This window comes from Adiantum capillus-veneris, chromosome 26 (assembly GCF_014529385.1).
Source record: "Adiantum capillus-veneris isolate H3 chromosome 26, ASM1452938v2, whole genome shotgun sequence".
NCBI classification, from domain to species: Eukaryota; Viridiplantae; Streptophyta; class Polypodiopsida; order Polypodiales; family Pteridaceae; genus Adiantum; species Adiantum capillus-veneris.
This window is the reverse complement of record NC_140956.1, coordinates 90,026,021-90,098,109: the sequence shown is the minus strand read 5'-3', so window position 1 is coordinate 90,098,109 and position 72,089 is coordinate 90,026,021. Positions and strand designations below refer to the sequence as shown.

General features: G+C 42.9%; 1 protein-coding gene across 4 annotated transcripts; it reads left to right on the top strand.

The window, feature by feature from the left end:
- Positions 1-43,151: 43,151 nt before the first annotated feature.
- On the top strand, positions 43,152-71,810 carry LOC147423804 (pentatricopeptide repeat-containing protein At2g33680-like). Of its 4 annotated transcripts, none has more exons than XM_086502239.1 (2): positions 43,152-44,091; positions 69,961-71,810. In XM_086502239.1, the coding sequence occupies exon 2, from the start codon at positions 70,718-70,720 to the stop codon at positions 71,714-71,716; it is 999 nt and encodes a 332-aa protein (XP_086358365.1). In that variant the 5' UTR covers positions 43,152-44,091; positions 69,961-70,717; the 3' UTR covers positions 71,717-71,810. The 4 variants fall into 4 exon arrangements, with proteins under 4 accessions (XP_086358365.1, XP_086358364.1, XP_086358363.1 ...); XM_086502238.1 differs by having other exon boundaries at positions 69,957-71,810; XM_086502237.1 differs by having other exon boundaries at positions 43,152-44,096.
- The last annotated feature ends 279 nt before the right edge of the window (positions 71,811-72,089 follow it).

Below are 72,089 nucleotides of genomic sequence, written 5' to 3'. Positions count from 1 at the left end.
AAAAGCGCACATTTGTAAGGCCCCAATTATGAGGAGAAGCCATCGTGCGAGAAGGAAAATCACTCACCGGAAACCAAAATTTTCACGGACAAGAATCAGGGGCAACTTTAGAGGCTCCACCCCCGAGACTTTTTTTTTTTGGCCAGAATATTCCTTTTCGCCGGAATATTATGGCCAGACAGCGGCCGGAAAGTGGTCGGAAAACAACCGGTCGGTTGGCCGGTGGCCGGTAGTCAATGGCCGATGGCCAGTGGTCGGAAGTCAATGGCCGGTGGCCACTGGTCGAAAGTCAATGGCCGATGGAGAAACTGATATTTTTCTAGAAGGGTATGCTGATGCAGATATGGCAGGTGACAAAGATACTCGAAGGAGCACTACTGGCTATGTGTTCACGGTTGGAGGCACAGTAGTAAGCTGGGCTTCATCAAAGCTGCAGAAAGTGGTTTCACTTTCTACCACGGAAGCAGAGTATGTAGCAATGACGGAGGCAAGCAAAGAAATTCTGTGGCTTCACAGATTCTTAGAAGAGCTTGGATTCAAACAAGACAATTGTGTCTTGTACAGTGATAGCCAAAGCGCTATCCATCTTGCGAAGAACTCAACCTTTCATTCAAGGACAAAGCACATTGAGGTGAGATATCACTTCATACGCACTCTTTTGGAAGAGGGACAGCTAAAGCTAGTAAAGGTGCATACAAGTGAAAATCCTGCAGACATGTTTACAAAGGTGGTCAACAAGGAGAAGTTGAGCTTTTGCTTATCTTCAATCGGCATTCAAGGATAAGAAGCCAGAATGGAAAGCAGTCACAAGTTTGGTTTGGAGATCAGTCTCCAAGTGGGAGATTGTTAAGTATGGAGCCTGATTTACCCTTGTAATTTTCTGTGGTAAAAGCACACATTTGTAAGGCCCCCATTATGAGGAGAAGCCATCGTGCGTGAAGGAAAATCACTCACCGGAAACCAAAATTTTCACGGACAAGAATCAGGGGCAACTTTAGAGGCTCCGCCCCCGAGACTTTTTTGTTTGCCGGAATATTATGGCCGGATGGCGGCCGGAAAGTGGTCGAAAAACAACCGGTCGGTTGGCCGGTGGTCGGAAGTCAATGGCCGGTGGCCGGTAGTCAATGGCCGATGGCGGGTGGTCGGAAATCAATGGCCGGTGGCCGGTGGTCGAAAGTCAATGGCCGGTGGCCGGTGGCCGAATTCAATGGCCGGTGGTCGAATTCAAAAGCGGACTTGTCTTCTCAAGGGCGGCCACACATGGGCGGATTGGAGGGTCCGATTTGGACTTATTCGCACAAGGGCGGCTACACATGGCTGCCTCTCATAAGAGAGGGCAACCCTTTTGGCCTATAAAAGGAGGCCATTTCTACACACATTTCATAGTGTGAAGTTGATGCAACAAGGTGAGTGTGAGGTGGTGAGAGTGAAGCAAGGCGGGAGCTCTATCAAGGTTTTAATCCCTTTGTAAACTACTTCTTCTTTTGAAGTGCTAAAGCCATTGAGTGGCTACTTTCCCGTGGACGTAGCCCACATTGGGTGAACCACGTATATCGTGTGTACTCTCTCTCTCTCTCTACTCTATAATCTCTTGTGTGTGAAATCTATCTCTCTCCATTAAGTAATCTACTCAAAAATCTATTTAGCTACGTCTTATTTCCTAACAACAACTTCTTATCTCTTTTGTGTTGACTTTGTGGTCTTAGCTCCACTATGTTGTGATGACAAATCATCATCTAAATCTTTGTAGTCGCCTTCCTCGTAGAAAACAGAATTGTCTACTAGGTATAGAGCCTCCTTGGTCAACTCATTTATAGTTGTGCTCCTCTTCATATGAAGATCCTTTTGAAGGTCCGCATTCCTTAGTCCTTGGATAAATATAAACATGAGACGGGACTACGTTGGTAACACTTTCAAAGGGGAGAATTTGATGTAGCATTTAGCCTTAAGACTACTTTCCTAACAGATTCTTCCTCTTTCTCCTTGAATTTATGGATTTGTGAAACCAAATTATGAGCTATCCCTCTTTGAGAGAATTCCTCGATAAACTCGTCAAATACCTCCTCCATTGACTCAAAATCTCTACATTCAACAAAATCAAACCAGGTGGCGGCATCCTCCTCTAGAGCTAACCCAAATCCTGCAAACTCTGTGGGAAAGTCTAGGACTTCCCCGGCTCTAATGACATGCACAGATGCTGCCACATGATCCCTTAGATCACTATTTCTAGAATATTTCTTGTTAACCCATTTTTGGACTTGAGAAGGTCCGATCCTCTGGTGATCCATCATTCTAAACATAGGATCCCCCATTCCTCTTCTATTATCCCTTTCTAGCCTAGGATATGGTACATGTTCCTCCCCTAGGGGTGCTCCCATCCATAATTCCTAATGAACCTAGCAAGTGGTCATTCCTCTGCTCGGATCCTTTCTTCTCATTCTTGTTCTTGATGTGGTGCTTCAGTTCTGGTCAGATTGGCATTCTTGTTCTACTCTCATCCTGGTATTACTGATGGAGTGGTGGATTTGGTGGTTCTTCTAGCCTTGACATGGCCTGATATCCACCTTCATTTTGTTTCCAAGTCTGGTGTATGTTTGTGAGTTTTGAGGGTTGGGTAATGGATGTTTATTTGATTGCATTGTGGTGTCCTAATTATCTAAGAAGGGATTTTTAGACTTGCTGGGGGTTTCAATGGGCTTTTGCTTCTCTTTTGAATCCTGCAACATCAGTTCTGGCATTATCACTCTCCCTACATCCTTTGGGTGAATTGTCTCGTATTCTCAGTCGTACTTATCGACAAAAATAATATGGGTCCCAGTTATCGAATAATACAAAAAGTATAGGACTTTGTCTAGGCTTAATTCATTCACATGATGGGTTTCCATGCACCGTTAGTAGAGGTGACTCTTCCTTGTCCATGCTTGCAAATCCCAATGTTTTCCTGAATTTTATCCATTCTCTCTACTCTCTTGTCATGAATGTAGAAGGCTCTAGAAAGAGTGAGCTTAGGAGGTAATTCTTGGGCCTCCATAACCATCTTCCCTTTTGCTATGTTATCTCCATACCTATTGTAATTTTTTGGGTCTTTGGCAATGAGATAGTGGTTCCCTCCTCATCGTGGAACCTATCACCATTGTTGGATACCATGATTACTGCCAATCCTCTCACTAGTTGTTTCTCAATATAGATGCATTGACGTCCTCAAACATCAGCATACATTAGGGCTCCATGGACATTTGTTCCCTTTAGGAAGTTCCCTTTTATTTTGGTATTTTAAAGGGGTTTTGGGAGGTGCTACTCCTACAGTCCCTTGTTCTTGGAAACCTCCAAGTTGTTAACTAGTCATCCACTGATATGATCCTTCGAAAGAGGTATCAATATCACTACCCTCTTCTGCAAATGGTGCTAATGGATCTATCCTTGCTTGGTGTACAATCTCTTTTTCCGACACTAAGCTAACATGATCTCCTACCACTCTTCGATCTCTTTGAAGACACCTACCAGATCTCAAATTCATCAAATCTTTTACACTCACAACTATCGACCCAAACCTCTTACCTTATAAGTCTACTTGCAGTTTCTCTTTGCTTTGATCATCTTTCCAACCACTTTCTCAACTTGTAAAGTACTTTGCACTCCAAAATGATCATCAACTTGCAAAATCCTTGGTTCTGGCTATTTGTACGTAACTTTGACTCTGCAGTTCTTTATTACACTAGCGATCCTCACTTAAGTGCTCTACATTGCTAGTTGGCATAACTAGAGGGTTAATCTCAACCAAAAAACTATATATAAGGACTTAATTCCCTCTATGCATTGGTCTGAAAGGACAGAGGGGATCTTAGGCTCACAAGGAAGACTTATGGACCACCAAATTCACAGTCTGAGTCCTAAACTGGGCCTTTAAACATCATACACGTATGATATCTAAATGCTCATAATTAGCTCAAAATTGAATCTTGTACTCTCCTTCATATGCTTTGTCCAAATTTAGGCTTACTTTGAAGTTCTAACACTTGTACGTAGGTCAATCTCTCCTATGTAGGCCTTGGTTGCTGCTAGCTACTCTGAGAGGCTAACTAATTCAAAAATGATCCAAATTGGATGAAACTTGGTCCTTAAGCTTTCTTGTGGTGATAAACACCCTGATCTACTTTGATGTCAACTTTGGTCCTTAAAAATGCCTTGTAGACATCATACGTGTATGATGTCTATCTCGTCCAAATGAAGTGAAACTCACTCTAGAAGTCTTCCACTACACAAGCAACTCAAAGCAATTTTCAAAGCTCAATTTCAACACTTTTTGTGCTAGGTATGATCAATTCAAGCATTCACTTTACCTATTCCATCTCTTGGACTTTACAAGCCCAAAAATGCTTCAAGCTCAATGAAATTTTGCCTATTTGCTTCTTTATTGCTCTAAAGCACAAAGGTGCACACAGATGTATCCTTTGTCTCAAAGACATCATACGCATATAATGTCTCTAAGCTAATAATTGAGTTTTGTTTCTACTCAAGGTTCTCCTTGATGTGTATAACATGCACATATGCTCATCACAACAAATTTTGGAAGTCAAACTTGCACAAATTCACCACTTTTTGACAAGGAATCTTATCAATGGAGTAAAATACTCTCAACAGTCAATCTATATGTCCAAATGAAATGAAACTTGGTGTATGTGCTCTACTCAACTTGCAAAAGATGGGTGTAAAGTCAAAAGTTCACTTTGGCTATCAGAGTCACTTCTCAAACATCATACGCGTATAATATTTGATGATGGATTTTTAGTCAAAATTTATCCACAGGCATCCCCAAGTCTCCAACACTAATTTCAAAGCATTTTTACCAATTTTCATGCAAAGCTATGCTTGAAATCACAATTTTCCATTTTTCCATTTTTGACTCTCCATCAAGTTTGTTCTTTGGGTACCACGTGTTGGTCAAAACTTTGGTTTCAGGGCGTAGTTAGGGTAAAACACCCATTTTGAACACTATGGTGTAGTTTGTTTTGCCAAATTTGATCTTCAGCTAAGCCTTAGGACATCATACACATATGATGTCCAGAGTTGCAAAATTGTAGTTTTCTCATCTGGATCTCTTGCATATGTGTTTTTTTATGCCCAACATCGTTTAACCATGCACAATTATCCACTGAAACTTGTTTATTGCATGTTATCCCTAAAAATAAACTTTTCGAAGATCATAAATGTAAACAAACGTACATGCAAAAAAATTTTGTGATGAATAGCTCTACATCAAAATCAGACCACTTATTAAAAAATACTCCTACCAATCATATGGGGTGTTGTACTTATAAAAACGCTTCACTGCCTCACATGGACTAGCTATCATTTTTATCACCTCACAAATTGCTTACACACCATCTACATTAAAGCACAAAAACACAACTAATACTACCTATGGTGGAAAATCCAGGCAAGTCACATGCTCCCCATCACCTCTCTTAGGTATCAAGAGTCCAACTCCCAGATCCTACCTAAAATCAAATACAAGCTCTGGCAAACTAGAGGGAATTTCGCCTCGTAGGACTAGTCTAAAGGTCACGTACCTAGGGCTTTCATCCCCAAGAATGGTGCCAGTGTTGGCGGATATGCCACGAGCAGAGGCTAGAACAGTGAGAACAAGACCAACAAACTAAATGGTAGCCAAGGACGAAACTCAACCAATAGGCACATGGAAACAAGTGGATGGTTGTCAATCACCTACTCGACCTTGTAAGACAACTACTACTCGAGGAAATCAAACCTGAAAATCCTATGTGTTCATGAATGCAACTCAACCTACAACACTCACACTCCCCAAATCAAGACCAAATGTGCTCGAATCATCATGAAACTCATAGGGCACACTCTACTTACCAAGAGGTCACTACCCTATGGATTCTAACCCCATATCCTGCCTGTAATCACTCCGTGTAGAAAACGTGTAGTATGAAGACAAACAATGTATTATAGGTCACCATTTTTTGTCACATATGGTCCTAACAAGCAGCTCTACTCACTATGAAACCATCGGTTTAAAGAACTTGTGAACATACACCCAGTTTGCAAGATAACTTACAGAAGCTCGTGGGAGATCGCCTCATGATGGAATCAAAACTTCTCAAGCTTGGCATTGGTGCATAACCCTTGCCATTGCTAACTCATTAGTGGTGTCCGATTTGCAATGGTTGCTCAGTAGCACACATAGCAAAGAGATAGACTCTCTCTCTCTCTCTCTCTCTCTCTCTCTCTCTCTCTCTCTCTCTCTCTCTCTCTCTCTCTCTCTCTCTCTCTCTCTCTCTCTCTCTCTCTCAATTACACAGACATGGCACAGTGAATGCAATAGTTTGATTAGTTCAAAAAAAAATTCAGGTTTATAAAATTTGGCTTGTATACAAACCTCCTTAGAGGCTCATTCCCACAAAAAATGATATGTTCAAACCCTTAAAAAATATCCCTGCTTCTCATCAAAATTAAATAATACAAAAGTGGTGTAGCTTTTCCATGTTCAGTTGTCAACAGTGATGTAGATGATGTATCATTTATTTTGTTAGTGTACTTGATGATGATGAATAGAAATATTGTTTCTGTATTCTTGGCCTCTTGAATGAACCTTACCTATCGACAACGAAGTGTTCATTCTCTTGTTTTGTTCATTACATTGTCTAAGGGTAATAAGACAACTAAAAAAGGATTGTACATCATGAAGCAAGTAAAGTGGCCCGAGACGGGAAAAAGCAATATTGCTCCCTTGTTTCAATATTTTCTTGAAATTTGGAGACCAATGATTGCAGGTCATGGACATGAAAGGAAAGGCAATTAAAAGGAAGTGGATGAATCTCTCCGTACATTGAATGCATGCATGGCAAGGGAAATCATGCACGCAAGGGTGGCTAGGTGTTGCTTCCAAAAGGAGAGAGGGCGTAGAAATGAGGGTAGATGGAGCGAGGCCATCAAGATGCAAAGCCCTTAAAAGGAATGTTAGGTGATTATACATGTATGTAAGGTAAGGCACCAAATGAGGAGGGGTGAGAGATCTACGCCTGCAAGATTTAAGCCTTTTAGAGATTGCTAGAGCATGAGAGTATTGTAAATGATCTTTTTCTAGAGCATGAGAGTATTGTAAATGATCTTTTAAGCAGGTATACTATTCATATTGTCATTTCCAACATCAAAGTACACTCTAGTGACCCTTACGTATCTTTCTAACGTGAACACGATCATATGAAATGCATGTCTTGAACATGATTGCAAAGCCAATGAGCTTTGATAATATGAATCATGAAGGCATAAGGAAAAAAATCGATGAGGAGATTTGGAGGTGAAAAATCTTAGGTGATATTGCACCATTAGCTCAATTTTTATGCATTTGTATGGCCCCGTGTTTGTGTTGGAATTAGGGTTGTAGAGAAACACACACAGCTTGGGGAACACAAAGGAAGCTCAAGGCACACAATAGAGAGTGTGTTACTATTTAGTGTGCAATGGAAAGATAGATAGCCCTAGAGTGATGGGCATATATACAATGCACAGGGGGGAAAACCCTCCTAAAGAGGGAAAAAATGCCCCGACGGTGCTAGTGTGTTCACACACATCACTACCACATGTATATGGTAACAAATCCCCCAGAAGTAATGCGGTGAACGAGAGATGGCACATGAGTAAAGGAAAGTTCCATGCCTTGAAGACATGATCAGTCCACAAAGGGGAGTAAGCCCAAAGCTTTGCAGAAAGCTTCGAGCTTCTCACGAGACAATGCCTTTGTGAAAAGATCTACAAGGTTGTCCTGTGTTGGCACATAAGCCAAGCTGATCTCTCCTGCTGAGAGTCTCTATCTAACATAGTGGTAATGCACCTCAATGTGCTTTGTGCGAGCATGAAAAACTGGGTTCCTCGGTGCAACTGCCAATGCGCTTTGATTGTCAGTGTTGGTAGTGTCCTGTCCAACACCCAAATTAGCCATAAGGTGTTTGAGCCATACACACTCAACCGTAGCTGTGAAGACTGCCCTGTACTCTGCCTCACAACTCGAAGTGGCCACAGGAGGTTGCTTCTTTCTCAACCATGATATACATGAACTACCAAGCATGAAACAACAACCACTTGTGGACACTCGCCTATCAAAACAACTAGCCCAATCTGAGTCTGAAAAAGCATGTAAGTTTGGCTTGCAGAGAAACGCACACAGCTTGGAGAAGATGAAGGAAGCTTAAGGCACACAATAGAGTGTGTTACTTAGTCTGCAATGGAAAGATAGATAGCCCTAGAGTGATGGGCGTATATATACAATGCACGGGGGAGAAAACCTCCTAAAGAGGGAAAAAATGCCCCGGTGGTCCTAGTGTGTTCACACATATCACTACCAAATGTATATGGTAACAAATCCCTCCTGGAGTGATGTGGTGAACGAGAGATGGCACATGAGTAAAGGGAAGTGCCATGCCCTGAGAACATGATCAGTCCACAAAGGGGAGTAAGCCCAAAGATTTGTGGAAAACTTTGAGCTTCTGACGAGACAATGCCTTTGTGAAAAGATCTGCAAGGTTGTCTTGTGTTGGCACATTAGCCAAGTTGATCTCTCTTGCTGAGAGTCTCTCCCTAACATAGTGGTAATGCACCTCAATGTGCTTTGTGTGAGCATGAAAAACTGGGTTCCTCACAACTGCCAATGCGCTCTGATTGTTGGTGTAGATAGTGTTGGTAGTGTCCTGTCCAACACCCAAATTAGCCATAAGGCGTCTGAGCCATACACACTCAATCATAGTTGTGAAGACTGCCCTGTACTCATCTTCACAACTCAAAGTGGCCATAGTAGTTTGTTGCTTTCTTAAAAATGATATACATGAACTGCTAAGCATGAAAAACCATTTGTGGACACTCACGTGTCAAAACAACCAGCCCAATCTGAGTCTGAAAAAGCATGTAAGTCTGGCTTGCAGAGAAACGCACACAGCTTGGAGAAGATGAAGGAAGCTCAAGGCACACAATAGAGAGTGTGGTACTTAGTGTGCAATGGAAAGATAGATAGCCCTAGAGTGATGGGCGTATATACAATGCACAGGGGGAAAAACCTCCTAAAGAGGGAAAAAATGCCCCGTTGGTCCTAGTGTGTTCACACACATCACTACCACAAGTATATGGTAACAAATCCCCCCTGGAGTGATGCGGTGAATGAGAGATGGCACATGAGTAAAGGGAAGTTCCATGCCCTGAGGACATGATCAGTACACAAAGGGAAGTAAGCCCAAAGCTTTGTAGAAAGCTTCGAGCTTCTCACGAGACAATGCCTTTGTGAAAATATCTGTAAGGTTGTCCTCTGTTGGCACATAAGCCAAGTTGATCTCTCCTGTTGAGAGCCTCTTCCTGACATAGTGGTAATGCACTTCAATGTGCTTTGTGCGAGCATGAAAAACTGGGTTCCTCGCAACTGCCAATGCGCTCTAACTGTCAGTGTAGATTAGTGTTGGCAATGTCCTATCCAACACCCAAATCATCCATAAGGCGTTTGAGCCATACACACTCAATCGAAGCTATGAAGATTGCCCTGTACTCAGCCTCACAACTCGAAGTGGCCTTAGTAGGTTGCTTCTTGCTCAACCATGATATACATGAACTGCCAAGCATGAAACAAAAACCACTTCTAGACACTCACCTGTCAAAACAACCAGCCCAATCTGAGTCCGAAAAATTATGTAAGTCTGGTGGCAATGATCCCCCCTTGGGATAAAACAAGCCAAGATGTAAAGTTCCACTAAGGTAGTGGAAAATCCTCTTGACAGCCTACCAATGCTTAGACCCTAGGCTACGCATAAATCTGCTAACCTGTGAGACTGCAAACTCAATATCTGGCCTTGTGTTGTAGACATAAATGAGGCATCCAATAGCAGTTTGGTAAAGAGTGACATCTGTAGGATCACCAACATCATGAAGACTCAATTTTAAACTTGTTTCCATGGGAGTGGCAATAGGTTTACAATCCTCAAGTCCAAACTTACATAGCAATGTCTTTATGTAACTTTTCTGACACAAGGCAATACCACCATCACACTGCTTAAATTGTATGCCCAAGTAATGATGCAACAACCCCAAATCTTTCATCTTGAAATTAGCTTTCAAATCAGCCTTAAATTAATCAATATGTCTCTCATTTGGTCCAGTGATCAGCAAATCATCTACGTAAAGAACCACAATGAGAAGTACATCACCCTCACGCTTTACATACAATTTCCTTTCTGTTGGACTGTTACAAAAGCCTCGTTTGACCAAATAAGTGTCAGCTTTCTCATATCAAGCATGAGGAGATTGCTTCAACCCATACAAAGCCTTCCTACATCTGCACACTTTTATCCTCTTGTCCTTTCTTGAAAAAACCACATGGCTACGTTACATAAACTTCGTCAAATATGTCACCATTCAAGAAAGAAATAACAATGTCTGATTGATGTACATACCAACCAAAATGACCTGCCAATGCACATAGAAAACGCACAATAGTCATACGACAAGTGGGAGCAAAAGTCTCTTTATAATCTATGCCTTTTTGTTGTGCATAACCCATTGCAACAAGTCGAGCCTTATGGCGATCGATCTCACCATCCGGCTTGCATTTCAACTTGTAAACCCACTTTGTTCCAATGGCCTTTTTGCTAGGAGGCAAATCACATAAAGTCCATGTGTCATTTTCTATAAGTGTATCATATTTTGATTGCATGGAAGCCATCCAATTTTTTGAATTCTGTGCTTCATCAAAAGACAGGGGTTCCTCAACATCACGTAAGCTAGACACAGCCAAAGCATAACAATCTGATGCATAAGATGCATGGCTAGAGCTTGGACGAGTACGACTAGACAAAGCTGCATCCAATTTACTGTCACGCAATGTATGTACCAGCCATTTTGGCATACCTCTAGCCTGCTCATTTTCAGCCCTTTCCTCATCAAGTACATCATGTACATCTGCATCAGTAATAGGCTGATCTGTAACATTTTTGGAAACCCCCATAGGCTGTACATTTGCTTCATTGGAATTTACATTCAAACTTCCACCACTAAAAAGAGGCAACAACGTGTCATAAATGTCCTGTGAGCTTACATTATTGTCTCTAGTACATGATAGAAAGGGCTGAACAGAATCTTCTACACACACTACATCCCGTGAAACCAAAATACGCTTTGTTTGTGGATGATACAACCTGTAACCTTTTCTTTCATCACTATAACCAACAAAAATACATTTGACAGCCTTATCATCCAATTTTTTGTGTTGTGTTTGTGGCACCAAAGCATATGCCAAACAGCCAAAAACACACATGTGCTCAATAGAAGGCTTTCTATCATGGCATGCTTCATATGGAGTAATATACTGCAAAGCTTTTGTAGGATACCTGTTAAGTACATAAGTGGAACACATGATGGCCTCAAGCCAAAATGAATGCCGCAAAGCTTGACTTTTGACCATACATCATGCCATTTCCGTAAGTGACATGTTTTTCCTCTCAGCAAGACCATTTTTCTAAGGTGTATAAGGCACTGTATATTGGTGTTTTATCCCACGACTAGCCAGAAATGCATTAAATTCATGAGACATATACTCCCCCCCTCGATCGGAACGGAGGGTGCCCATAGTACATTTCGATACATTTTTAGCCATAGCCAAAAATTGTTTGAAGCACATAAAAACTTTGGACTTTGCTTTAAGCGAAAATACCCATGCATGCCTAGAGTAATCATCAATGAAATTCACCAAGTAAAGGTAATTGCCCAAGGACGGAGTTTGCATGGGCCCACAAACATCACTATGCACAAGCTGCAACCTGCATGTGGCCCTAGCTGAGCCATCCTTTGGAAAATTTGAACACTGCATCTTACTCAAAATACAGCCTTCACAAACATGTTTGGCAGGTGCTTCAAGTGGCGGCAAAGAAGCAAGCATATAAGATTTCTGCAGCAAACTGGAAAAATTCAGATGCCCAAAACGTGCATGCCACAGTTTTTCATCTGAAACAGCCCTTGAATCTACTGCTGCATTTGCAAAAAAAATTCCACACTTGTCATACAAAGTGAGCTTATACAGCCCAGGCACAAAAGGCCAGATGCAACAATTTCATCCTCACCAAAACTGAGATCATGAACTGTCCATCTCTCCTTCACAAATTTGACTACAAGTCCAAGTCTAGCAAGTGCAGATACAAACAAAAAATTCTTCTTGATCCCAGGTACATAAAGTGCATCAACAAGTGTGAAAGAACTGCCATTTGCAGCAATAAGCACAATCTTTCCAACCCCTTGAACCGGATAAGAGGCATTGTTGGCACAAGTGAATGAATTCCCATGAGACTCAAGAGAGGTGAACAATTCACGATGTGAGGTAATGTGCTTTGTAGCACCACTATCAAAATACCACACATGTGAATCTGTAGCAACTGACATGCATGCATCATGGACATCAGGATTGTAAGTGCACTCTGCACTAAAAGCCCATTCTGCATCAACATCAGAGAACTAGAAGGAACAAGAAGGTTCTAGAAGATTCTAACCTCCTCAAGAAGAACGTATAAAGTTCTAACCTCCTCAAGTAACCTCCTCAACCACTAGTATAAATAGGGGTCTTGGGCCACAAGCCCCTCACTCTTGCCAACACAAGTTGTGAGACTCATGCGAGGTACATCCTCTCCTAGATCTTATCTTGTTATCAGTCTTCTCAACACCATTTGTGAGGCTCCTATGAGGAAATCCCTCTTCTAGTTCTTGTCTTACGTTCAAGTCTTGTCCTTGGAATCAAGCCTTGTCTTGTACTCAAGTCATGTAATCCAAATATTGTATCTAGCTCTCTTAATAAAGTAATAAGTCGTGTAATCAAGATTAAGCTTATCATCAAGTCCCAAGTTCTTGTACATTGTGAGTGCCTTCTCTTTCTCTCTTCTAGCTCTATACTCACTCATAACAGTTTAATGTCATGGATGCTTGAGAGTCAGTCACTTATGACATCACTTGCATCATTGTTGATGTCATCACCTACATCATTGCTGATGTCATCACTTGTGTCATCGCCTGCATCATCACTAGAAGACTCTAGAAGAATCTAGAAGGATCTAGAGGATTCTAAAAGTATCAAGGATATCATAGAAGCTTGGAGAAGATTTCGAAAGAATCTAGAAGTTTCTGGAAATCTCTAGAAAGTTGAAGAAGGATCTAGAAGGTTCTAGAAGAACTAGAAGGAACAAGAAGATTCTAGAAGATTCTAACCTCCTCAAGAAGAACCTAGAAATTTATAACCTTCTCAAGTGCTAGTATAAATAGGGGTCTTGGGCCACAAGCCCCTCAGTCTTGCCAACACAAGTTGTGAGACTCATGCGAGGTACGTCCTCTCCTAGATCTTGTCTTGTTATCAGTCTCTTCACACCATTTGTGAGGCTCCTATGAGGAAATCTCTCTTCTAGTTCTTGTCTTATGTTCCACTCTTGTCCTTGCAATCAATCCTTATCTTGTACTCAAGTCCTGTAATCCACGTCTTGTATGTAGCTCTCTGAATAAAGTATTAAGTCTTGCAATCAATATTAAGCTTATCATCAATTCCCAATTTCTTATTCTTAGACAAGGGGAACTAGAACCTTGGACTCCACCTCCCAACCACCCACTATATAGCATGGCTCCTAGCCCTTTGCCCTAGTCCCTTTCCACACTGCCTAGCCCGCCGGCCTTGCCCTTGTCTAGTCCAGCCTTGCCGTTGTCCTGACATTACTCCCCCCTTAAAGAAGAGTTTTTGTCCTCGAAAACAAAAGTGGGGAACTTATCTTAAGAACACTAATGTTTTCCCAAGTGGCACCTTACTCAGGTCAATCTTTCCACTTGATTAAGGCTTGTTGACGTACATGATGACGTGTACGTAAATCATGATAGTCGAGAATGCATTCAGGTTCATGCGGTAAGGTAGGAGGTTCAACGAAATCAATCAAAATCTGATGTTCAATGACATTATCATCCCCATGTAACCGCTTACGTAAACGCTTACATGAAACACCGGATGAATACGAGAATGTGTAGGTAGAAATAATTTGTAGACTTCACCTACTCGCTTGAGAATTTTGAAAGGCCCACAATATCGTGGAGATAATTTAGGTGTTGGCCCAGTTTCAGACTTTTTGAATGTTCTGGCACACGTAAAAATACTTCCTCCCCTTCCTAAAAGGTAACTTGCCGACGTTTCTCATCAGCGTACTTCTTATACCGATCCTGCGCTTGTCGGACATTCTGACGAGCGAGTTTCAACATATCCATGTGGTCTTGGAGAAAATCCTTTACTTGTTGGAGATTTTTGGTTGCCAACCCCACTGTAACAGGTAATCTAGGTTGAAACCCATACATGATCATGAAAGGACTAAATCCAATTGTGACATGCTTAGCACTATTGTAGGAAAACTCGAGAATAGGTAAAGATTCTTTCCAATCTAACTGTTTCTTGCTAACATATGCTCTTAGTATATCCTCTAGCACTTGGTTAACTCGTTCAGTCTGACCATCTGTTTCTGGATGATCGGCTGTACTGAGGTTTAGTTGTGTACCCAATCGTTTGAACAGAGCCTCCAAAAATGACTGTTAAACTTGGGATCACGATCACTAACAATGTTACTTGGAAAACTATACAACTTGTATAGATTGTCCACAAATAACTTGGCTAGTTCTGCAGTCTTAATCGTTGATTCGGTTGGAATAAACTTACATAGTTTAGTCAACTGGTCTATGACCACCCATATACAGTCATGACCTCGTACAGTGGTTGGAAAACCCACAATAAAGTCCATAGATATAGTTTCTCGTTTTCCATTGGGAATCTCCAAAGGATGTAAGAGTCCTCCTACTTTCAAAAGCTCTGCTTTGTTAACTTGACATTTTTGGCAATGTAAGACATAAGCTTGAACAAAGCCATGTACACCTGGCCAGTAAAACTATCGTCGTACGAGAGCGTAAGTTTTTCTAATACCCGAGTGCCCTGCAGTTGGACTATCATGACAATCATAAAGAATTTGACGCCGAATGTCTGTGTCCATCGGTACACAAACTCTCCCCTTATGGAGTAGGTACCCATTGTCAATGGTGAAATGCTTCCATTGATGTAGTTCATCACTCGATATAAGAGAACTATGTGTGGAGGTTAACGTTACACTACCCTCATTGGAGTGAGAAGGATCCCTCATTTGTACATGGCTCCAATATTCTTCATCATGCTCATATTTGCCCTTTAGAGAATCCAAAAATTCACTATGAAGTTCCGTGAACAAGAGAGAATTGATCTTCTGCATCAAGCTTCTTTCTTTCAAATGCAATTAGCCGTCCGTCTTGTAATAGGACTGCTCCAATAGCACGGTCACTGCCATCCGTTTCCAAAACGAATGGTTTCAAAGGATCTACAATAGCTAGTATGGGGCTTGTATAGCTAATGCATCCTTTAGCATATCAAAACTGTGTTGTTGCGCGGGTCCCCACGGAAAAACTTTCCCTTTGCCTTTTAGTTGGTTCGTCATGGGAACAGCAATATTAGCATAGTTCTTAACGAACCTTCGATAAAAACCTGCAAATCCTTTAAAAAATCTGTAACTCCTCCAGATTTTTAGGAGAAGGCCCTTGCCGGTTTGTATCCACTTTGGATTGATCCATATATACATGCCCAAGATAGTGAATTTCTTCTTTCCAAAAATCACACTTAGATTCCTTGGCATATAATTTATTTGTTCATAACAATTCGAACACCTACCTCAGATTTTGTAAGTGTTCTTCTTCAGAAGCACTGTAGACTAGAATGTCATCGAGAAAAACGATTACAAATTTGCCCAAATACGGCTTCAAGACACTATCCATAAGTGTCATGAATGTTGCGGGCACATTGGCTAACCCAAAGAGCATAACCAAAAATCATAGTGTCCAAACCTTGTTCGGAATGCAATTTTGGGTATATCAGCGTCGAATACGGACTTATTGATAACCTGACTGCAAGTCTATTTTCATAAAAATATGAGCATGAGTGAGTTTGTTGAACAAGTCATCCACGCGTAGCAAGGGGTACTTGTTCTTAACAGTTACCGCATTTAAGCCACGGTAGTCTACGCACATGCGCATACTGCCACCTTTTTTCTTCACTAATAGGATAGGAGAAGCCCATGGTGAAGAACTGGGTTGGATAAACCCTCTACTAAGGTAGTCAGCAAGCTGACGTTCCACCTCAGCAGCTTCAGAGTAACTCATACGGTACGGCGGTTTACTGACAGGTTTACTGCCTACAACCACATCGATGCTATGTTACACCGATCGTGTCGGCGGTAATCCTGGTGGCAAATCATTAGGAAAAACATCGTGAAATTCCTTTAATAAATTTTGTAACTCACTAGCAACTTTTGCTTGTTTGGAAGTAGCCATTGGTGGAAGAGATGAGAGAGAAGCATGCAGCGTTGAGGAATGTTCAACAGATTCAATGTTAGAGAGAAAATGAGACAATGAGTAACATAATAAAAATTGATCTATTTCATTATCAGAAAGGAGCTGCATAAGCTCAGTTGTACATATCAATGGTGAACAAGGTACATCCTTCTCTCCTAACAACAACACATGTGCGCCATGGGATTTGAACATCAAGCTGTTGTGCTCATAGCTACACTTCAGTGATGGTCCTAGGCTATGCAACCTTTCTCTACCAAGGACCATGTCTGCCCTCTCCATGTTCATAACTTGAAAATCCAAGGATGTGGAGTAGCCTTGTACTTCCAACGAAACAGCTCGAACTTGAGTATCCTAGATTTCGGTATCATGTCCATTCATCATTGCTACCTTGTAGTGGTGGGTACTCGGAGTTTGAGGCAATTTGAGTTTTTTCACCAATCCATAATTGATAAAATTGTGAGTAGCACCGTCATCTACCAAGATGCACACCTTGTGCCCTTGCAGAGATCCGTGCATACATACTAACTCATGTGGTCCAAAGGTATGTTGCCACATGGAAGCTGTGAGACAGCATTCATGCACCACCTTGGTGTGTGTTACTTCCACTGTAGAGAATCGTGAGGAAGACTCAAGAGGCAGCAGTTGCACCGTGTGCACTCCTTTCTCCTTGCCATGAGCAGCAGATTTCCCCTTGGGACAATCCTTTTTGCCATGACCGCTTCCTAAACATTGAAAACATAATTTCTCTTTTGTAGCTTTATCAAAGTCCTCAAGAGAGAGAGAGGACCTCTTGACCCCTTGGGTTTTTTAGATGCTTCTGAATTGGCTACTATAAATTTCCTTTTATTGTGCCCATACTGTGTGCGTGTATTACCATGTGCATTAGCAGGCACGTGATTATGATGTGATTTCTTTTCATCTAGATCATCGTGAATATGTGCTTTCACTATGGCTTCCTCAAGTGTTTTAGGGTCTTGGGTCTTGACATGCTTCTTAAGCTCTGGTGTCAGACCACGTATAAACCCCCATACTTACTGAAAGGTATCTAATCCTTCCAACTTGAGGATAACATCCCGATAGTGAGATATATCCAAGTAATGATGGGTATTGGCGCATGGAACATGTGTCCCAAGCCCTCCAATTCCGATCTGCCTCATTTGTAGGCAAGAATTATTTTCTGTGGTATGATATTCTTCTCCTTGAGAGACATTCACCATTTGTAGGCCTTTCCTTCCAGAGTTAAACTTGTTTGCAGTGCTCTGACTGCGTCCAGAGTATGTCGTAAGGCGTTAATTCCATCCCACTTGCTGAGAAAGATATTCACTGCATCCTTATTGTGGTCTCTGTCTTCTCCCTTAAAAGTTGGTGGTTTGGTGTTTTTCAACAAATCATCCACCTCTTTTGCAGTGAGAGTGTGCAAAGCATCGGCAGATGGACCTTGTCCATGATCAAAAGGGCCTTACCCCTATGTAGCAACGTGCTTATGCATGTGCGTGTCAGCAGGACCCTTGGACTGTTGTTGCATTAATTGGATCACTAACAAGGATAATTTAGTGACGTTTTCATTTAAAGATTTAGAATTTCCTTCCATGACTGATATGCATGTCTGAAGTGCACAAAATTCTTGAATATCAAGTAGTTCATAAGTGTCGTCACCTGCCGTAGCATCGCGGGCACTCTCTGTGAGAGCATCCAACCGTGAGCCATCATTGGCAGGATCAGGCGTATTTTTCTCAAAATCAAAAGTCATATTGATATCTGAATCCATAGCGACACAGTGCAGTGAAACAAATAGCAAGAAAAATACCTGATGTCGACAATATGTTCCGTAGATGTAGGATGTACTACAACCGGTAAATACCGATAAAGAATCCTGTTGATATCGATAATTAGCCTTGCTAATTTCATCCGTGCTCCAATTTCCGTTGAGGATGTAATCTTGCTCTGGGCTCCAAGAAAACAATCCGATAGTGTAGGTGTGTTTGCCTTGAGCACCCGTACTGCACTGGTCTATGTATTTTATGATAATTTGAAGACGACTTGAATGAAGTTACAAAAAAATAATATGCAGTATACACAGCAGAACTAGCAACTTTCCCTTTGTATTTCCCGGCCTTGCCCTTGAGCCATAGACTGCCTTGGCTTGTCGATATGCTAAGCCTTGCCCGAAGCTTCACAAGAGGGAGGGGGGGTACCCTGTTGTGGGTACCGACCCTTGGTTGTGGAAAAAAATTTGAGTAGCCACTAACCCAAAGGGTTGGGCGCCCACTGGGTGTGAAAAAAAAAACACAACACACGCGATGGCAGGCTCACAGGCAGCGCGAGGTGCAAGCCAAAATCTCACCCCGCCGTGGGTGTTGGTCGAAATCCTCTGCCAACCACAGGCATGCAAAATTCTTAGAAGGCCTGCGTGATGCCTTCAATCCCGAGAGGGGGGGATTTGGTGCAGGTCCCGTTTCAGCCCCTTCTCCTCGCAAGCGGGGTTTCCCACCCATTCCTCTTTGTCGTCCTCTTCACAGGGGATGAGTTCCACGGTGCTCTTGACCCCAACATACAAAACATGGAAAGCTTTGTGTGGCTCTCCAACACCACGCCTGTCCTTTTCCAAAAATAGGAACCTTGCTCTTGATACCAAGGGGAACTAGAACCTTGGAGTCCACCTCCCAACCACCCACTATATAGCATGGCTCCTAGCCCTTTGTCTTAGTTGGACTCCCTCCTTTACACACTGCCGAGCCCGGGCCTTGCCCTTGTCTAGTATGGCCTTGCCGTTGTCTTGACACGTGTACATTGTGAGTGCCTCCTCTTGCTCTCTTCTAGATCTATCCACACTCATAACAACCATTGATTATGCTAGTTAGCATACTCAGTATACTATTTTCCACTGATTATCCTAGTTAGCATACATAGTATGCTACTAAGAATACCTAGTATTCTAGTAAACACATTGTATCTGCTTGTTAGCATTTCTAATATGCTAGCTAGCAATTAACACATAGTGTATGCTACTCAGCATACTTACCATGCTAATTAACATACCTAGTTAGCACACATGATATTCAATGTACCATGCTAGCTAACACTGAGTATGCTATTTAGCATACATAGTATGCTAGTTAGCACACTTAGGACGCTAGTTAGCATACCCAGTATGCTACTAAACACAATCTGTATGCTAGTTAGAATTCTAATATGCTAGTTAGCAATTCTAATATGCTAACTAGCAATTAACACAACATGTATGCTACTTAGCATAATCACCATGCTAAATAACATACCTAGTTAGTACACATGCTCTTAAGTTTAGCATACCTCGTATGCTAGTTGGATTTGATTATGCTAGCTATCATGCATAGTATGCTAGTAAGCCATACCTAGTATGCTAGTAAACACAATGTGTCTGCATTTCTAATATGCTAACTAGCAATTAACATATACTGAATCTTTAAATATTTTATATAATTCCTGGCCTTGTGTACTTTGATAGCAAGCTCCTTGTATCCCAATTTTTGAGCAAGTATAATTGCTTCAATACCTTTTAAGGATGATAAGGTTTCATACTCTCTAAAAGCCTCACTTTTTCTCGATCAACCATTAGGATTTTCTTGTCGTAACTTCAAGTGGACATTCCACTATTGCTAGATGTTGCACCTTTTTCATCATCATGAGGGCGGAATATTTTGATAGTTTGCACCAAATTTTTCTCTTGCCACTCTGCAATAACCTTGTGAACATGATTATAAAGTTCATGTCCTTGCACTATGGGTGCTTGTTCCAGTGAGGAGTACTCTCTTCTTAGGCAATTAACTTGAGGGGATGTGCAATCTCGGGGGGTCCACCTCTATGTATATAAGATACCATGAGAGTTCAACAAGAGGGGTTTTTTAATTCAAAAATTTTGGGTAAATTTACATAAATATATTTAAATAAGAGGTTTTTTTATTGCACTTTGGAAAAAAACCTGTAAGTTCATAAAGAAAGAGGGGTTGTTTTATTAGTTCAAGATTCACACATAAGGGGTTTTTTAAATACTCTTTGAACGCACGTCGTATAGATGGTTTATATATAGTGAACCCCCCAAGTGTGCAATGTCTACCAGGCTAGGGACAAGTCTCATGCAAAAGGTACTCCTTTCGTGAAATTTGGCATTGGTTTGAGGTTGTGCTATGGAAATACTATGTAAGTACTATGTAGTGATTTTAGAGAATCTTTGCATTTGGTTTAGGATTGTGCTATGTAAGTACTAGGTAATTATTTCATTGATCCATTTGGATTCCTTGTGATTTTTGTAGTCAAAGTTTGAATTGGGATACACTTTTGAGAAAGAGAGGGGGAATATAATGAGTGCTTCTAAAGTAATTTTGTAGACAAACATTGTTAAGCACATTTTGAGAGTCCCAATTTTTTACATAGTATTATACATATGGGAATGCAATATTATTACACATTAAAATATTGTGGGACTTCTTTTGGTGGTCTTTGTAGTATTCTTTACCGAGCACAAATGTATCCAAGGTAAGTTTCTTGAGTAGCATCAGTTTGTGGGTTACTTTATTTTCTTGTATACATGTTTTTGATGTGCTTATTGTATATAAGTGAGAATTCAGTTGTGAGCAACAAGGGGCATTGCTTATCATAAAAAAATTTACAGGTTTGGCTCATGGTGCTCCCCCCCCCCTCTCCCCCCCCCCTGCTTTTGGAGGCCAATTTTTGCCCTTGTTGACTCGTAGTTGTGTCATGGCCCTTGTCATGGTAGGCCTTTGTTTTGCACTAATTTTTCACATACTGGTGCATAATTTAAAATTTGGAATCTTATTAATTTTATTACAAAAAATTTAGAGCTTTTTTCAAGTTTATAATCACCCAATTTGGAGTTGTGATGTTACAATTAGGGTGTATTCTCTACATAAGTCGACCACTTTTCAAAATGTGTAAGTGGAGAGGATTGTATATACTTGAAAATGTATTGTAATGGGGTTGAATTTCTACCACTTTGTACGATGCACACGGGACACCGGTCGATGCCAAACATGAGAGATAGGCTCGTTACCATGTGCTCTTCTTGTTCAACCCTAACTTCAACGCAAAAAACTCATAAATGCGACGATGTGGCATCGTCGGGAAGAGACCAAAACACGATTGTAACTCAACAACCACTAACCGATAGCTACAAGACTTGATAGGGGGTTAACCCTAGGCTAGATGAGCATGCCTATGCCCTCCTATGACCCTAACTTCTCAGGCCCTGCAAGAAACCAATCGGGAACAAGGCGGTAAAATGGCACGAAACTTCACAGAGAGATGCTTCTCAAAAATGTCAACAAGTTTGTGTAACTTCCTCCATGATCAATCATCAAGAATTGGGCCAAAATATTGAGCTAGGCTTTGGACACGCAAAGCGTCATTTGGATCTCACGGCCAAACAGTACATCTTTTTGCCACCAAACCACGAGAACCATCGACAACCAAAACATATGGTCAAGCATCAAGGAAAATTTTTGTTGACCATCTCCTTAAAAAAAGACACATTTTGAGCAAAAAATCACCAAAAATGGTGTCTATAAGGCCAAAGGCTACACCAAAGCCATGGAAAGGTTCCCTACAGTATCTACAAGCTTGGGTGATTGAGCTCAAGAGAAATCATCATCAAAAGTCATCTCCAAATGCAAAATTCCATTTCAGAGTCTAAAATACCAAACATGGAGTTTCTACGCTACAATGGCTAAAGGCACTAGCCCACATCTTCCCAATGCATCAAAACCAAAATTTTGCATCCCAGACATCATACACATATGATGTCTGGCTGTCATTTTTACACATGCAAATAATCATTTTTCCACACCATCCCTTTGATTATGCTCAGTACATCTCACATGCAAGGTCTCATGCAATTTGCACCATATGAAGCCATCATTTAGACAAAAACCGCACAGCTAGAGTCCTCGAGTAAAATAAGGCCTTATCCGTAGAAAGGATACTCTAAACTCAGAGAAATTTGAATCAAGACATGCACCTAGCATAAACATCATACCCCAATGCTCAAATATCCATTTTACAAGATTAGACATTATACACGTATGATGTCTAGACCTATCATAGAGAGGTTCTATCAGCATTTTGGATATCTAGATTTCAATATCATGGAATATATAGCCTCTACACCAAGTTTGGGCACCATTGGGCATGTTTTGATCATTATCCACCTCATTTTGGAAATTCAAGTGCCAAACACACCCTTTATGGCCTTGGGCACATGAGCACTTGCCCAAATACATTTTTGAACACATTAGAGCAATGCACACATCATAAGCAAGGTGTACACCAACTTTAAGCCAAAAAATCCAACATAGACATTATACGTGTATGATGTCTAAACCCTTGAATTTGACATGCTGCAGTATTTGCGAAGTCACCGACACTTTTATCACATCCTTATATGTGCTTTCCAACCAATTCTCATCATGTTTGGACACCATTTCACCTAATTATACCCATGTGGTGTAAATCTAGATGCACAAGTCTCATTCATGGATAATGGTACCCAAAAACAATCCCAATTTCAAATCTGAGGCTGTACACTCCATGCTCATGCTATAGACACTAAGGCGGCAACAAGAGAGGCGACCTCTAAAACACCCCTCAAGGCTCCCGTGCTGCTCAATTGGGGTTGGGGCGACCACAACCACAACACAACAACAAACCCACAGCCAACCCAAACAAGATAGGGGCACCACCTAGTTATGGTATGCGAACTAGGACGCAAGAGATATATTTTGTCACAACCAAGAAGATGCACCACAAAACACGCACAAGCAACCTCACACCAAGACACACACAAAATGGACCAAAAAGAGCTAGAGAAAAGGGAAGCGAGCGGGGAATAGATCTTGTGTAATACATTATTTGTGACTTGAAAATGGAGATGGTTCATTATGATGCTATCATAGATCTTGTACAAAACTAACTCAATGCTTAGTGAATGCTAAACATTTGCAACACACTCACACTGTCTTAGGGTGTGGGAGACCTCTCACCACAATACTCTCTTACTATGGACACAAAATTGGCAATGAAAAACACACTAAAACGCTTTCTAAAACAAGATCAAACGATAGAAACTCAAAATACACAAGTCACCTTGAATTCACTAAACTATACCGCACAAGTGGAAGGACGAAAATTTGAACGTCGAATCACGCCTTTGATGCACTAAACCTCAATTTATTGATGATGGAGGAACATATACAATAGTGGTTTTGAGATTTTGAACTCACGCTCTCTCACTTGCAATGTGTAGCTTGAAAGCTTCTCTTACACCAAGAGTGAAGCTCACAAAGTGCCTAAGTCTCTCCCCACGCATAGAGTGTCGGGGTGTTGTGTGAGATATTGCAGGTTGTTTTACAAGAAGGAAAGGGGCCTATTTATAGGTTGGAGACCCCTCATTAAGGTTATTGAAAATCCTAATTTACAAGCTAACAAATCAGGATTATGATTTTTTCTGAATATCAAAACATTGCGGGCCTTCTTTGTCTGCTTGAGTCATGGATGTAGGCTCAAAAGAAAGCATTATTGATGGTAGATAAGGTGAAAGTAGAGTTTTTAGGAAGGAAGGAGACAGAGAGAGAGAGAGATAGAGAGAGAGAGAGAGAGAGAGAGAGTTACTACGCACATGTTTTGAGGTGAGGTGTCTTTTATGGCTAGGTCAATGGCTATTTTGTGTTAGTATGTTAGTGGTTAGTGTTAGTAATCACTAGAAAGTTAATGATATATTTACAATGGGTAGAATGAGGTGGATGGTTGAAGTAAGATGGTTGAATGAAGTGAGGAAATCTTTGTGATGGTGAAGCTTGAAGAAGTCTTGGACTTACTTGTGTAGGTTCTCAAAATGACTATCGATCCTCTTTTTCGTCTTCTCTTCTTTACGCCACTGCCGCCAAGGTTGATTATCGCGATGAAAATGGCAATTCCATTGATGAGACATCTCAATTTGCAGAGGTTAAGCATTGTTTACATGTTGAATTTTATGTATATAGAGAAAGGGTAAGATGGAATTGTACTTTGGAAGTAATAGAGAGAAGCATAGAGATTGTGTATGTACATGTAGAGCTCATATAAGAGCTATGGAAGTAAGAGGGGAGGTTAATGGTGAAGAAGGTGAGAGAAACCATGAAAGGTGCAAGTTTGAGTGAGGGATTGAGAGGAATGAGTGTGTGTGTGTGTGTGTGTGTGGTTTTTTTGTCACACTCATGCTTCATGCAGCAAAACTTACATGAGATAGTCACTTTTTGACAGTCCTTTGGTAGATCCTTTTGGTAGAAGGCAACTCAAATAGGGCTTCAAGTGATACCCATTTACCTTCCTGGAGAGCTCTTTACCATTCAAGTCCATAAGCTGATAGTAACTTGAATTGAAAGCCTTCTTGACTATGTATGGTCCCTGCCATCTGGTTTAAAACTGGCATCAAAACGATTATCGAGTCGATTGTCATACCTTAGCACAAGATCTCCTTCATTGATGCCTTTGTCCTTCAGTTTCTTGTCAAGCTTCTCCTTCGCCCGTGTAGCTTTCCTCTTGTAGCACTCATAGGCTGCTTCTCTTTTCCACTCAAGCTCCACTAGTGTAAGAAGTCAATCCATCCATACCTCTTGATCATCTTGTGCACCTCTTCCATGAAGTGGTATCGTTGGGATGTTGAGCTCGATAGGCTGCAAAGCCTCTTGATCATAGACCAAGTGAAATGGTGTGAACTCCGTGGCTTCCCTATATGTTGTTCGATATGCCCACAAGGCACCATCCAAGAAGTCATCCCATAACTTTGTTTTGTTTTGCACCATCTTTCTAATGATGCCTACAATGACGCCATTAGCCTTCTCCACCAAATCATTTGACTATGGGTAGTATGGTGTGCTATGACGATGTAGAATGTGAAGCCCTTCACCAAATTCTGTGAGTAAACCCTTCTTGAACCCTGGATCATTATCAGAAACAATCTCCATAGGTGTGACAAATCTACAACAAATATTAGTGTAGACAAACGTGCTCACTGTTTTCCCATTAACCCTTGCCACACTTTGAGCCTCTACCCACCTAGTCATGTAGTCTACAGCCACTAGAATGTAGAGTTTACCATTCTTTGTTCTAGGCAGAGGACCCATAGCATCAATGCCCCACTTTTCAAAGGGTCCATTTGCAAGCACTATTTGCCTCGGACCATGCACCAGCCTTTTATTTCCATTTACCTGGTAGTTGTGACAACTTTTACACCAATGTTGGACATCCACATGCAAGCTTGGCCAAACATACCCCACAAGAAAAATCTTCTTCACAGTTAATTCTTGGGCAAAATGACCACCACGTGCCTCTTCATGCAAACCTTTTAGAATGGCTAGAATTTCCTCGATAGTTGGTACTCTTCTGCACACTTGATCCTTCCCTCTTTGATAGAGGGAGCCTTCTAGGAAGAGATAGAAACTTGCCTTCTTCATGAGTCTCCTCTTTTGAGCTTTTGTGAAGTCTTGTGGAAACTCGCCCTCCAAAATGTAGCCAATAATGGGAGCCAATGACTCCAATCCCTGGTATCTCGATTGCTTGACAGCTGCTGCCACCATGATGACCTGAACTACCTCCTCAACAGATGTAACTCCTTGTTGTGCAAGTAAATCGGCATCTTCATTTTGTTTCCTAGGAATATGATATAGTTGCACTTATTCAAACTGATTAAACAACCTACGAATGGTATGAACCTTTGTCCTGAGGCTTTCATTCTTGCATGCCCAAATGCCTAAGATTTGCTTCACAATGAGAAGTGCATCCCCCTTTACCATGAGATGTTGTATACCTTGACTAATGCACATATTCAAACCATGAAGTAGTGTGTCGTATTCTGCTTCATTGTTGCCAGTTGAACCTGGTAGATTGACCTTCTCTTTCATGACCACCTCTCTACTTGGGTTGAACAACACTAGCCCTCCCCCTGCTTTTCCTATGACTCGTCAAAAAGCTCCATCAAAGAACAAGGTAAAATCATTAGGAATACTTTTAAGTGGTGGAAATGGTAGGGTTTTTACTTCCAGGCACCTTAATCTCCTTCTCATGTACCCTATAAGTAAGAATCCCTGCCAATTGTACACGCACACTATCTTCTACCTTGAAAGAGTATTGGAACTCTTGCAACTCCATAATCCACTTAGAGATCCTAGTACTAAGATTCATTTGAGATGACAGCTAAGGGAACAAATTTTCTGCAGTGAGAATTACAAAAGGTTTTGGTAGCAAGTAGGATCTAAACTTTCTCACCGAAAACATGAGAGAAAGCATCATGAGTTCTACCTCCGTGTAGCCTCTCTCCAAAGCATTCATGACCCTACTAGAAAAGTAGATGGGTCGCATCCTGGTACTATGGGGATCTTATTGTAGCAAAAGAGCACCAATTTTTCCTTTCCCAACACTAGAGCTAGCAAAGAATGTATACTCCCAACAAGGAGGCATAAGTGTTGGTAGCTCTGATAGAATGACTTTGATGCTACAAAAATATTCTTAAAGCTCATCAGACCAAACAAACTCGACTTGTTGTGTCAACTTTTGCAAATGGTGAAGTAACTCCGAGGCTAAGTGAATGAAGCATGACATATACTTCACCTTTTGAATGAATGAGATGACCTACTTAAGGCTCTTCGGTGATGGTAACTCAATAAGAGCCTTTGCCTTTGAAGGATCCACCTCAATACCTTTAAAGGAAACCTTGTGACCAAGCAAGATCACTTCATCCTCACCTATGTGGCACTTATCGGGGTTGAATTGACCTCCCATGTCGTAAAGTTTGTTTAAACCTTCTTCTACCTTTTGTAGATGCAATGATTTTGAGCTATAAATGTAGAAATCATCAATGAACACCCTAATTGACTTTCCAAAGAATGTTTGAAACACCATGTTCATGAAACGTTGGAAAGTTGCAGGAGCATTTGTCAGGCCAAATGGCATAACTCTAAAAGCATAACAACCCCAAGGAGTGATGATGGTTGTTTTCAATTGGTCCTCCAATGCAATCCCTATTTGAAAGTAACCTGAGTATCCATCACACACAGTGTACTTCTCATGACCAGCTACCTCATTTAGTATATCATCCTGAAATGGGAGGGGAAAGTGATCTCTTTTTGTTGCCTCATTGAGCGGACGGTAATCCACACACCCTCCACTTGCCGTTTTTCTTGGGAGTGACAATAACGGGAGAGACCCACTCTGAATTATCCACTGGATAAATGAAAACTGTTGCTAGAAGCTTTCTTACCTCCTTGAGTAGAGCCTGCTCCTTGATGACTCCTAGCCTTCGTAGCTTTTGAGCTTTAGGTTTGGCCTCTGGCTTTAGCTCGATCTTGTGTTAAACATCATCTACTCCACGCACGTCGATGTAGTCTTTAGCAAAAAGCTTAAGAAATTTCCTTAACACACCTTTGAACTCCTCTCTTTCATCCTTTGTAAGTGTTGTAGACAACATACCTTCTAACATTCCTTCCATCTTCCACATTTTGGTTCTCTTGGGAACCTACCTCCTCCAAACCTTAACAAGAGGTCTCTTGGTTGGTTGGCTTAAACCTTACCCCCATGAATTCGATGGAAGACTCCTCTTCAGTAATGCTACCGCTACTTTCTTCTTCTGAAGTGTTATCGGTCCAATCTTCTTCCGTCTCACTTTGAGATGATTCTTCATGGAGCTCCTCTTGGCGTTGCTCCTTCATGTCAAAGACAACTTTCTTATGATTTTCATTCCTGCAAATTAATTTTCCACTCTCCCAATCTTGCAAAGCTCACATTTTCATTAGCTCACAGTTTCCTAGGATAAATGGATAACCACTTCCCTTGGTCGACATAACATAAAAATCCACCGCCTTCTTAATGTCAAAGGCCTCTACAAAGACATTTTTACAAATGCCTACACACCTAGCCTTGCTATTGTTTGCCATCTTGACTTTGATTTCAGGTGTCTCATGGATGTGCATGCCTAATCTTTGCATGAGTCCCTCTATCATGATGCAAATTTGTACACCCCCATCCACTAGAACTTTCCTAACCAATCTCTCTTTGATGTAACAATCTATCACAGGTGTAATGTCCTCATTCATTTCAGCCTGTGCAATTTTTACAATAGGCACACTCTCTTTCACATTTCTCCTAGTGCTAACTGCCCTTGTTAAATCCCTCCTAACTTGTGGACATAATGCAAGAAATTGAGGCCATGAGATATCAGGACCCTTACCTCTCATGTCTACCAACAAGTTGTACAGAGCCATACCATGTCCAAGAGGAAAGTCTTGGAGGTTAATACGACATCGCGTCCTCTTGGTTTCCTTGGTCTCCTTTGCCTTCTTTTCTCGTGCATGGTCACTTTGTGACGTAACTCCTTCTTTCTCCTTACCTTTTCCTCGGCCACACTTAATGCCATTTGCTTCTAGGTCAACCTCATTGGAATTTGTCACCTTTACCACATGCACATTTGGGTCTGGCAAAGGTGGAACTCCATCCACTCCTCGTGGAGGTGGTCTTGCTCCATTTGGCCTTTGTAGAAGCTGTGGTTGTTGACTAGTTCCTTCACGTGCATTCATCACTGGGTAGTTCAAGTTAGGTCTCCTTGGCTCCCCATGGGGCCAAGGACAATTATACATCCCATGTCCAGACTCTCCGCAATTCCAACATTGCAAGACTCTCCTAGGTCGTGGCTCTCTCTCTTCTGGCTTCTTGCTTGTCCCTTTGGACCTACAGCTTATGCAAGGTGAATTGACAGGCTGCTTAAAGATTCATTTAACTTCTCAATCACTTCAGCCGTTACCTCAGGAAGCTCCCTAGAATGCTTGTGACTTACCTTTGGGTCTAGGATATTCTATTGGAACCTCTCCCCTTAAGCACTTGAGTTTCCTATACTTCTCAGCATCCCTAGCTTCCGTTGCATCAAAGGTAGCAGGTGCACCCACCTCAACTTTTACCTTAAGGTCAGGAAAGAGTCCGGCTACTTGCTTGTACAAGTAGTAGTCATCTAAGTCTTTTTGCTTATGAGAAACAATGTCTTGCCATAATTTTTGAGTGTTTTGGGGATCAAAGAAGTATTTCTTGAAACGATTCAAAACTTCCATGTAGTTCCCCTTCACTTCCTCGGGCAAAGAGTCAACCCAAGAGCTAGCATATTTTTTAAGGACCACCTCAAACATTTCTACACGTTCTTGATCAATTACTATCCTCTTGATACGGCAAGACATCTTGAAATTTTTCAAAAAGAATTATGCATCCTCTCTAGGCTCTCCAAAGAAAAGAGGATATCCAGACATTTGGCGTTGGGTCTCCATTGAATCAGTCACAATACGTTTTTGTTTTTCTTTCTTAAAAAAATTTACACAATAATATTTTCTAAATTGCAATCTATTCTACAAATATTCACATCAAATGACCTATGATAATGCATAAGAGGCACGATGACAGGATTTGGTGACGCGAGAATTTTCTTACTCTTTGGGCACGAAACATAAACACCATACGTTGTTGAAAATAGATTTTTCTACTAATTGCAATGTTTATTCTAATGTGTGGAGTGAAATGGAAGGGGAAAACCTCTATTCCTGGGCCATTATCCATTGTCTATGCATGACCTAATGCTTAAAACAAAACAAAAATATAGACGTCCAAACTAAGGTCGTACCTAATGAGAGGCAAAATAAAAGGATTTACTGAAGCGTTTATCCCGGCTAACCTAAGAGGATCTAAAATTCTACGAATTACACGTTGAAATTGCAACTTAGTACTAACAATTATGTGTACCTTTTGCCTTGCAATGGGAATGAAAGGATCATACAAATTCTCGTAATTCATGCAAACTACTTGACTATGCTAAAGGTTGATCCTACACAAAAATACACAAGCCGTTCCTCAATGGGGGCACCAAAATTGAGGCGGTCCGGGGCGGGAAACAAGAGAGGCGACCTCTAAAACACCCCTCAAGGCTCCCGTGCGGCTCAATTGGGGCTGGGGCAACCACAAGCACAACACAACAACAAACCCACAGCCAACCCAAATAAGATAGGGGCACCACCTAGTTATGGTATGCGAACTAGGACGCAAGAGAGAGATTTTGTCACAACCAAGAAGATGCACCACAAAACACACTCAAATAACCTCACACCAAGACACACACAAAATGGACCAGAAAGAGCTAGAGAAAAGGGAAGCGAGCGGGGAATAGATCTTGTGTAATACCTTATTCGTGACTTGCAAATAGAGATGGTTTGTTATGATGCTATCATAGATCTTACACAAAACTAACTCAATGCTTAGTGAATGCTAAACATTCCCAACACACTCACATTGTCTTAGGGTGTGGGAGACCTCTCACCACAATACCCTCTTACAATGGACACAAAATTGGCAATGAAAAACACACTAAAACACTTTCTAAAACAAGATCAAACGATAGAAACTCAAAATACACAAGTCACCTTGAATTCACTAAACCGTACTGCACAAGTGAAAGGACAAAGATTTGAACGTCGAATCACGCCTTTGATGCACCAAACCTCAATTTATTGATGATGGAGGAACATATACAATAGTGGTTTTGAGATTTTGAACTCACGTTCTCTCACTTGCAATGTGTAGCTTGAAAGCTTCTCTTACACCAAGAGTGAAGCTCACAAAGTGCCTAAGTCTCTCCTCACGCAAAGAGTGTTGGGATGTTGTGTGAGATATTGCAGGTTGTTTTACAAGAAGGAGAGGGGCCTATTTATCGGTTGGACCACTCATTAAGATTATTGGAAATCCTAATTTACAAGCTAACAAATCAGGATTATGATTTTTTCTGAATATCAAAACATTGTAGGCCTTCTTTGTCTGCTTGAGTCATGGATGTAGGCTCAAAAGAAATCATTAATGATGGTAGATAAGCTGAAAGTAGAGTTTTTAGGAAGGAAGAGAGAGAGAGAGAGAGAGTGAGTTACTATGCACATGTCTTGAGGTGAGGTGTCTTTTATGGCTAGGTCAATGGCTATTTTGTGTTAGTATGTTAGTGGTTAGTGTTAGTAATCACTAGAAAGTTAATGATATATTTACAATGGGTAGAATGAGGTGGATGGTTGAAGTAAGATGGTTGAATGAAGTGAGGAAATCCTTGTGATGGTGAAGCTTGAAGAAGTCTTGAACTTACTTGTGTAGGTTCCCAAAATGACTATCGATCCTCTTCTTCGTCTTCTCTTCTTTACGCCACCGCCGCCAAGGTTGATTATCGCGATGAAAATGGCAATTCTGTTGATGAGATATCTCAATTTGCAGAGGTTCAGCATGGTTTACATGCTGAATTTTATGTATATAGAGAAGGGGTAAGATGGAATTGTACTTTGGAAGTAATAGAGAGAAGCATAGAGATTGTGTATGTACATGTAGAGCTCATATGAGAGCGATGGAAGTAAGAGGGGAGGTTAATGGTGAAGAAGGTGAGAGAAACCATGAAAGGTGCAGGTTTGAGTGAGGGATTGAGAGGAATGTGTGTGTGTGTGTGTGTGTGTGTGTAGAAGTGTGGAAAGAGGTGAGAGAAAACTATGGGCTACTTGTGAGAAAAGTGGGCAGACTAGGGTCCACTCAAAAAATACTAGCGCACCGGTGGTTGCTCCAAAAATAACCAACATTTTTGAGGTGATTATTCAGCTCTTGGTTCACAGTTTCTCTTTTGACCACCGCTTCAAATTGGGAGTGGAAATGGATATGAAAAATCCCACCAAAATATCTCCTTGCATGAGAGCATGACCTAATTGATTCTTAGGGGTTTGAAAATATGCATGGTTGTGGATTATGCAAAATATAATACATGGATAAGATGGGAAAAAACAGGCTAGTATATATAAACAATTTATGGAATCTAGAATAGTGTCAGCTATATATAAATATAAAATGAAAAAAAGAGATATTTGAAAATATAAGGAATCAAATGAGGGGACCCTCATTTGTTTTTATTGAAGCATATTTATTTACAAGAGATAATAAAAAAATACCTCTAGGAAATAGGAATTTAGTGAAAGGCAATGACTGATGGTGAAAGGTATTTTTGAAGTTTTCCCTTGGAGTGGATTCTCTCCCAAAAATAAGAGAAGCTTGCATGAAATGATTTTTTAAAGAATACATAGGTAAGAAAAATTATGGTGATGGTGAGTCAATGTACATAGCATACGAGGGAAAATAATGCACACCTAGGTAGAAATATTTAAATAAATACCAAAATAATTATAAAAATTCTCTATATTTAGGCCCTATGTACAATGACATATTTACACACAAATGGGCCATAATATATTTTATTTATTTTTTTGGCTCAACTAGCCCAGTGACTAGCTAGCAGAGGGTTTTAAGAAGATATGGGAAAATCCCTCTAACTCACAGACGCCTATGTACAATGAAAAGGTAAGAATAGCCACAGTGTTTAGGTGATTTTTGTAGGGTGAGGTAACTCACTATGGCAATTACGGAGAGCCGAAAAATGGCTATCAACATCCTACCCTATAAGTTTCAAGTTGTTTGTAGATAGAGGATATTATACGCGTATGATGTCCAAGTTATTAAATTGTCCACGTGAGGAGGTTTAGCCTACCCTATGTTTTTACCATATACCCATGAGCCTATCCACCAAGTTTCAAGAAAATTGAACCTCATATAACCCAAATACACCCATTTTACCATTTCAGAGTCCAGAAAGAGCTTATAAGCCAAATTCTTGCTCATTACTAGTTCAAATCCCATTCCAGGCATATATGTGTGGTTCACAAGCTATGAGTTATGCATATGTCAAGTTTCACCTCAATCAGAGTGTTAAGTATGGAGCTTGATTTGCCCCTTGTAATTTTTTGTGTTAAAAACGTACATTTGTAAGGACCCCGTTATGAGGAGAAGCCATCGTGCCTGAAGAAAAATTACTCACCAAAAACCATAATTCACAGAAATATTCTTTTTTGTCGGAATAATATGGCTGGACAGCGATTGGAAAGGGGTCCGAAAACGGCCAGTCGGGAGGCGGTTGGCCGGTAGGCAATGGGTGGTGGCTAGTGGCCGGAAGTCAATGGCCAGTGGCCAATTTCAAATTGGACTTGTCTTCTCAAGGGCGGCCACACATGGGCGCATGGGAGAATTTAACTGGACATAAGGTGGTGAGAGTGAATCAAGGCGGCAGCTTTAAAAGGGTATACTCCCTTTGTAATCTACTTCTTGTTTTAAAGTACTAAAGCCATTGAGTGGCTGCTTTCCCATGGACGTAGCCCACACTGGGTGAACCACGTATATCGTGCTCTCTCTCTCTCTCTCTCTCTCTCTCTCTCTCTCTCTCTCTCTCTCTCTCTACTCTATAATCTCTTGTGTGTGAAAATTATCTCTCTCCATTAAATAAACTACTCAATTATCTACTTAGCTACGTTATATTCCCTAACACAAAGCACATAGACATCATATGCATATAATGTCTCATAGTATAAAATGAGCATACAAATGCACTTTTTTCCATTTGAATGGTAACTTTTTGGCCCTAATTATCTTGTGGTTCAACTTTGAAATCATAATGGATAGCTAGAAGCTAATAAATTGCCAAATTTTGCAAAAAAAAAAGCTAACTTTGAAACTTGGAGTGCACGCAGGATCAATGGAAGCAGGCAAGTCGCCTGTAAAGAGGAAAAGGCCTACCCTAAAAGATATCATGGCAGCAGCAAAGCCTTTTACCATCCCAAATGAGACATTGAAGCCGACTAAAGCATGGATGGACAAAGCCACATTAGAAGCAGAAGGTATAAGGCTATATCACGGGACATTCAGGGATCCACAGGGCAATATGGTGGACGTGCCATTGATTCTAAGAGAGCTCAGTGAGTATGCCAACAAAGAGAGCACTCTCAACCACCTAGAAAGAGTGGACCGTCAACCACCTAGAAAGAGTGGACCTACACGGATTTTTTACATCAATGTCACCTGGTACCGAATTCCAAAGAATTTATGAGCTGACAACCACAATCAAGAAAGACGGCACGTCAATCCTCACCACACTAAAAGGGGGAAGCAAAGAAGTTTCCATCACACCACAGATTATTGTCGATGCTTTGGGACTGCACAATGATGGCAGCTTTGTCCAAGAAAGAAGAGATAAAGTGAAGGTATACTCTCTAAAGAAGACCAACCAAATTTTTGAAGACCTAGTGGACCCAAGAGAAAATAGAATATGCAAGTTGTACGACCAGTTTTTCCATGTCTGCAACAAGTGGCCACAGAACTACCCCACCACATGCCATTGCCACCACTATTACTTGGGCATTGGGCAGCAGTGTACCAAAGGATGTGAACTACGCCCATTATATACATGAGCAGATAGTGGGCCTAGGGACTGACAAGCCTAAATACATTGGTGGTACAAATATTTTGACAAAAATTACATATAAATCTATTGGAGCACGAGGACAATGGCCAAACACACCCACCCAGAACGAGTGGCTAAGATTGAAAGAGGATATAGAAGATGAACCTTCTATAGTAGTGGCACCGCCTGTCTTTACGTGGCTTATGAGAAAGCTGGAGGCAGTGCAAGAAGATACGGTGTCATAAAATCTAATATCTAACCAACCCAAATGATTTTCTCATATTAAACTGATCATTTAATGTGGGAGAATAAACGGGAACAAGGGTTAAGATATAGACATGTGCTTATAGATCTATCTCAACACGGGGCCAATGGTAAAGGGGCCTAAATGAGAGATGGTCTATAAAAGAGCAAGGCTAACCAATGGAGCATAAGACCTTAGGGTTAGCTTCATTGAAGACCTCCAATAGTTAGTGTAAAAGTCCTTTGACCTCAGGTGCTTGAGGTGCTTGTCATGCTTGTCATGCTTGAGATGCTAGGGCTGCACTTGAGGTGAGAACCCAGCTCAAGCTTGAAGTGCTTAAGGGCCAAGCTTGTGGTGGGAACTGGGCCTAAGCTTGAGGGGCTTGAGGTGTCAAAAGTCAAGATTCAATCCCTACAAGGAGGGGCTGAGCCCTACATGAGGGTGGATGAGAGAGAACACCCACACACTCACACAAGGCATGCTTGGTACAAAGAAAGCAAAAGGGACACTTGTCAAGTTCCTCCTCCTGTTGCCCTCATGGTGTGCCTGAAGCCTATTGGTTGGCCACCCAAGGGGTCCAATGATAATATAGGAGATTTAATTAATTGTCTTTGCATTTATCAAGTCATCTCTCTCAAAGGGGAAAGGGGGACACTTGTTCCAAGGCTACCCTTGTTGCTTGTAATGCCTCCTGCTTGTGATTGGCTAGGCCTGGAGGGGTCCAATGAGCTTCAAGCATGAGCTACAAGGGGGGGTCGACCAAAGCAAGCTAGGGGGTTGCTTAGGAGGTATACTCTCCCACACACACTCATTGTGCATTGTGCCAAGTGCAAGAGCTCCCTCTCCTTCTCCAAGCAAGTAGAGGTTGAGATCCTACACCAACACTCTTGGCTATGGAGTGCAAATCCAACCAAGAGCCATGCTTCAATGCTTAAGCTTGCCATCTTCTCCATCTTCATTACTATGCTATTATGTATGCTAGCAAGAAGAGTGATGATAAGTGAGGAACTTTCTTTCTCCTATGAAATGTTTGTTCTTCCTCTTTCCTACCCTCATTCCCTGCTAGCTCTCTCCACTTTCGAAGGTGTTTGAGGTTTTGGGACTGAGGCTTGGGATAGTTAAAGCTTTCCACAAAGTTTATGTTATGCTTGTGATGCACGAATCTTTCCATCTTCATTGCATCACCTAGGTCACAAGGAACACAAAGATTCTATTGTAACAAGTCTCTCTTAATGGGAGAAATCATAATAGAAATGCCTATTGGATGGGGGACCGGGGATGGGGGACCGGCTCCACCTAAATTCGATCATCAACTGTTGTCATGTTCTCAAAATTCTCTCTCTTGCAAAAGTATAGTTCATGCCAAGTTAACTAATTGCTATGTCTATGTTGTTATCTTCAATTAAGTTCACCCGCTACGCTCACAAAGTAATTTCTCACCATTAGGGAAAATTTGGACTCACAAAGGGGCCTTATAAGGAGTTTGACTTCCTCTCTCATGTCCAAAATGGGCGTGCGGTAAAATTTTTGCAAATCAATTCTAAACTCGGCGGAGATTTAGCAGTTAGAATCTACTCTTCAAGCTCTTTCTATTGATATATAGCACGCCACAACATTCCTCATATTTTGAAAGATTCTATTTTTTATTCTCTAGATTCTAGACGGAGTTGTCACATCACAAGAGAATAAAAAATAGAATCTTTCAAAATATGAGGAATCTCATGGTGTGCTATATATCAATAGAAAGAGTTTGAAGAGTAGATTCTAACTGTCAAATCTTCGCCAAGTTTAGAGTTGATTTGCAAAAATTTTGCTGCACACTCATTTTGGACATGAGAGAGGAAGTCAAACTCCTTATAAGGCCCCTTTGTGAGTCCAAATTTTCCCTAATTTGAAAGTACTCTCATTTCTGCTACTCTCAAGTTAATAGGCCAATTCCATTACATACGGTGGAGGAACCGCCAAAGAAGAAGGGAAAAGTTGTATGACCAAGGAGGAACGATCGAAGGAAACCAACAGTCAAAAGGCGGTATGTATTGAAAGATTGATAGAGCAGTTCAGGGTCCAAAGAGCACTTAAAGGGGATTTTGAAGAGTATTGGGTGCCAAACCCAAAGAAAATGGGCGGCAGTTCCTCTTTACCCTTGGAGGACCAATTCGACCACTACATCAAGGCCTATGAAGAGACCTAGCGGGTGATTGAATAGAAAAATCTAGAGCCATTCACCGCATAGGAAGTACAAGACATTAAGCAAGAGCAGCCAGAAGCACAAGAAGCAAAGAAATAAAAAAAAAGAAGGAGATACCAAGGCTGAGGGAGGAAGTGTGACACCACCAGTGTCTCCCCCTGAATTCAATCGACCACCAAGCCCGAAACCCCCAACATCCCACCAAAAGAATCCGCCAAAGATGAAATCAGAAGCTCAGCCAAAGCCAGAAGAAAAGGAAATAACCAGAAGACTACCTCACTCTACCAATAGCTGAAGTGTCCAAAGAGATTGCAAAGCTGCAAGAGAAAATAGAAAAGACGGAAGAAGAGTTGGAATCAGCCAGAGACAAAATCATGGAGCTAAAGGACAAATTAGTGCTCCAAGAACTCGCCATACAAAGGCTAAGAGGGACCCCAAGGGCTGCTAGAGAAAGCGCAAGAACAGATAACCAGGTTGTAGAAGCCTTGGAAACCCACATCGCAGCTCTACAAAGGGAATTAAAGTTAGACCAAAGACAAAGAATCCACATTGCAGAAGGGTCATTGGCAGTAGAAGATAGATTAAAAGAACAACAACCGGAGCTCCAAAAAGAGAGCGACGAGCTCAAGAAACAATTGGAGATGTTGCAAGACCTGCTAGTCAACAATGCAGAAGAGGCAACAAGAAGGTACAACACTAGCTATTAGACCTAAGGCAAGAAGAAAAGCGGGTAAGGGGTCAACCTACACACTCAAATCCAAGCGACTCTAGAATCAACGCCCAGCAAGAGCCTATGGAGCTCCCAGAAAGTTTAGAAGAACCTATATTGGTGGAGCTACCTCCACAAACAGATAGGTTCTCACTGCTGAAGAGGAGGCTCCCCTCTGTGGTTTAATAGAGAAATCATTTGAAGACAATGATAAAGCCACGATAGAATGGGAGCATGAAATGCTTACAATGAAGAAGCGCATTAGACAAAGGAGATGACACCTCTCCTCAATGGTGATATCAAAGATCAAGAGGCCTCCAAAAGAATAGTAGACTCACGGCCTAAATGGAAAAAAGACTAGCTCTCCAAGTGCCCAACATACCTTGTATGTCTGGTTGATGTGCCAAAATCAATAAGGGATGACGTTTCCTTTTGCCCTGTGCCAAGAATGAGAACTTGGAAGGATCACTCCATATTATTGTAGAAATATCCCAAATGGCTTAATTATCCTAAGCTATCACCACCGAAGGAAGGAGAGAGAATAAGTGGAGCTTATATGGTGAAAACCCTCATGGGCGTCATCAAGCTTTCATTGGCTCTCCTTCACATGTGTAATGCTCAGAAAGGACTCTCAAAGGGGTCCTATAAGGAGGTTTGACTTTGCCTCTCTTGTCCAATGTGTGCAACTCGGTGAAGTACATAAATGCTTTGTCAAAACTCTATCAACCAACATATCATTGGAAAGATCTTAGAAAGTAGGTTCTATATCTCCAAACTCCGACAAATTTTGAGCTAATTTGTAGAATTGATGGCCTCCCCACTGAAGCTGAAATGTGGGGAGAGATTCCATTTATAAGACGGAGTTGTCACATCAAAAAATGGAATCTTCTAGAATATAAGAAATCTGATGGCATGCTATATATCAATGGATAGATCTTGATGAGTACATTCTAAATCCAAGATTTCATTCGTAAAATTTTTATTGCGCTCGTTTTGGACAAGAGGGAGAAAGTCAAAGTCCTTATACGGCCCATTTAAGAGTCCAAAATTTCCCTAGTGATTCGCGTCGCATAAAGTCACAGACTCAAGTCTACTATTAACGTGCGACACGCTCCAGAAGCTGGCTTACAACCTCTTCACTCAACCATTACCACAAGTGCTACATCATTTCTACCAAAGAGTGATGTTGTTACCAAGATATCACATGCATGCGTTTGAAGAAGCATTTTATACAAGCTTTTTCACTTACGATATCAAAATTTTTGGACCAACAGTGATCATTGGCAATATAAGATATAAATCTTACTTATAGATGATTAAGCCACTAGGGCTCTATTAAGCAAAGATTCAACTGAAGATCCTACAAAGACAAAGACCTATCATGTCAAGGACGACATGGATGCAAAGGGGGTGAGTGTTGATAGCCGAGCACGGGAAAGCTACACCCTTTTTGTATTATTTAATTTTGATGAGAAGTTGAGATATTTTGAAAGGGTTAAGGGATTATTTTTGGTGGGAATGAGCCTCTAAGGAGGATTGTATATAAGCCAATTTTTGTAACCCTAAAACAACTTTTGATTTAATCAAACTATTGCGTTCATTGTGTCGTGTGTGTAATTGAGAGAGAGAGAGAGAGAGAGAGAGAGAGAGAGAGGTCTTATCTCTTTGCTACGCATGCTACGGAGCATCCATTTGAAAGTTGACACCACTAATGAGTTAGTAACGATGAGGGCTACGCACCAACGCCAAGCTTGTGAAGTTTTGGTTCCATCGCGAGGCGAGCTCCCTCGAGCTTATGGGTGAGTTATCTTGCAAACCGTGTGTCTGTTTTGTGAGTTCTTATATTGATGGGTTCACGGTGAGTAGAGCTGCATGTTAGGAACATACGTGATGAAAAATGATGACCTATAATACACTATCTATCTTCATACGCATTTGCTGCACGAAATGGTTACATGCAAGATATCGAATAGAGTCCATAGGATAGTGACCTCTTGGTAAGTAGAGTGTGCCCTATGAGTTTCGTGATGATTCGAGCACATTTGGTCTTGATATGAAGAGTGTGAGCATTGTAGGTTGAGTTGCATTCATGGGCACATTGGATGTCAAGGTTTGATTTCCTGAGTAGTGATTATCTTAGAAGTTTGAGTAGTGGTTGACAACCATCCACTTGTTTCCATGAGCCTATGGGTCAAGCTTCACCCTTGGCTAAAATTTAGTTTTTTTCTCTTGTTCTCACTATGCTAGCGTCTGATTGCAGCATATTTGCCAACGATCACTTAGTACATAAGTCTCCTCTCTACCTACATACACAATAGCCAGTGCACGCTTGACTTATAGACCAACTTATGATGCATCGGTATAGACAATTGCACCTTCTCCAATCTACACACATACCCGATTGGGGGGTTTGGGGTTACATCACTAGCTTTCCTCTTACTTCAATCCGCTAAGACAATAGTTGTCCCACTTGGTTAGCCCTCTGGTGCAAGAAGTGCCGAAACAGTAGAAAATAATTAAAGAGCTGACTGCCACTTGTGGATTTGTCCTTCCTAGTGCAGTTGAAAATTATCTTTTAGTATTGAGATAACAATATCAAGATCATCTTCGGTAAATGGAAGCAGATCAGTACTAGCTTTTTCATAAGACACCTTCAAGAAGTAATGAGCACAGTGTCATGCCAGCTCTTTTGAGATTCTCTTGGCAGATTCTTACCTCTTCACCTTACACACTTGCATAATTACCTAGCACTCCTTTCGAGAGCTTTGCATGCCCCACTCCTGTAAGAAAGAGTAGTTCAAACCTTTAGGGGCATGTGGTAGTAGAGCACCCTACTAGTTACCCCCATTTCTATGCCCTCCCTCCGTTTAGAGTTAGCGCCCAACCATCACCGCCTGCATGCTTTTCCTTGCCATCCATGCATTCAATGTACGGATAAATTCACCCAATTCCTTTTAATGGAGTTTCCTTTCCTGACCATGGCCTGCTGACCATGGCCTGCAATCATTGGTCTCCAAGACAAGATTGCAACAAGGGAGTAATATTGCTTTTCCTTGTTAGGTACTACAACATGGGAGGGGTTAATTTATTAGAGTGGAAAAAGTGACCCTTGATTGGACATCTTCTGAAACACACACATGAGGAGGGGAGGGCCCAGGGGGTAAGATGCCCAAAATCTAACTGCACCCTTTTGAGGTGTAGTTAGTGGAGGAGGGAGGGGGTAACTAGTAGTTGTTAAACCCCACCCCCTACCATGTGTGGGCATATCCTTAGTGTCTTAGGCCACTTTACTTGCGCCATGATGGACAAGCTGTTTTCATTCTCTTGTAAGGAGTTCCCAAGGACACAAATTCTTATGATATTGTGGAGCTTTATATTGGCGCCCTTTTGAGCACTTCATGCATTTCAAGAGATGATGTTACAATTGCACCCACAAGGATCACTATCGTGCTTGCCATACATGGGGCCATACAACTGCATAAAAACTGAAGTGATAGTGCAATATCACCTAAGATTTTTCACCTCCAAATCTCCTCATCAATTTTTTTCCTTATGCAATGGGCTGCAAAAGGGAGGAGAGCGAGGAGGTGTGTAGATCACGGGTAGGTGGAGGGTGGAGTCATGAGATTGAGAGGGTTGAGGGAGGGGGTGTGGGGGCAAGTGGGATGGAGGGGGAGGGGGGCTGCTACGCATGCAGTGGAGAGCAAGAGGGGGAGCTGCAGGCTTTAGCGACCATGAAGGTTCCCAGCTAGATTCCCATCTTGCCTTATTTTGTTGTCTCAGGCTATCTTTCTCTTTCTTCTTTAATCATTTTAGGTTTTATGTGGAGGAATTTGATCACCAACAAAGGATTCCTTGGTTTCTAGTCACTTTTTCCTTCCCATTTCAGACCACTTCTAATTTAAAAAGAAACGAAGGAACCTTACAAAACTGCAAATAATGAACCTTACGAAATTGCAATCGATAAAGAATCTGCAGACAATTGCTGGCAGCATGCGTGAGCCTGCAAATCAATAAGTACACAGCGCTTCGCAAGAAGCACAACGAGGCAGCCAATGGCTTGCGAACAGCCCACTAGGGCGACGAACAGCGTGCATGTTTGCGATCAAAAGCCGTTATGTGCTCCAAGCACTTCTGTGCTTCCTTGATGTTGCCATGAGTCTGGGAATGGCTGAGAAGGGACATCCAACCTACCATGTTCTCAGCTTTTGTCTTTGGGTCTTTGGCCTCTTTAACATGGCTTGCCCTCCCAAGAACATCTGCTACACAGGTCTATAGTAGAATTTTTCCCTTGCATCTGATCAAAGTCCTCATGAGATGCAATGTAGTTACATCAAATATTTGTGGCTTGTAAGACAAAGCATCTATGACCACATTATTTTTTCCCCTTAAGTACAACACTACAGGCTGAACATGTGACCAAAACTCTTCTTTGGCATGCAAAATATCATAAGTCAGCTAACCTGCAATAAACAAATGCTCAAAATAATTTGAAGCTATGTAAGGACCTCATTAGGATCCATGTGCAACATGTCTGTAGAATTTCTTAAGATCCTAATAAAAGTTCCCCTTAGGACGTGCAAAGAATCCTTATTCATTCCCCCCCTCCCACCTTCACCCACTGATGCTCCCGCACCATGACCCGCCTGAGTAGATGAGACCTAAGAAACTGTTGGAGACACATGCTGTCGAGGTGGTAGGGGTCGTGATGTAGGAGGCTATGGCCGCTAGAAAATATGACGACGAGTAGCTTACTAGTAGCCCTCCATGGCACCATGAGGTGGGGGACGTCATGTCTCAAGTTGTCGAGGAGAGTGGGTCAGGAAGTCTCTCACCATGCCCCCAAAAGTGTGGCACCAGGGGCACTAATCTGGGTGACGCAAACGTTGTACAAACAAGGTTAAAGTTCACTATGGCCTAGATAAGGCTATGAGAAGAATTTAATAATAAAAGGTCTCTTTCTTGTTTTCTCTCACAAAGAGACTTTTATTATTAAGAGTTGCGTCCCGCTTGATGCATGTGGTGCATGCATCGTAAAGGTTGCATTAAATGACCCCTCGTCCCTCTGTATGCGCTACAAAGTTCGCTTTCTTTCGTGTATTTTACAACGCATGCAGTGCAAGAGCCTACGTACCCTATGCCCTGCATGCACGCAGCTGGACGCAGCTCTAAATTCTTCTCATAGCCTTATGTTGGCCATAGTGAACTTTCATCTTGTTTCTACAACGTTTGGGTCACCCAGATTAGTGCCCCTGGTGCCATACTTTTGGGAGCATGGTGAGAGACTTCCCTACCCACCCTCCTCGACGACTTGATACATGACGTCCCCCACCTCATGGTGCCATGGAGGGCCACCAGTAAGCTACTCGTCGTCATATTTTCTAGCGGCCATAGCCTCCTACATCACGACCCCTACCACCTCGACAGCATGTGTCTCCAGCAGTTTCTCAGGTCTCAGCTACTCAGGCGGATCATGGTGCGGGAGAAGGTGGGAGGGGGGGAATGAATAAGGATTTCTTTGCACGTCCCAAGGGAAACTTCTATTAGGATCTTAAGAAATCCTACAGACATGTTGCACATGGATCCTAATGAGGTCCTTACCAAGCTTCAAATTATTTTGAGCATTTGTTTATTGCAGGTTAGCTGGCTTATGATATTTTGCATGCCAAAGAAGAGTTTTGGTCACATGTTCAGCCTGTGGTGGTGTACTTAAGGGGAAAAAATAATGTGGTCGTAGATGCTTTGTCTTACAAGCCACAAATATTTGATGTAACTACATTGCATCTCATCAGGACTTTGATTAGATGCAAGGGAAAAATTCTACTATAGACCTGTGTAGCAGATGTTCTTGGGAGGGCAGGCCATGTGAAAGAGGCCAAAGACCTTCTCGAAACAAAGACAAAAGTTGAGAACATGGTAGGTTGGATGTCCCTTCTCAGCCATTCCCAGACTCATGGCAACATCAAGGAAGCACAGAAGTGCTTGGAGCACCTAACGGCTTTTGATCGCAAACATGCACGATGTTCGTCGCCTTAGTGGGCTGCTCGCAAGCCATTGGCTGCCTCGTTGTGCTTTTTGTGAAGAGGTGTACTTATCGATTTGCAGGCTCACGCATGCTACCAGCAATTGTCTGCAGATTCTTTATCAATTGCAGTTTCGTAAGGTTCATTATTTGCAGTTTTGTAAGGTTCCTTTGTTTCTTTTTAAATTAGAAGTGGTCTTTGCTAAGACAGATAGATAGATAGATTTATTTTTTGTTGGGTGGCCTAGATGACTCTACTGACACTTGACCACGAGTTCATTGGGAGGTGCAACAGTTGGTCAACCTGCCGAATCTCTGATATAGGCTGATGGACAGTGTGTGTTCCTTTGCCTTCCTGTTTTTGCTTTGTTTGTTTCTGGTTTTCCGTTTGCCTTTCCTTGTCTACAGATTCTTTATCGATTGCAGTTTCGTAAGGTTCATTATTTGTAGTTTTGTAAGGTTCCTTCATTTCTTTTTAAATTAGAAGTGGTCTTTGCTGATATATATATATATATATATATATATATATATATATATATATATATATATATATATATATATATATATATATATATATATATATATATATATAGAGAGAGAGAGAGAGAGAGAGAGAGAGAGAGAGAGAGAGAGAGATTTTTTGTTGGGTGGCCTAGATGACTCTACTGACTCTTGACCAGGAGTTCATTGGGAGGTGCAACAATTGGCCAACCTGCCAAATCCCTAATATAGGCTGATGGACTAGTCTGCGTTCCATTTTGCCTTCCTATTTTTGCTTTGTTTGTTTCTAGTTTTTCGTTTGCCTTTCCTTACCCTGCTTAATGTGTGGGTGTGTAAGTCTTGTGTATGTCGGGTGTTCAGTGATATACTCGCCCTTCGAATCGGCACCATTTGGGCGTTTTGAGGGATTTTCAAGTAATAGAAATCAACCTTGTTCTTTTTTAGAGAGAGAGAGAGAGAGAGAGAGAGAGAGAGAGAGAGAGAGAGAGAGAGAGAGAGAGAGAGAGAGAGAGAGAGAGAGAGAGAGAGAGAGAGCGAGCGCGAGCTTTTTAACGTCCATGTGAGGCCGAATTCTTCCTATGATATAGATCAAGTATACATGTGTGTATCAAAGAATTTGCAAAAAAGTATGTCCTTCGTCTATCGGAAAAGGCAAAATAGTTCAAATTGGTACAAAATATAAGAAAAGGACTCCTGGTGGATGATAGGATCTACGGGGATGGGTGGAGCTCTAGTACTGTCTATATGCTTAGGGTAGTACAACGATGTAAATGCATCAATCTAGTTAGCTCCATCCTATGCTAATGTGGGGATGTAAAATGTGGTACATGGGAGAATCGGGAGCAAGGGCCACTCTAATGAACACAGCTCGGTGAGCCATCATCTGGGCTTGTCTCTCCTCAAAAGCTCGATGTGCTCGGGTCCGGATCTCCTCGATTTGTCTGCAGTGGGATCGTGGGGCTTGGCATCCGCTAGCATGCAAGCGTTGTCTGACCTGCTCATCTCAACTTGCTGAAGGGTCACGCCCTTCGGTGGGTCTGGGAGTGGGGGGGGGGGTGTAGCTCTCTGGAAGAAATCTGTAAGCTGTGACTATCTCCACCCCACCTTGGTCTCTGTAGGTGGCTGCAGAAGACTAAAGTGTATCCCTGTGCCTTTATATCTCTAGCAAGTAGCGCCCCAGTTGTCTCTGAGCTTGAGAGTGCATGATCTCTTAGAGGATAAGTTGCCTTCTAAATAGTGGCTCGCATCGGCCTTTAATATCAGCATAAGCTCTGCATTTGTAAACAAAATGCTCCTCAATCTCCACTTCCTCTCTGCATACTAGGCAGACTCTCTCCTCCGTGGGAATGTCATGAGCTCCCACCTCGATCTCTAGTCCGAGTAATGATACTTTGAGTTGACCAATCGCCACCTGTGAGTTGTGGGGCATGTAGGTGTCCATATAGCGTGGTCGTTGTGTAAACCCGTGAAGAAAGAGGAGCTCATGGGTTGAGGCTCGGGTGGTTGGGGAATCAGAGGCTGGTTTGGTACTTCATAGAATTTCTCTGCATAATCGTGCTATACCTATGGGTCCTCAATAGTGGTAGGCGGTCGTGGCTCTCGAAGGGTGCGCCATGTTGTGGCACTGTCCATGCTCATGAATAGGCAGTATAGTTTTAGCGCTTGAGCCTCGTCAAAAGCTTGTCGCTTTTGGCGTGTGAGTATCTTCATCTGTCGCCTGACCTCTCGGTCAAAGATTGCCTCAAGGGTCCATTGGGCACGCAACTGGCGGTAAAGGTCTCTACACTCATTATCGTACCATTATTATGTGGCAGTGACCTTTGCCGAGTATAGGGGGACTACCTCATGAGTGAAGTGAATCGTGGTGTGTGGGGAGCGTGTCGTGGGCAAGGAGGGTGTGTTGTTTCCAATGAGGGAGAGTGCAATATAGGTGCGATCGACTCGGATGGGTATGGGCGGGATGGTAAAAGAGCTAAGTAGGTGGGTGGCCTCTCTAGATCCCATGATGTAATCCATGGTACTTCCCCCCCCCGCCCCGGCTGTAACTCCATGTGGTATGTATGTTAGCCCTCCTGAAGTTGTTCACTGGGCCATCCTGCTATAAATAAGGAGACGATGCTGAGAGCCTAATCTGAGTAGATGGTTGTACTTTGTGATGCGGACCGTGTTTGTTGAATCTCTCATGGTAGTCTCCTCTTGTGTGGCGTGCAGTGCCACTGGGTCCTCTATGTCGTATGTCTCACACTGGTCACAACTTGTCCTAGCATTGAAGTCTCCCATAAGGAAAACTTCCCCCGATGTAGAGTACTCCATGATCTCATCTAATAGGCATGCGTATGGGGATGGTCTGTCCTTCCCCCGCCTCTCCATTTCTGTAGTAGCAAATCTAGAGACTGAAGGGGGGGGGGGGGGGGGAGTAGCAGAGGGAAATGTAAATGATCCTTTCTCGTGATAGTTCGATGCGAATCCAAAGTTAGCGGGCCGGCGGGTCCCGTGCTACTATCCGTTTCTTGCTCTGAAGTCCCTATCTAAAGAGTGTAGCCACCCCACCTGACCCTCGAGTAGTTTGTTGGCAAGTACTCCCTCGATGTGAGGACTCCCATTGAAATTCGTGGATCCTCAATAAACTCCGTTCTGGGCTCTCATGTGTCTCTGTCACAAACTGCTAACGTGTCAAAGCCCTGAAGAATGGAGCCAACTTACACATGCAGACCAAGGGGCCTAAACCCTAAAAACAACAAGTAGTAGAAGAAGAAGAAGTCCTACCAACTTATGGGGACCCCGTCCGTTGGGGCCCCAGTGACATAAAGGGATTAAAATAAAGCAGGACACACACACACACAACGCAAAACTGATGATGTGGCAGCTGTACAGACGCTTCGCGTTTTGCGTTGACTGATGATGTGGCAATTGTATGGAATTTCGCAAATCACACTAGCAGCTTTTTGGCATTGCTTTTGGACGAGAAGCTTTTGAGTTTTCAAGGTTTTGATGTAAACTGCTTTTGGGGCCTAGGGCCCAAAAAGCTCTAGGCCCTAGGCTCATTCTCTAGCATGCTTCCTGGAGAAGGTGCAGAGTCTGGAGTACTGGCTTGTACGTTGATGCAATATAAAGAAATACCGAAAGGGGCGCCAAGGTTTGGGGCCAATACTCTCTGGGGTGAAATTCCGCCACTCCGTGTCGCGTGTCGTCTCTCTCTCTCAGTTCAGTTGTTATTGAAGTGCTAAATGTCACAATTGTGACTATGTTAACAGCATTACATCTACTCCTAGTTGCAGATACACAAAGTACCATGCCAAGGAGGATCCCTACGCTTGGATGGTCACACCCCTTTGCCCAAAAGACGCGTCTCTTCACCAAAAGCCACACTCCTTCGATGACTGGTCACACCCCTTCGCTCTACGGGTGCGACTCTTCGCCCAATGGTTACAGCTCTTCGTCGAAAGGATGTGTCTTTACGTCTAAAGTCGCATCTCTTCACCATGAGACGTGTCCTTTCATTTCTGTCTCTTCGTCTCCTATATAAGGAGCCTATTGTACTCAGTTTCAAGCAGTCAGTCATTCAATCAATCAAACACAGAGTCTTTTGAGTCTTGTTTCTGAGTTCGGTTCAAGTTTCTTAAGTCCTAATCATGAGTTTAAACACTTAATTAAGGATTAGTACCTAGAATCCTTACAGTGGTATCAGAGCAAATTTTGTTCCCGGGACCCGAAGTTTGTGAGCCTCTCACCCTCACCGCTACCCTCTCCCGCCCTTCCCAGAGTTGCATGGAAGCAGAAGAAAGATGGATTGCAGATTGCAATGCTGGTGTTTAACCCCCTGATGTAACCCTCTCCCGCAACCTCATCCAGACACACACGCACCCTTTGGTGGCTGATTTGCGAGCAATTGCTTACCCGGGCTGAGATGGAGTGGTGGCCGTAGATTCCCCCTTGCATGCTCCCGTGCCCTTAGGTGTCGACCCAGGCTGGCTGAATCACTGGGTTGCATTTCGCTGGAGACTACTCGCATCGCATCTTCTCCCAAGCGTTGCAATCTTCAAGCGTCAGCTAGTTTCTCCAAGCATTCGAATTCCAAGCGGCAGCATATCTCTAAGAGCCAGCAATTCATCAAGCGTCATCAAATTCACCCAAGCGGCAACAGTAAACGAAACGTTGCAAAAATCTTTACGCTGGCTGGCTGAATTTCTTACGCTAGCATCAATTTCCACACTGGGAATTTCTTACACTGGCATCAGGGAATTTCTTATGCTGTACAATTTTTACGATGAAAGCGAGACAATTTTACCTTATTACAATGACCTCAATTTTACTCATTGAGCGGCCAACCAACTTGCTGCAGTGTGAACACCTTTAAAATCCCAAAACCGTTAAAAAATTACCGCAAACACTCCAGCGATGGCCTATTTGCAACGTGGGTGCTCTCCGCCCGCCAGTTCGAATGTCCTTCTTTATTTCTCCAGCGCCAAAGCTTCTAGCAACCTCATTGTGTGCGCACGATGGCTGACGACGGACTTTCTACACCTACCCTCTGCTTCTCGTACATAGACAAGATACCAAAGAAGAATTACGAGTGTACCCCTCCTGCACACAAAGTGTTCGTGTTTTTTCCGACGCCTTTTTCAGAGCCGGAACCCGTTCTGAAAGTAATTTCTGCTCCCTGAGTACCTGTCCCAGAACTTGCACCTGTTCGACAGTTCCCTTTGAGACGTGACCATGCCGAATTCTCAGGACGGAGGTGGTCAATCTGACGATGCCCTTACTCTTATCAAGGAGCAGATATCCACACTTTCCATAAGCCTCGCATCACTTTACACTCGCTTGGATGAGACGCAGACGCAAAACACTTCCTGCTGCTTCTCGGACTACTAATGCAGCATCTTCAACACCTTCTTCCGAAGCTTCAGTGGACGAACCAAACGAACCAGATCCAAGTGAAGAGATAGACAATTGCGAACTTCAATTACTTTAGAAATTTTTAATGCTGCACAGAAGAAGAAGCTTGATGTTAAATTGCCGGAACCATACATTGGCCACCGCAACAGCGCGTGCTGGACCAATGGCTATTCAAATCGGAGGTCTACTTGTCCAACACGGACTTGGTCGAGAATACAAAAGTTGCACTTGCTAGTTCTCTGCTCAAGGACACAGCATTCCTTTGGTGGCAACGACGGGTTGCTGATAGTAAACACACACCTTCTTGGGATAAATTCTGGCGTGCTATTTGCAAGGCATTCGAACCTGCCAATGCAGATTTTCATGCCTGGTCCTCTCTTCGCCGCCTGAGCCAGACAGGTTCCTTGGCCGCGTACATCACAGAGTTCCGAAGGCTAACTCTGGAGATAGAGACCCTTAGTCCCTTTGATAAACTTCACAACTTTATCAACGGACTCGAACCCAACCTGAAGGACGATGTGCACAAATACAACCCTACCACCTTGGATGCTGCAATTGCCTATGTAGAGCGTCTTGGCGATAATCGACGCCCTACATGGAATTTTCTCCCTGGTGACAGATCTTCAAACAGCACTCACTTTTCACAGCACGATCTCAGAGACAGCTATAGCCAAAGTCAACAACATCAGTCTCAGTTCAGACAGCAAGCAACGCAACCTTATTCAACTTCAAGGTTCTATTCTTAAGATCGACAATCTCAAAGCAGATCTTCTTCAAATATTCCTCCACTTGATCATGGTAAAGGAGGTGATTTTTCTCAAGGTTGGCATTCCAATACTCAGCAAGTCTCTTCGTCAAATGGATCTTCGCCTTCAAAGAAGAAGGATTATGTACAATTTGCGGTGGTGATCATAGACGGTATCAATGTCCAAAGAAACCAAATCTGTCTAATTCGAAAAGAAATTCTAACGCGGAAACATCATCGAATGTTGAACATCCAGATTCTGCTAAAGGATAAAGGAAAATAAGTGGTCAATACGATTTGTGTCTCAGAGGATACGACTATTCATATGAAGCATGCTCAGTGCAATTCTTCAGTTTTGGAGCCTCTCTCAAAGCAAGTTTTGCGCCTTCTTGGAACTCCCAATGGTCGTTCCATCAATATTTTGGTGGACAGCGAATGCTCGAATAATTTCGTCAGCACTCAGATAGTTCAACAGCTTGGTTTACCAACTCAGAAGACATCTCACTTATATGATGTGGAATTAGCAGATGGATCAATTTTAACTTGTGATCAGACAGTTCGACAGTTGCAGTTTGAGATTCAAACTTATGTAGATCAATTGGATTTCGAAGTCATGCCTTTATCTTGTTACGACATGATTTTTGGTCAGCATTGGTTATTCCAATATGATCCAACAATTAGCTTTCGAGGACAACAATTTGTTTAAAGATGGACGTGAATTAACTTTACACGGGCTTTCTCATGCGGAAAGAGTGATTCAAGCCTCACGTGTACTAGTTAAACAGCATGATACAATGGATTATGAAAAGAATATGATTTTCGATGCAGATGCAGATATTATCATTGATGAATTTTTGAATTCATTAAATTCGCCTGAAGCAATTGATGAAGACAAAGATGATTTCAAGCAAGAAGTTTTTCCGAGTGATACTTCGTTACCAGACAAAGATAAGGAGATAATTACAAATTCTGAGTCTAAAGACGACTATGCTTTCTTTGATTCTTTGTTGGATGATGATATGCCAACTGCAAGTCATGAAATGGCAATTTCTGAAGATCATTCTGAAGAATTTTGGGATTCATTATTGGACGATGATTACACTCTCAAGCCAAAATCCTCTCCAGTGATTCATAAAGTTGAAGTTACCCCATCTGAAAGGTACCTTGAGAAGAATTCCTCTTCCCCAAATATTTCGCAATTAATGGAAGATTTTGAACAAAAATCTTACATCACATGAAGGATTTTGAAAATCAATCTCTTGTTGTAGTCAACCTGATTATGTCAGATTCCTCTAAAAGTCTTTGAATAATGCAATGACATGGGATTTAGCAGTCAAAGCAAAAAGGTTTCGCAAGAAGCAAAAGGTTCAAGACAAAGACTTCAAATAACTCAAAGATCGAAAATTTTTGAAGATTCAATGCTTTTCTAGAGTTCTATCAACATCAAAATCATTTCTTTGACACGGGCTCTCATTTTAAATGGAAGGGAATGTCACAATTGTGTCTATGTTAACAACATTACATCTACTCCTATTTGCAGATACGTGAAGTGCCATGGCAAGGAGGACCCCTACGCTTGGATGGTCACACCCTTTCGCCCAAAAGACATGTCTCTTTGCCAAAAGCCACACTCCTGCGATGACTAGTCACACCCCTTTGCTCTACAGATACAACTCTTCGCCCAATGGTTACAGCTTTTCACTGAAAGGATGTGTCTTTACGTCTAAAGTCGCGTCTCTTCACCATGAGGTGTGTCTTTTCATTTATGTCTCTTCGTCTCCTATATAAGGAGCCTCTTGTACTCAGTTTCAAGCACTCAGTCATTCAATCAATCAAACACAGTCTTCTGAGTCTTGTTTTTGAGTTCAGTTCAAGTTTCTTAAGTCTTAATCATGAGTTTAAATACTTAATTAAGGATTAGTACCTAGAATCCTTACACTAAAAGTCTGTTCAGTCTGTTCTTTTCTATTGGCATGTGGTGCCCGTCTTGTGATGGTGGTATCAGAGCATCAGGCGTGTGCTTTTCTGAAAGCATACCAATCCTACAAAAGAGTAGACAGAGCTATTGGAATTTTACTTGAAGTATCTTCGGGCCCCGACCCCGAACTTACTAGCCACTCCATCCTTACCTCATCGTGCATCGGGTGTGCTCCCGTCTTCATCGCTTTGTCTTACAGGGCATAAGCCATAAAGAACCCAAGACATGGATTCAATAGAATATTTGCAGTTTCTGCTCAACGAACTCCATGACGTTCTTTAGCGGCATCCTCAACGGAATCTTTCAATGCTGCAAAGTTTTCAACGATTTTTGAACTACATGTTACCCCCTCTGATGCCCCAGGTGGTACCTCCTCCTCCAGCACCAGAAAGTACGAGAGCTTCCAACTGGCAACCTTCTCAGCCGTCTTTTCCGATCGGGGGAGTTTTCAGGAACATGGTGCAGCCATCTGACCCTGATTCACTGACCCTGATTCACTGACCCTGATTCAATGCAACCACCTTTGCCACCTTCATTGCCCCCACCTCCACCACCACCAGGCTACAATGGTTGGAGCCCATATGGATACCCTTATTATCCATACCCTGGATATGCACCTAACCAACCCAAAGATTTCAAAGATGGCGGCACGACAGTCAAATTTTTCACTTTTTTTGGAGTGAAGGATCGCTAGAAATCATTGCAGTTCCTACAGCAATTCAACAACATCTATGCTTTGGGGAACTATACAGAAGAATCCAAGATTTCTCGAGCAGCGGTATTTCTTAAAGATAATGCTATTCAATGGTGGAGTTCAATCGCAACACAACTGCATGCTCCAAGGACCTGGCAAGCTTTCAAGAGAGTTTTTGCACATAGTTACATACTTCTATGTTTAAAGTCTGGATTTTGGCAGAGTGGGGCAACTTGAAAATGCTTGCCACCGAAACCATGGACAAATATAACCAAAGGTTTCTCAACGTGCACCTTCTGGTGTCCTTTAGATATGTTCCCTTGGAAGCCCAATGCGAGCGATACACCATTGGACTACCATCACCATTGCAGGAATATTGCCTATCCAAGCAGGTCTCCACCATGCAAGAACTTATGGACCATGCCGTGGTCAGCTACAAACTGATGAAGGGAAAGCTAGAGTTTACCACAGAAGAATCTCCGGCCACTAACCACAACTCTCGGCAACAACGAACAAATTCTCAAGAGTCTCGTCAAAATCAGCCACAAAGGCCTCGTTTGATGCCTCAACAATGAGACACCTTACTACAAGAAGGCCGATGCTTTGGATACTTTCAAACAGGACATAATCATTTCAATTGTCCCAAACGCACTGATAGACCAGAGGAGCCGACGCCCGCACCAACGGTTGACAGAACCCCAGAGCCACCTCCTGCTAAGAGAGCTAGCCCCGCTATTGGACTAGTTCTTGATATTTACGGCATACGCCTTGTAAGTACAAATGAATTGTGTCGAGCATATGGCAAAGTCAATGGCTTCAAAGCCCTTATTTTCTTTGACCCCGGAGCTACAGAGAACTTCATCCATCCAAAATTCTTAAAGCAGATGCACTTTGATTCTGATGCAAAGGGTGGAGAAATTGAAGCTGAGCTAGCCAGGGGGCAAACTCAAAAAGTAGTACCGCTCATTGGTGCTCTTCCAGTGACTATTCAAGATTATCATTGAAAAGTTGATTTCCACATCATGAAGTTGGACAATTGCGACGTTCTCTTGGGCATGCCTTGGCATGACAAGAAAGATGTGACTCTCTAGGTTCGGAACCGAACCATCACCGTGATGTAGGACAAGCCAGTCTTCCTCAAAGTTCGGTCAACCGAACTTTGAGGACAATCGAACCATCACCGTGATGTAGAAGGAAAAGCCAATCGTCCTCAAAGTTCGGTTGTCCGAACAAAACTTCGAATAAACTCTCTCTACTTGTTTTTCTTTATAGCTAGAAAGTATTGTTTGAAAACTTGTTTGAAATTTGTTTGAAATGGATGGTGTCTGTTTTGAACTTGTTTTGGTGCCAATTTGAAATGTTTGACTCTGGTTTTGATACTGGTTTCAATGATTGGTGATTTTACTCCCGGGTGGAGTAGTGAGAAATGATGATTGAAAAGTGTTGTTTTTACTCACGGCCTAGACCCTTGTGGTTACTTTACGGGGGGAGTATTGTTGTTGTGACTCTCGGCCCGGACTTGGATGGTTATGCGGGAGGAGTATTAAGAAGTCTGAGCAGTGGTTACTCTCAGCACCTCCAAACGACGCAGGCTGCGGTCTGGGAGGCGTTTGGTTGTAAAAGGCCTCTATATCTCCTGGCCCGGACCTTTTTAGGTTGTGCAGGAGGAGTGATGAGGGAGTCGTTGAATATCTCCCGGCTCGGACCTTGTTAGGTTATGCGGGAGGAGTGTTCATCGGCGGCTTTATGTTTCTCTATCTTGTAACATGCATATGTGAGCATTTGTGTTGCATTGTGATGTGCCAACCACTGAATATTCCTAATTGGATGAGATTGCTTGGGTATGTAATTTTAGTGCATCAAGACACCCGTGGAAGATCAATGCGGTCTGGGTGTGATGGCTAATTTTACTACGCCGGAACATCAAGAGCTATGATTGGGATGAAAGGAGAAGCCAACTCCTTGATCAAAAGAGCCGAAAGGAGAAGCTAACTCCTTAACAAAAAGAGCAAAGTGATTGTCCCTCGGAAATTTTTTAGCTAACTTGAATTGTTTTGCAGATATGCTGTAATCGCGGATAATTACTTTCTTTCAAGAAGGGGGGAGGTCACAAACTGCTAACGTGTCAAAACCCTAAAGAATGGAGCCAACTTACAGATGCCGGCCGAGGGGCCTAAACCCTAAAAAGAACAAGTAGCAGAAGAAGAAGAAGTCCTACCAACTTATGGGGACCCCGTCCGATGGGGCCCCAGTGACATAAAGGGATTAAAATAAAGCAGCACACACACATGCGAAACACATGACGTGGCAACTGTACGGGCGCTCCGCGTTTTGTGATGATTGATGACGTGGTAGTTGTATGGAATTCCGCAAATCACGCTGGCAGCTTTTTGGCATTGCTTTTGGACCAAAAGCTTTTGAGTTTTGAAGGCTTTTCATGTAAACTGCTTTTGGGGCCTAGGGACTTTCAATATGTGCTAAGGGCTCATTCTCTGGCATGCTTCTTGGAGAAGGTGCAGAGTCTGGAGTACCGGATTGTATACCGGATTGTACAGTGTTGATGCAATATAAAGAAATACTGAAAGGGGCGCCAAGGTTTGGGGCCAATACTCTCTGGGGTGGAATTTCGCCACTCCCTGTCGTGTGTCATCTCTCTCTCTCAGCTCAGTTGTTATTGAAGTGCTAAAAGTCTGTCCTGTTCTTTTCTATTGGCACGTGGTGCCCGTCTTGTGACAGTCTCTGCTAGGAGAATGTGGTCCTGTCGTCTCATCACCTCCTCAAGTCTGTCTGGGTGTGTCCATAGATCCCCGTTGCAGTTCGAGACCGCAATGTGGATCTCCTCATGTGTCTCATAGGCCGCGAGTCCCTATGCGATGGTCTTGCCATAGATGATGACCCTACCATCTCGGTATACCGCCTTCTTCCCTTCCTTGCGAGATTTTTTGACTGTAAGGTGCAGCGGAAGTGAATGTTGAACTTTGCTCAAGATGAGTGCTCCGAACTGTGCTCAAGGGTTCCTTTTACTTACGGAAGGGAGAGCCTTCCGTTCCTTTAGTGAGAGAGTGCAATGGACACAAACAAAGTGGTGAAGACACTGTGAATGAAGGTACTGAGACTGAGAGATAGAGAGAGAAGAATACGACACCAGAATGTTGTCAAACGTTTCTCCGAAGGCCCCACTCTCTATGGCAAGAGCGGTCTACTATTGATTGCACAAATCTCTACAATGCTTGGACTGGCCGACGACGTCGACGACGATGAGGATGACGACGAGACGGGAATCTGAAAATGCTAAGGGCTGAAATCTTCAAATCTTGTATCTGCTAAATTCTGACTCTATGTCGATGATGACGGCTATGACGATGATACAACGACGACGCGCTGAAAACACATGCTGAAATCTGCGTTTTCCAGGGTGAAACTGCAAACTTCGATGGATCTGACCGTGCGGCGAAGATCTGCTGTGCGGGAACGTGAGATCTGCGAGGTTCGGGACTTGTTTTGGGGAAACTGACTACTGAAAATGAAAACGCTGGTGATTCTTGGGGTTCCGTCACGGTGAATCTCCAAAACGCTAGGGTTGCTACCTGATCCAAAAACGCTAGGACTGAATCTGTCTTCTGTTGCAAAAATGCTAGGGTTCCTGCTGTCTTGTTGTCGCCAGGTTGTCTTGCCAATGCAAAACGTTAGGTTGATGCTGTGGATGAAAACGCTAGGCCTTCAGATGCAAAAATGCTAGACCTACTGATGTGGGGGGAGTTTCTACTAGAAAGTGTTATCACTAGGTTCCTTTATTTACATTCTTGGCTAATTTGCCCTACCCAGTTCCCAACAAAAGTCACTTAAAAATAATAATTGAAAAATGTCAAAAATAGGGAAAATAGGTCTATGCACTATAAGGGTTCTGATGGAAATCTGATGATCATGCTGTGTGCAACCAGAGGATATGCATCTACTCTAAGTGCCTGGACATGCACGGTCTGCGAACACTCATATAAAAGTGCCAGAACACTTCATAATCTAACTGAATTGAACCCATGTCATGAAGTAGCTTGTCCACGTACACATAGGGTTAATGTGCACGTGACATCCCCTCCTTTTCAAAGTGAGGTACAGGTACCGGACTGTATGGCGTCGAGGGATATCGCCAACAACATCTAGAATCCTGGAAAGGACTCTTCGCCGGCCCACTCTGATGCGTGGGTCATGCGATACTTGAACTTCATAAGGTCTACAATGCTTGCTTCTTTGGGCCGCGCCGGAAGCGACACAAAGTCATATGTCGCTCCTTCAATGCTTCAACTTCGTCTATAGTCATGCGTCTACCTTCTTCAAGAATCTCAGAGGAAGAAAATTCCTAAACCACTTCCAACACAAAAACATGAACATACCCATTCCATGTAAAGTGACTGGAAAAGAAATATTCCTTCAAAAAAAATGTGCATGCAATACAAATGAATAAAGTGACGGAGTGCCAAACCGTTATCAAACACACGCAAACAATGGGGTCAAATCTCTACTTTCCAATCTAAATCAATCAACTGTGGCAAAACACAATGGAAATGCCGATGCTTGATGCTCAATCCATCTTGTGCTCTTTCTGATACTGTGTCATGCCAAGGAAGAGACATGGATTGTTAATTCCTTGGATGCAAACATTTCATCTTTTCATGAGTAATCTACATACATCTGTGCTCATTCATGAGTGAATCGTGCTCATCGTACAATATGTCATGCCTATGAAAAGGGATCACATAAGGACGGTGCCTAAAATACAGGAAAGCATCACGAATGAAACACTTGAACTATGAGTGCTGACTAATCATTCGAACACAATACTTCCTATGGGGGTTCTTTGGACCTCGACTCGAGAGCCAAGATCGATTCTTCGTGATCTATCAAATCTGCAATGAGGTTAGCGTCACTAGATGAAACCGGCCCGTAGGGCGGTAGGCGTTGGCTTTCACCCGAAATTCTTTACTTTATACACACACACAGAGCACTTTGCAAAGAGAACCTGTAATGGGAATTAACACTTAATCACACACACAGCTCGGAAGCTAGAATGCTCCGAGCAGACGCCAACAACCTGTAGGCCCCAAAATTGGCGCCCCTTTCGGTATTTCTTTATTCTTTAGGAGGGTAAATTACAAGGTAAGGTCCTGGGAATCCTTCACGTGTATCCACCTAGATACCATTTGATTTGGCCAAATTTCGGCAGCATAACAGTCCCAAAACTTGCGCGAAACCCATTCCCCTGCTGGAACTCGCTTGCACTGACGTATACCCTCTGATTCCTGTCCAAAAACAGTAAATTCAGCACGCTGTATTTACTGGTTTTTGCCCTGTTTTCAGCCCCAAACAGTCCCCTAACTGTCCTTTGCCAGTGGGGCACGATTCCCAATGATCCTGGCATCCGTATGGCTGAAAAACAGTGAATTTACAGCGCATACACAGCGCTGATTTTGCACCTGTACGGTGAGATTATGACCCTCACCAGTGCCTGCTTTGGAGCAGCAGTTAGCTACCCCTGTTCCTGCTCAAGGAGGCTCTTGCCTCAGCACAAAAGCATGAACCCACACAACTGTATATCAGTCAAATGAGTAGCCCTCTTGTGGGGCATCACATAACTGCACGTAGGGGAGAGAGAGAGAGCAGTGTGTAGTGTGCAGGGCATCACTCCTAGCACCACACTGTACATGAGAGGGAAAGAAAGCACTCCATAGCTCTTAACCTGTGACAGGTTGCAAATGAGGCTTCTCCCAGCTTAAAAATCAGCGCCCATTTTTTTGGAAGAGGCAAGTCCCTGAAAATGTGACACTTGGCGCATTTACAAGCATTTTCCCGTTTCAGGTTCGCCGCTTAAAAATATCCCAACCGACGCGTCAGTTGACTTCGCGGCAGAGTTATAAAGTGTTCCCCTAGTCATACCGAAGGTAATGACGCGAACACATTTCACGGCCCAAAATAGCAGTTTCCTAAATTTTAGGAGATGCTTCCGTTGGGCTCCCACTGGTCTTCTGACCATCTATCCTCATTGGGACCGCATCCAAAAATGCAATGTGGCCCAACTGTCGCATACTTTTTGTTGGTAGTCCCACCTTGACTTTACGCCTTAATTGAGTTCACTTCCTAGTATCCACCAACTTGCTAAGTGCGACGGGGGGACCTATATGATCTTGCTCTGAGCCTAGACATCCTCTTACCATACGAATTCCAGTGCCGACCACTTCCCGTCTGCGGGTGAATCTACCGTTCACATTGGCCATACAATGTCCGACCGTTTGCTACTTCAAAAAGAGGGTCTTAAACAAATAAATAAACCCCATTGGAAAGAAACCAACAACCAAGGTTAACAGTTGCCACATCTCTGTGACATGGTTAATAACTGCCACGTCCTCGTGACACTAGAAACAGTATCAACTAAACCATCATCCTTGGGAACAATCACATCTTTATCCTGCAAATCATCATGCTTGTGAGTAATCACATCTTGATCATGCAAATCATCTTGCTTATCATTGTCATGAAAATCATGTGTGTCATGATTTGGAAAAGAAGAGACTGAGAGAGTCTCCTTTTTCGGATTCTTTGCAATCTTCGCTTGCACATTAGAAATGAGAGATAAAGAATGAACAACTTTCCACCCACGAATGACCATGGGAGAGTCACTTTTGGCATTGAAAGTGAATGTATTTTCCACCCATTCGATGGTTTCGTTGAGGGTAAATGCTTTGTTCTTCCGACGTGATGTATCCTCCTAAAATTCCTTGTTCTGCCTTTTCATTTGGAGTGAGCTTAGGTTTATCAATTGTGTTAACTTTACCCTTAGGTTCATTTAGAGAGTTCTTTTTTGAGAGACTATTGGAAGATTGGATAGAAGAGTTACCGTTCTTACCATTCTGATGGTTCTGAGAAGTCTGGGAGGTACTTGTAGAAGTCTTGTTTTCCTTAGGCTTTCCCTTGTTGTGCTTCATCTCCTGTGCGAGAGCAATCGCTACCGCCTTGTTGAGATCGATTGGGTCGAGGACTTCGACATCAAACGTGATATAGTCGTCCAACCCGAAAATGAAAGCCTCCTTGCGCTTATCATCCGATTTGCGTAATTGGGTGCCGAGCTGCAAAACACGATTAGAGAAAAACATAACTGGCATACCATTTTACTTGAGACTGCACCAGTTGTCTTTCAACCGTGCGGGGTACTGTGGTGGCATAAACCGCGCCTTGAGCTTGTCTTGGAAGTCGGCCCAATTGAAGGAAAGGGGCGTGTCTTCGTCGGCTTCCTCTAGGTGCGCAGCCAACTGTGCCTCTTGCCATGCGTGGTAACAATTAATGGCATCACCGGCAAGGTACATGGCTACCGTCAAAACCTTGCTATTGCCTGTCTTCTTAGTTGTCGCAAAATAAGCATTAAATTGATGCAACCAAGAATGAATAATCATAGCATCCATCTTACCATCATACTTACTGAACGTGACCTTCTCTGTGACGGGGTTGTTGGAGTCCGAATCTCAACTTGCGCCACTTGATCAACTACCAACATCTTTGGCTGGCTCGGACTTTGAGGTGAAACTTGTCGGATCAATTCTTGCATGCGTAGTTCTGTCTGTGTCTCACGCTCCACCTGTCTTTCTTCGACCGCCAAGCACGCTTGCTCACGCTCACGCTCCATGGCTTCCTGTCGTTTTGCTTTTCTTTCTTTTCGTTCCTTGGCCACCAAGCTCGCTTCACGAGCCAAGGGTTCTTGTCTGTTTTGGCGTTCATGCTCTACGGCTTCCTGTCGTTCTACTTTTCTTTCTAGTTGTGCCATCGCAACGCGATTTGCTTCTTGTTGTTATACCATCATGTCCATCATCGACTTGACCAAAGCCTCCATAGGATTTGGTGCAAACCGTGGTGTAGATGGGGAAGGGGGAGGGTCAGAAAAACCTCCTGGTGGGGAAAATTCTTCTTCGCCACTGCCATGCTCATCACCTCCATGCGAAGTATCCATTCCGCTTCGAGTGATGACCATCCACTGAAGTCTTGGATTCTTAAGCTCACGAGGAACCTGGGTTCTTGTGGTTCTTGGTTCTTGGTTCTTGGGTTCTTGAGTGTCTTGAGGTTCTTGAGTTCTTGAGGTTCCTGAGGTTCTTGCGGTTCGTGAGGTTCTTCTTTAGCTTGCAATCTGTGTTAGAGAAGGATCTTCTCTTACCCAAGCTCTTCTCTTTCCCACGGGCGCACCCCTTGGCGGCCTTGCGCTCACACCAAGGTTGCTTTTTCCCACCTCACGTTGATTGGCCGGCCGCTAAGTGCACGGTCCGCTCTCAATGAGTGAAAAGAGAAACAAGGAGAGGATAGACAAGCCCTTCTTTCTTGGGTTTCCTGTCACTCTTCAAAAACACGATTAGGGATCAATGTCACAAAGTGATGACGTGGCGGACAGCAGAAACCCTAAAATTCTTGCAAACCCTAAATTTTGCCAAAAATCCTAATTTCCGGAAATCGCGGAGACGGATTATTAAAATTTTTTTATTTTTTTATTTTTTTTTTGGAAAATGATGAGCGACGCGAATTTTGCTTTTGCTTTTTTTTATATAAAAAAAAGAGAAAAGACTCTCTAAGAGAGAGAGAGAATTGATGCTTTTGATTTTAAAAGCTTTTGGGGCTCTGCTTTTGGGCATCCCTTGTAACCTTTAAATTAGTGGTGAGGGCCTCACTTCTCAGGGCATCTGGACGCAGAGTCTGAGAGTGAAACCCTAACCGCTCTCTTGTACTTTGATGATTGATTAATATAAAAAGAAATACCGAAAGGGGCGCCAGTCTTTGGGGCCAATATCTCTAGGCACGGAACTCCGCCGGGCCAGTGCAAATCTATTGTGATCTGTGAATTGTTTTGAAGTGGTTATTTGGTGCTGTCGCGGTTGATTCTTGACTTGGAGTGTCCAAGTCTGTTACAGTGGTATCAGAGCACGGCTGATTTCTCTTCTACGGGAAATCCGATCCCCGATATTTTTTTTCCGCGGCACCTATGGCTTCAGGCAATGATCAGTCGACTCCCTCTGCATCTGGAGATGCGGGCTGGGATCACAACGAAGATTCAGACAGAGAGTATGGCCCGCCTCAGCCTACTCAGGCGGAGCAAAGAGAGATGGAGCGTCGTCAATTGATTGGCGATGCAACAAAGATGATGCTCAATTTTGCCAAGGATCCAAAGATGGCAAAATATATGAACCAGACCTCTTTGAAAGAGGTACAGATGGAGTGACAGAGAACCACAACACCACTCCCGAAATCCGCTCTCAAGAAACCTTCTGCCTCCAAGAAAATATACGGAGCAGGAACTGGAGAACGCGGTTGATGCACGGATTGCTCAGCTTTTCGACGTGCAAAAGAAAGACAAAAAGCACGGCAAAAAGCAGAAGAAAGGCACTGACTTCCAGGGATATTTGGGTCGTCGGTTGACATTTGACAAGGCAAAGAAACGGAAGAAGCGTGTTCGATTTGAAGGAGTACCCAGTTCTTCTTCTTCTTCTTCTGACAGTTCTTCTAGCTCCTCGGATTAGAGCGAAGAAGACAGAAAAAGCAAAAAGTGAAGCAAGACACAAAGCTTCGGAAAGGGCAAGAAAAAGGCAAAGAAGGCTACATCTCGCCTAGAGATTGACAGTTCTACTGAGGACTCGTCTACAGACAGCTCAGATTCCGATGACAGAAAGTTTTATGCGAACAAGAAGAATTTTTTTTACAAAGCCAACCAGTATGACTTTCTCGAAGATAAAAGCAAGAAAGTCCGAGAGTTTAAGGAAGGTTGCCACTCGATCAAGTTTGATACTTTTGAGGATACTCAGATGCTTCGAAGGCTTTGTCTTTTATACAGCAGTTTGACATCGCTTTCGCGGGAGGACGCTATTCAGAGCACTCCAAGATTCGGAGAGCTGCCTCTTACTTTAAGGGGAATGCTCGTACTTGGTGGTCCACGCTTCTATTAAGCAAGACTGTGCTAGTTACATGGCTGAAATTCAAGAGGCTTTTTATTTCTTCTTGGTTGACTCAAGAGTTTGAGCGAGATATACGAGCTGCTTGGAACCATCTCCGGATGACCAAGAGCGATACAGTGAATTCTTATTGTGAAAGATTCTGGAGCTCTTTTCTACCCGCCTTTTCATTCAAGAAGATCTCATTCAGAGAACAGATTGAGCGGTTTACCTTGGGTCTACCTACAGAGATCCGAGATCACTGCTTGGAACAGAAGTCAGCTTCTATTCAGGAGTTGATGAGTCATGCGAAACGGGGCTTTGCCATTCACTCTTGTAGTCTGACCTACCCCACAGATGAGGCCATGACACAACGAGCCGAACAGACTTCCGGGAATGAAAGTAGAACGAAAAAGAGCAATCCAGAGAAAAAAAAAGGATGCATGACCCAAGCTTACTCCTGAGGAGAGAGCTCGTTTCATCAGAGAGGGGAAGTGCTTTGGATGCGGGGACCATGGACATATTTCCGCAAAGTGCCCTGATAAGGCACAGAAAGAACAGAATGATAAAGACGACGACAGGTCTGAGAGTTCGAGAGCAGCTGAGGAATGTGGCAGAAAAGGCAGATAGAAAAGCAGAACTGGTACCACATGGCGTGGGACCTGCACCGAATCTAATGAATGAAAGTACAAACTTTGCCGCTTTCAAGGCAAAGTGAAGGATCAGGAAGCTCTTTTGAAGGAGCCAAGGCCAACTTCTTTTCACTTGGAATTGGCGGCTCGATTTGGAACTACGCCCGACAGACTGACGCCACAGGCGGAGGTAGTTCGACTGGCACCCGGATGGGATGTTGCCATTACACCGAGCATTGGCAAACTTTGTTTGCAATGACAGGGGTGTTCAGGGCACGCGAGTGACGTTCTACTCGGGATCCCTTGGTACCACAAGAACTACGCCGTGGTTGACTACCGGGCCGAGAAAGCGACTTTGATAAATGAAGGGCTTAGAGATTGTACTTGATGAACTTCAGTTTTCTTACTCATTCTTTTGGGAGAACTGAACGATGGATAAAAGTTGAATATGTTTTGACCTGAAGAAAAGAACGCCAAGATTTTTTTCTCCACGCTCATGCCGATTGCTTTTGAGAGGGCCTGAAGATCATACCATTGATCTGATATCTGGAAGCACGCCACCGAATCGGCCACCTTATCGTGTGAGCCGAGTACAGAATGAAAAGATTATGAACTCAGTGAAACACCTCTTGGAAAAGGGTCTTGTCCAGCCTAGTACTTCACCGTATTGCTTTCCAGTGTTGTTGGTTTTGAAGAAAGACGGATCTTGGAGAATGTGCATCGATTATAGCACTCTCAACGAAATCACCATCAAGAACAGATTTCCGATTCCTAGGATCGATGATATACTCGACAGGTTACAGGGATCCTCGTGCTTTAGCAGGATTGACTTGAAGAGTGGATATCATCAAATCAGGATAGCGCCAGGAGATGTCTACAAGACAGCTTTTTGGACGACTTTTGGGTTATTTGAGTTTTTGGTGATGCCTTTTGGCTTAACCAATGCTCCTGCGACATTTAACCGGATGATGGATAGGATTTTTCGAGAGTACAGGCTATTTGTTGGCACTTTCTTTGACGACATCATTGTTTTCTCCAAGAATGAGGCAGAACACAGAGATCATCTGCTTCAAGTCTTTCATGCATTACGAGATCACACATTAGTGATTAATGCTATTAAAAGTGAATTTTTCCTACCAGAGATACATTTTTTGGGACACATTGTGTCAGCAGCACAGCAGGAGTGCAAATGAACACGGCCAAGATAGAGACTATCCGTGATTGGTGGCCCGATTTGAGGAATGTCCATGAAGTTAGAAGCTTCTTGGGACTGTGTTCGTACTACAGGCGGTTCATACGAAAGTTTGCAGAGGTTGCTTCCCCTTTGCATATCTTGACACAGAAAGGAGTACCTTTTTCGTGGGGACCCCCAGAGGTGACTGCCTTTCAGTCGTTGAAAGAGAAATTGACTACGGGACCTATTTTGACTTTGCCGGACTTGCAGAAGTCATTCGAAGTATATTGTGATGCTTGTGGTCGTAGTCTGGGTGCGGTCTTAATGCAAGAAGGCCATGTCATTGCCTACGAGAGCAGACTGTTCTCAAGGCCGGAATTGATAGCACAGATTTATGAGAAAGAGCTTTTGGTGGTTATCCATGCTCTTACTCAGTGGGGGCATTACCTACTCGGAGCGGATTTTACTATCTTCAAAGACCATCAGAGTTTACGCTACTTCTTGTCACAGAAGCAGCTATTGGAAAAGCAGATGCGGTGGGCGAACATCTTGTCACAGTTCACTTCCAGATTGTGTGTGTGCACGGACAGAAGAATTTGGTGGCAGATGCTTTGTCTCGGACCCGTTGGTTCTGGTTATTTCCGCGATACATCATAGGAGCTTCGAGGATATGGTCGATCAATATGCCACAGATACAGATTTTGCAGATATTTTCACACGGATACGGGATGGGGAGATAGTAGCTGGATACTCCCTTCGGGAAGGCTACTTGATGAAAAAGACTATGTTGTGCGTTACACAGCCGTTGAGGGAAAAGGTTATGACTGAATGCCATTGTCCACCTTTTACGGGTCACCGTGGCATTGCTACCACCATGAAAGGGGTAGAGAGATATTTCTTTTGGCCGAGACTCAAGAAACATGTGGAAGAGTTTGTGCGCAGTTGCTTGGTATGCCAGAAGGTCAAGTTTAACAGGCATAAAGCACAGGGATTGTTACAGCCTTTACCCATACCCACCCGCCCTTGGGAAAGTATAGCGATGGATTTCATTTTTGATCTCCCGAGAACACAGAGTGGTCACGATGGTATCTGGACTGTTATTGACAGATTCAGCAAACAGGCTCATTTCATTCCAGTGAAGAAAACAGTCAAGCCGGATCACTTAGCGAGACTGTTTGTGGCCCAGATTTTCAGATTACATGGCATGCCTGAGACAATTGTCTCCGACAGAGACCCCAGATTTACGAGTTTGTTTTGGAAGGCAATTTGGGAGAACATTGGCACGCGGTTGCAGTTCTCGTCAACGTTCCACCCACAGACCGATGGCCAATCCAAGATTGCCAATTCAGTGGTTCTAGATTTATTGAAGTCTTATATCTCAGATCAGAAGACTCAATGGGAAAGATATTTACCTTTGGTGGAATTTGCCTACAATAACACGATACACTCGTCGACGGGGAAGGCGCCATGTGAGATTGTTGAAACTGCTGCGAAGGTTCCATCCTTCCTGAGCACGAAAGATAAGATCTTTGAAGCGGATGAATATACGCGAGATCTGGATACGGCTTTTGCCAAGGTTCGCGAGACTTTGCAGAAGTCTCAAGAACGACAGAAAAAGGCAGCGGATCGCCATCGTCGCGACATGAAATTGAAGGAGGATGATTGGGTGCTCTTACGTTTTGAGAAGGCACGCCTACGAAAGAACAAGGGAAAGGAGAGGCTTTTTCCAAAGCTTAGTATGCGATACTACGGCCCTTTCCAGATTACTGAAAAGATAAATGAAGTCTCCTTCCGACTGAAATTGCCAGATACTTGGAGGATTCACAATGCATTTCATGTGAATCTCTTGAAACCTTTTAAAGGTGATGTGCCTGATGATGGGGAGCCTGATGAGCAACCCGAAGTGGAAGAAAACGAGGAGATCCTTGTTCCTGAACAGATTTTGGCACATAAGGATACGAAGAATAAGGGTAAAGTCCGAAGGCGGTTCTTGGTTAAGTTCAAGAATTATCCTGCACTTGATGCGAAGTGGATGGAGGAGGAGGACCTAGCAGATACTCCTCAGATTGTGAAACTTTACCTCGATGCTTTGGGTTTAGCATAGTCTACTCCAAATGGAACCCATAATTCAGCTTGGCCGAAGATCTGGTGCAGTGGGATGCACAAGAGGGGAGTTACTCCACTCCTTTGTCAACAGATGCCTCGATTTTGATACTAAAGTCACTGATGTCTCTTTGAACTTCAGGGATACTGAGAGCTGACAGTATTCTGCTGGATGACTTTATGAAATGGAATTCCTGATTATGATACTGATTTGTTCTTGACTTCTTGTGAGTGCAGGAACTGATAGCCGAAATGACTGCAGCATTTTGGTCTGATTGATCTCGAATAGACATGGTTGCAATAGGGGTTAGTCAATCGGACATCGATGAGGTCCCGATTGGACCTAGATGTGATTGCTAGCTACATTGCCGATAAATCATGGTCTAAGATCCGAATGAATGTTGAATGTCATGTGATGTCCTGTGATGTCTGGTGATGTCCTGTGATGTCGTGTGATGTGATTGTCGATTTTGTACATGTGCTAGATGTGCGTTCCTAGTACGTAGGTACTAACAGTCAGTGTCTGCTAAGACGGTTTATGGCTTTTGTCGGTTTTGCAGGCGTAATCGCGGTCGATTACAATGCTTTCAAGAGGGGGGTATGTCACAAAGTGATGACGTGGCGGACAGCAGAAACCCTAAAATTCCTGCAAACCCTAAATTTTGCCAAAAACCCTAATTTCCGAAAATCGCGGAGGCGGATTATTAAATTTTATTATTATTATTATTATTATTTTTGGAAAATGATGAGCGACGCGAATTTTGCTTTTGCTTTTTTTTATAAAAAAAAGAGAAAAGACTCTCTAAGAGAGAGAGAGAGAATTGATGCTTTTGATTTTAAAAGCTTTTGGGGCTCTGCTTTTGGGCATCCCTTGTAACCTTTAAATTAGTGGTGAGGGCCTCACTTCTCAGGGCATCTGGACGCAGAGTCTGAGAGTGAAACCCTAACCGCTCTCTTGTACTTTGATGATTGATTAATATAAAAAGAAATACCGAAAGGGGCGCCAATCTTTGGGGCCAATATCTCTAGGCACGGAACTCCGCCGGGCCAGTGCAAATCTATTGTGATCTGTGAATTGTTTTGAAGTGGTTATTTGGTGCTGTCGCGGTTGATTCTTGACTTGGAGTGTCCAAGTCTGTTACAATCGACACAATTAGGGATCGACACGTCCAAGAAGACTTGGGTTACGTGCGACCGTAATAAGCAAAAAAAAAAAAAAGTGGTTCTTGTGCTTCTTTCCTTGAGTGATACAGAACACTACCAAAGCTCAGATACCAATGTAAGGTGCAGCGGAAGTGAATGTTGAACTTTGCTCAAGATGAGTGCTCCGAATTGTGCTCAAGGGTTCCTTTTACTTACGGAAGGGAGAGCCTTCCATTCCTTTAGTGAGAGAGTGCAATGGACACAAACAAAGTGGTGAACACTATGAATGAAGGTACTGAGACTGAGAGATAGAGAGAGAAGAATACAACACCAAAATGTTGTCAAATCTTTCTCTGAAGGCCCCACTCTCCATGGCAAGAGGGGTCTACTATTGATTGCACAAATCTCAGAAATCTGCAAATCTTGTATCTGCTGAATTCTAACTCTATGTCGGTGACGACGACGATGACGACGATTCAGCGACAACGCGCTGAAAACGTAGATGCTGAAATCCACGTTCTCCGGGCTGAAACTGCAAACTTCGATGGATCTGACCGTGCGGCAAGGATCTGCTGCGGGAAGGTGAGATCTACGAGGTTCGCGACTTGTTCTGGAGAAACTGACTGCTGCAAATGAAAACGCTGGTGCTTCTTGGGGTTCCTTCACGGTGAATCTCCAAAACGCTAGGGTTGCTGCCTGATCCAAAAACGCTAAGACTGAATCTGTCTTCTGTTGCAAAAACGCTAGGGTTCCTGCTGTCTTGCTGTTGCTAGGTTGTCCTGCCAATGCAAAACGCTAGGCTGATGCTGTGGATGAAAATGCTAGGCCTTCAGATGCAAAAACACTAGACCTGCTGATGTATGGAGAGTCTTGCTGAGAAGGTACCTATTGAACCTTGGTTCTTGCTGCCTCTTCTGCCAAAAAGTGCTAGCGCTAGGTTTCTTTATCTACATGCTTGGCTAATTTGCCCTACCCAATTCCCAACAGAAGTCACTTAAAAATAATAAGTGAAAAATGTCAAAAATAGGGAAAATAGGTCTATGCACTGTAAAAATGCTCCTGATGGGATCTGTTGGAAATCTGATGATCATGCTGTGTGCAACCAGAGGATATGCATCTACTCTAAGTGCGTGGACATTCACGGTCTACGAACAGACTCACAAAAGTGCCAGAACACTTCCTAATCTAACTGAACTGAACCCATGTCATTAAGTAGCTTGTCCACGTACACATAGGGTTAGATGTGCACGTGACATTGACTCTAGGCATGCATGCATGGCGGTGGTCTTGTTGCATCTTTGTTAGGTCGTCGTCAAGGTAGATAGGTAGGCCTTCTAGCCCTCTCAAGATGGCCCAACTTTCGGATGAATGAGGTTCGGGATTCCTCAAAGGGGAATTGGAGGATGAGGGATCTTTTGTGTAGGTCTCTGCTGCTCTCCAAGCTTTGGAGAAGGGTAGCTCCTCGTCTTCCTTGTAACCGAGCTTCATACATAAGGATTTCCCATCACTCTTCGGTGTAGATCCCTCCTCTTCTTTGATGCCTGTCACTCGTATATTGGGGCGGCGGGCTTGTCGCATCTTCCCATCCTCGATGGTTGTATGGATGATGAGCGCCTCATCTATTTGGGTTTCCGCTCTCATCTCTTTTTTTATATTCTTCTTAACTACTTTGAGCCATCCCTCCTTGGTGGCCTCTAGTTTGTCCTCGATGCTCGTCGTGAGAGCCTTGGTGATCTCCTCCTTGAGGGCTTCCTTGGCTTCTGCTTTGATCTCTCCTTCTTCAAGGGTGAGGGATGCAATAGAAGCATGGAAGAGTTTGATTTGCTCCTTCAATTCTTCCATTCCTCTTTCTCCTTCTCTCTCTTCTCCTCCCTCTTCTCCTTCTCCTTCTTCCATGCTTCCTTCTCCTTGGTCAAGCCTTCAACCTCTTTCTCCAGCTTGTGTAGGCAGTTGGAGATGTCGTTGAGGTTGTCAGCCAAATAGGCAGTCACCTTCTCATCGGGCTTGGCCACCTCCCTTCGCGTTCTTCGGCATGTCGACGATTTTGGGAGGGGGGGAGGGGGGGGCGGGGGGTGCTTGAACTTGGTACCCTCACAAGGGGAGAGTGTGTGTGGGTGAGAGAGAGAGAGAGAGAGAGAGAGAGAGAGAGAGAGAGAGAGATGGCCACTTCTTTGTTGATCAGACAGATTACGGGTGATGCTTTTGTTAGCTCTTTAGAAGCATGGGCAGGAGATAATAATTTCAAAGATGTGCCTAGAGTGATTGAGCGAGGAGGGTATGGTCTGGGTGCTTATTTTTCGTGCGTCCTACCGAAGACAATACGCAACAAAGATTTGAAATATGGAAGGAGAACACATGCAATTATTAGTCTAATTGGGTTTGAAACAGTTGATCTTCTAGGAAGCTTACTAATTCAGATGTTTGCTTCTGGTGGGAGTTTAACAGAAGCTGATCAAGTGTTTAGAAGACTACCAAGGGCAGGCTGCCTTTCACTGTGTGCCATCATCTGTTCTTACACGTAGTTTGGGCAAGCAATTCAGGCCATCATTCTATTTTTTCAAGCACGTCAATCAGCTATGGAGCAGGATGGACACACTATCGCTGCAGTTTTAAAGGCATGTAGCATTTTAGCAGCTTTGCCAGAGGGCAAGGCAATTCATGGCTATATTTTGGAACAGGGCTTTGATGCGGATGTTTTCATCATAAATTGTCTAGCATCTTTGTATGCGCAATGTGGTTGCCTTGAGGATGCGTATAGACTTTTTGAAAGACATTCAAGCTTGGAGCTAGTAACCTGGAGTGTCTTGATTGGTCAGTACACAAAGCTCGGTCGTGGTCGTACTTGCAAATGTTGCGACAAGGGCTAAGGCCAGACAATGTGATTTTCACAATAGTGTTCAATGCATGTGCTCGTAGGGTGTTTTCAATGCAAGTGTTCAATGCATGTGCTCAGGTAAAGATGTTGTAATATGGGGAATCATGATGACAGGCTACCTGGAGTCTAGTTTAAGCCAAGAAGTCCTACATTTAATGCGCGATTTACAGGAGGGTGGAGTTGTTGAACCGAATCACATTATCATGGTTTCTGCTCTCAAAGCATGCTCTATTCTAGTTGCACTCGAGGAGGGGAGGTCGATCCATTGTACTGCGTTGGAAACTGGTTGCGAGCTGGATGTGTACGTCGGAAGCTCATTAATCAACATGTATTCCAAATATGGGAATCTTCTTGATGCATGCAAGATGTTCGAGCGCTTACCCGAGAAAAATGCGGTGATTTGGACAGCCATGATTGGAGGGTGTGCTCATCACAATGAGTATAAATTGGCCCTCCAGTATTTTGAAGGCATGCAACGTGCGGGTCTAAAATCCGACGGGCAAGCTTTTATGTGCCTTCTGACAGTGTGCAACCATGTGGGCTTAGCGGATGCTTGTCATCTTCATTTAGTGTCTATGGCAGATGAATTTGAGATTGCTCCAACGCTCGATCATTTGAATTGTGTAGCAGATGTTCTTGGGAGGGTAGGCCGTGTGAAAGAAGCCAAAGACCTTCTTGAAACAAAGACAAAAGCTGAGAACATGGTAGGTCGGATGTCCCTTCTCAGCCATTCCCAGACTCATGGCAACATCAAGGAAGCACAGAAGTGCTTGGAGCACATAACGGCTTTTGATTTCAAACATGCAGCTGGATATACGCTCATGTCGAAGGTGTATGCCACGGCTGGTATGCAGGAGAATTCTGAGATGTTTCTGGCATTGAAGGGCATCGCGAATGCGTGGAAGAAGCCCGGGGAGGCATTTATAGTTGCAGAGATTGCACGTCCACATGCAGGTGAGGGGTTACAATATCTTCTGCTGAGGCTTGCCGGCGCCAGCTATGGCATCTCTAATTTCTTCCAAGCAAAAGACCCAGGTTCAATTCCGGGCGGACGCAATTTGTTTTGAAAGACTCCTACGTTCCCGCTAGTGTAGTATTTTCATTTTATAACTATAACTATGCTCCCCGTTTCCATTTATTTAAGATAAAAAGTCTTTGGCTTCATTGTAACATTAGTTCATTGCTGGGAAAGTCCTTTTCCCTACTCTTGCTTAGTAAAATTTTTTGAATTTGCATGTTTTTTGAACAATTCTTTTGTACTTGATTTTTTCCGGTTTTCCTTCCCTTTCCCTTGGTTTCAGACCAGTTAATCTGGATTTTGAACGTGCTCTAGGCTATGCTGAGACCAACCTTTCGTGACCACTAGTGTAAGGTCTTTGACCATTTCCTTGAGACTTTGCATTTAGGCAATCCCTCGATCTTGACCATCTCTACCGGATC

Coding starts and splice junctions, on each gene's coding strand:
- LOC147423804 (XM_086502239.1), top strand. CDS start 70,718: ATGTGCTCAGGTAAAGATGTTGTAATATGGGGAATCATGATGACAGGC.